At 38.5% G+C, this 72,089-nt stretch overlaps 3 protein-coding genes and 1 pseudogene across 3 annotated transcripts in view; 3 read left to right on the top strand and 1 right to left on the bottom strand.

The window, feature by feature from the left end:
* The window catches only part of LOC123388652 (olfactory receptor 49-like), a 957-nt gene extending 167 nt beyond the window's left edge, over nucleotides 1-790 (top strand). Inside the window, exon 1 of the mRNA XM_045068442.1 lies at nucleotides 1-790. This exon is cut by the window's left edge and continues 167 nt beyond it. Within this exon, the coding sequence (XP_044924377.1) occupies nucleotides 1-790 (790 nt within the window).
* Nucleotides 791-25,333: 24,543 nt separating this feature from the next.
* LOC101678786 (olfactory receptor 13A1-like) lies at nucleotides 25,334-26,263 on the top strand. The gene has a single exon (XM_013050933.2). The coding sequence runs from the start codon at nucleotides 25,334-25,336 to the stop codon at nucleotides 26,261-26,263; it is 930 nt and encodes a 309-aa protein (XP_012906387.2).
* Nucleotides 26,264-35,186: 8,923 nt separating this feature from the next.
* LOC123388761 lies at nucleotides 35,187-53,103 on the top strand (annotated as a pseudogene).
* A 14,708-nt stretch (nucleotides 53,104-67,811) lies between these two features.
* LOC101692789 (olfactory receptor 49-like) lies at nucleotides 67,812-68,774 on the bottom strand. Its single transcript, XM_004749740.1, has one exon. It carries the CDS (start codon nucleotides 68,772-68,774, stop codon nucleotides 67,812-67,814), a length of 963 nt encoding a protein of 320 aa, XP_004749797.1.
* Nucleotides 68,775-72,089: the final 3,315 nt, after the last annotated feature.

The following is a 72,089-nucleotide window of genomic DNA, read 5'->3' as shown; positions in this document are numbered from 1 at the left end:
CTGGACACCAATGTATATTTTACTCAGCACGTTCTCCTTCTCTGAATGCTGTTTTATCACCTCAGTTATTCCTAAACTGCTGTCTATCTTCCTGTTGGGAAGGCAACCAATTTCCTTTACTGCTTGTCTCATACAGGCCTTTTCTTTTTTATTTTTTGGGTCAATAATTTTCTTCCTCATGGCAGTGATGTCTCTGGATCGGTATGTGGCCATTTGCAAGCCTCTGCATTACCCGACCATCATGAACCCGAAGACTTGCTTCCTCCTGGTCACTGCCTGCTTCGCTTTGGCCTTCCCTCTCATCACAGGGCTGGTAGTGAAGGTTTTCCAGTTGTCCTTCTGTGGCCCCCATGTCATCCCCCACTTTCTCTGTGACCTTGGCCCCCTGATTCATCTCTCCTGTTCTGACACCAGCTCCACTGAAATGTTGGCCTTTGTCCTCACTTCCTTTATCTTGTTGACATCCCTTATCATAACCACCATTGCATACAGCAACATAGTAGTCACAGTTTTGCGACTCCCATCAGCCAAGGAGAAACAGAAAGCTTTCTCCACTTGCTCCTCTCACCTCCTTGTGCTCTCTCTGATGTACAGCAGCTGTTTGTTTATATATGTGAAACCAAAGCAAACGAACAGGCTGGACTCTAACAGGGAGGCTGCCCTTGTGAACACGGTGGTGACCCCGTTGCTCAACCCTGTCATCTACACTCTGCGGAACAAGCAGGTCCACCGGGCTCTGAGGGATGCTCTATCGAGGTTGAGGTTACAGAAACAGAGCTTTGGTGGTTAAGTGGAACTTCTTGGTCTTCTAGTTCAATTTCCACAATTGCAGAAATATTTTATATAGAATTCTACATATGGTGATCTAGCTTTTGCTAATTTTCATCTGGCTGGGCACAATCTTACTTTGCAATACAATACTTTTCACTCTGAAAATTCCTCTGAGTTCTCTATATCATGCTGAAGAATAACTTCCTTGATTTTCTACTCAGTGGTCTTTCATGAATTCATTTCGCACAACATTTATGGAGAGCCCAGTATACATAAATCACAGAATACAAAGTCTTTAAGAATAAAAAATTGTCAATCAGATAATAATAATTACTATTCATGGTACATTTTTATGCTTGAGTTTTCTGATACTAAGAAAGGATAGAGACCATCACCATTTTATGTATTCAGGGTTTGAAATTTTAGAAGCAAATTGTTCTGAAATTATATAAAGTCATAATATTATAGCCTAATGAAACTTAATAGTATTTCATTAATTGGATCTTTTATGTAAATGAACCAACAGCAACCTGGTTCTCTCTTTGGGTCTATTGGTTTTAGAGGTATAAATAGCTCAGTGTAACTCCAGGTGGTTAGGATGTATGTAAAGTTATCAACAAAATTGTCTTTAACACTTTCTTAAAATAGAAATAAAGTGAAAAACTTTAAAAAGTTTTAAAAAGATTTTATTTATTTGAGAGAAAGAGAGAGAGACAAAAATAGTGAGAGAGAGCATGAGTCGGGAGGAGAGGGAGAAGCGGGTTCTCTGCCGAGCAGGGATCCCGATGTGGGACTTTGATCCCAGTACACTGGGATCATGACCTGAGCTGAAGGCAGATGCTTAGCGGACTGAGCCACCCAGGCATCCCAGAACTTTTAAATTTGTTCAGTTTTTTTTTGGCCTATAATTGATATTGCCAAGCCTTGACCGCAATAGGTTGCTGAAAGGTAGGTGATTCCACTACCAAATTTTCTCCCTACATGGAAGAGATGTTTAAAAGGAAAATGACTGCAATTGATAATTTAAAAATAATGGATTAAAATTGGGTCAGTTATTGTGTTTGTAGGTTCATGGAAGAAGTGGCTCCCACCTGAAGACAACTGGCCCTAATGGGAAGTGGTTCCTATCACATCCCACATGGCATGCACATGCTATGCATTTGATTTTCAGTATATCTGATTTGAGCACATATACTGCTTTCTGCTTGATTTGAGAATTACTTATATTCAAGGCATAATCTGATTTAAGAAATTTTAGACTGTCAAAAAATATTGGCTTATTTAGATTTTTTTTTTTTTTTTTTGCCTGGGAATGGTTTGATTATAAAGTGTCCTGGAGGTTATGATCTTCTAAGTATAGCTGTGTCTTTGTCCCTTCTTTCTCCAAAGAAGGTAATTTCTGAGACTAATCTAAAAGCAGGAGTTCCCAGGGTTTCTGGTTTCTGTGCATTAGATGAAATAGCCACCTCTGCCAATTTTCACAGCCTGGCCTCATGAACCAGACTAGTGAAGGAGATGAAACACCCCTATCAGCCCAGCGAGATTCTGGGTACTTCTTGAACGTTTGTGCTCATTCAAACCACTATCTTTGTTTCTAGTATGCCCCAAGAGACTAAAGTATGCCAAACTCTGTTAGTCCCTCTGACAGGGAGGATAGAAACTAGTCTTTCTAGCAGAAGCTAGAGAAGTGGGGAATGCTCGATGCATGGTCCAATTCCTTCTCTCCTCAGTGAGAAGCTGAGAGAGTAAATCCCCTACTCATTGTTCACTGATTTGGGTAGAGGTCCTGTGGGAAATGTGGCTACACTCTCATTCAGACCACACTCCTTAAAACTGTTGCTTTACTGTCTGTCATCCTCAAAGGCCTAATGAAAGCTGGGGGCCATTGGATCTCAGAGACAGTCAGGTTAGTTGGAGACTTGGTTCTGTCTCTGGAGCAAGCCAGGAGGAAGGAGCTTCAGAAAGTGCCCACTGGCTTATTCAGACTTCTAGGAAAGTAGTGACTTCCTGTCTGTCAGCTCCCAGATGCAGGCTAGTTAGAAGCCCGACCGTCAAGGTAGCAGCTGGTCAAGTTGAGACTTTAGATGTATAGTCTAATCCCTTCTATGGAGAAACTGAGAGCTGGCCATTTTTGCCTGCTTGCTCTATATATTCAGCCATGGGGAAGAGCTGAGGAAAGTTTTTGCATGCTGCTTTAATGCCGGTCTCTGATTTTAGTCTATGATGGGCGTCTCAGCTCCTAGAAACAGGCAAGTTAGGAGCACAATCCTTTGGTTGTCAACCCTGTAAGTTGAGGCCCTAGATGTGTGGTGTAAGCCCTTTGCTCTTCTGGGAAAAGCTGGGGGTTCCCACCTGATTGTAAGGTGCTATGTGGGGTGGGGTTTATGGTGAGAGTGCCTCAGCTTTTCCCACCTATTTTGATGTGGCTATTTTCTCAGTTACCTGGAATTGTAGGAGTGTCTCAGTTCATTTCTGGATATCCTTCAGAGGGAATTGATCTGCGTGTAGCTATTTATTCAGGGTGTCTGTGGGAAGAGGGGGGAGAATCAGAGGTCTCTGTCCTGCCATCTTTCTGGTGTCCCATTTCTAGTTTTTAGCTATTACAAATAAAGCTTCTCTGAATATTCATGTACAGGTGTTTGTATGAATATAAGATTTCATTTTCCTGGGGTAAGTGCCTAAGAACACAATGGCTACGTTGTATGTAAATCAAATATTTAGTTTTATAAGAATCTGTCAAAACTTCCAGAGTGATTATACCATTTTACATTCCCATTAACAATGCATGAGTGACCCAGTGTCTTTGCATTTTCGTGAGACTTTAGCATTATTATTTTCATTTAACTACAATTGAAATTAAATGTCCATTTTTTGAAAGATCAGGGAATGTACTACGTTTATTTATTTATTTATTTTTAAAATTTTAAAAAATTTATTTTCAGCATAACAGTATTCATTGTTTTTGTACCACACCCAGTGCTCCATGGAACCCGTGTCCTCTATAATACCCACCACCTTGTACACCGACCTCCCACCCCCGCCCCTTCAAAACCCCCAGATTGTTTTTCAGAGTCCATAGTCTCTCATGGTTCACCTCCCTTTCCAATTTCTCCCAACTCCCTTCTCCTCTCTATCTCCCCATGTCCTCCATGCTATTTGTTATGCTCCACAAATAAGTGAAACCATATGATAATTGACTCTCTCTGCTTGACTTATTTCACTCAGCAGAATCTCTTCCAGTCTCAGCCATGTTGCTCCAAAAGTTGGGTATTCGTCCTTTCTGATGGAGGCATAATACTCCATCGTGTATAGGGACCACATCTTCCTTATCCATTCATCCGTTGAAGGGCATCTTGGTTCTTTCCACAGTTTGGCAACTGTGGCCATTGCTGCTATAAACATTGGGGTACAGATGGCCCTTCTTTTCACTACATCTGTATCTTCAGGGTAAATACCCAGTAGGCAATTGCAGGGTCATAGGGAAGTTCTACTTTTAATTTCTTGAGGAATCTCCACACTGTTCTCCAAAGAGGCTGCACCAACTTGCATTCCCACCAACAGTGGAAGAGGGTTTCCCTTTCTTCACATCCCCTCCAACACATGTTGTTTCCTGTCTTGCTAATTTTGACCATTTAACTGGTGTAAGGTTATATCTCAATGTGGTTTTAATTTGAATCATCCCGAGGGCTAATGATGATGAACATTTTTTCATGTGTCTGATAGCCATTTGTATGTCTTCATTGGAGAAGTGTCTGTTTATATCTTCTGCCCATTTTTTGATATGATTGTCTGTTTTGTGTGTGTTGAGTTTGAGGAGTTCTTTAAAGATCTTGGATATCAACCTTTTTTCTGTACTAGTTTTTATGAAACACCATCACTCAACCCTCCCAAACTATCCTTTTCTTCCTTAATTGAAATTTTTATTGAAAGAAGATTCACATACAGTTATAAGAAATAGAAAGGTAGGTGTACATTGCTCATTTTCCTGCAATGATAACATTTTGAAAAATTATAGTTTAATATCACAATCAGGATATTGACTAATGCAATCCACCAATCATTTTCAGATTTCCTCAATATTACTTATACTCGTGTGTGTGTGTGTGTGTGTGTGTGTGTGTGTGTTTACCTCTTGCACAATTTTATCTCACTGTCTTGGCTCATGTATCTACCATCACAGTCAAGATACTGGACATTTCCAACACCGCAAACATCCCTCTTGTTCCCTTTTAAAAGCTACACTTACTTTACCTTCCCATCTCTAAGCAATGTCTTCAGTTTTTTTCCTTTTCTTTCATTTTAAAATCAGCTCTGTGCTTAATGTGGGGCTTGAACTCACTACCTGGAGATCAAGAGCCATATGCTCTACCAACTGAGCTAGTCAGGCATCCCACTTCCTCAGTTTCTAAAATGTTCTCATTTCAAAACTGTTATACAAATGGAATCATATGAAATGTAAACATTTGAATCTTTTTAAAAAAACTCTGCATGATTCCCTTGAGATTCATCTAAACTATTGCACATGCCAATATTGCATTCCTTTTCATTGCTGGATAGTAGGCAATGGTATGGATGGTATGATGTGTCTATTCACCTGTTAAAGGACATATAGGCTGATTTCAGTTTTTGGCTTTTACCAGTAAAGCTGCCATGAACATTCATGTTTGTGTACAGGTTTTTGTGTGAACACAGGTTTTCATTTCTTTGGGATAAGCACCCAAATGTGCAAATGCTGGGTTGTAGGGTAGTTGCATGTTTAGTTTTATAAGAAACTGTCAAATAATTTTTGAGAGTGCTTATACCAATTTATATTCCCACTAGCAGTATATAAGTGGACCATATTCTCTGCATCCTCAAAAATATTTATCTTATCACTATGTTTTCAGTCACTCTGTACAGTGTGTACTAATATTTCATTGTTTTAATTTGCCTGTTCCTGATGACTAATGATGTTGAATGTCTTTCACTTGCTTAAATGGCATTTGTATACCTTTTAGGTAAAATGTCTGTTTATGTCCTTTGCCCATATTCCTATTGGTTTACTATTATTATTAATATTTTTACTCTTGAGTTTTAAGAGGTCCTTATATATTCCAGATACATAAAGGAATATATAAAAATTACATAAAAATTCTTTTGTCAAGAACATGGATTGCAAATATTTTTCCCCAGTCTGTAGCTTCTCTTTTTATCCTCTTTTCATATACTTTCACAGAACAAAAGTTTGTAAAATTTTGATGTGATCTTATTTCTAATTTTTCTTTTATGGATCACACACTGGAGTGTCAAGTCTAAGAAGTCTTTGCCTAGCCCTAGATCCTGCATATTTCCTATTTTTTTCTAAAAATTGTTTTGTGTTTTATGTTTGTCTGGGATCCATTTTGAGTTAGTTTTGTTGTTTGCTTTGTTTTATTTGTCAGATTTAGACTGAGGTTTTCTTTTGTTCTCTTCTTCTTTCCCTCTCTCTCTTGTTTTTATTTTTGCATGCAGATGTCCAATTACTCTAGCAGCATTCCTTTGTTACTGCAAGTGGTAATGTATTTTTAATTTAGGTTTCCACAGGTTTATAGTTACTATATAAAAATGTGATTTTGGGGGGGTGTTGATTTTGTAACCTATGACCTTACTGAAATCACTTATTAATTCTGCGACTACTTTTGTAGTTTGGTTGCGATTTTCTAAATTTTTATATCATCTGCCCATAGGGATGGCTTTATATCTTCCTTTCCAATCTGCATGCATTTTATTTCTTTTTCTTGCCTTATTGCAGAGGTTAAACTTCCAAAGTAGTCTTGTTCTTTAACTCAGAGGGGAAACATTCAGTTTTTTGGCATTAAGTATGATGTTACCTCTAAGAAGTCTTACCTCTAAGTCTTTAGTAGATTCTCTTTATCAAGTTGAGGTAGTTCCTCTCTACTCCTAGCTTATTGGGAGTTTATTTTTATTTTTTAATCATGAATGGGTAGGCAAGATAAAATCTCTGCTCAACCACTAGAAGCATGTATGGCTTTTCTGTTGGTATTTATCTGGAGTAGTTGGTATTGGTTGGTATTGACAAAAGTTCTCTTATTATTTCATTTTTCTCCCAGTTTTTTGGTTAGGGAAACATGCTCCCCCACACCCCTGTTTTTGGAGCCTCTTTTTAAAAAATAGTAGTTCTGACTTGAAGCCTCCTGCAACACCCTTTCTAGGGGCATTAAGGGCCAGATGGCTTGACAGGCAAGTTCTACCAAACATTTAAGGGAGAGTTAATACCTATTCTTCTCAAAATATTCCACAAAAAAAAGAAGGAAAACATCCAAATTCATTCAATGGGGCCAACATTACTCCGATACCAAAACTAGACAAAGACTCCATTAAAAAAGAGAAATATAGGCCAATATCCTCTATGAACATAGCTGGAAAAATGCTATGTCATCTAACTGAACATAATAAAAAAATTCTTTTTTAAAAATTTTTTATTTTTATAAACATTTATTTTTATCCCCAGGGGTACAGGTCCGTGAATCGCCAGGTCCACACACCCCACAGCACTCACCAAAGCCCACCCCCCCATGTCCATAACCCCACCCCCCTTCTCCCAACCTCCCTGCCCCCAGCAACACTCAGTTTGTTTTGTGAGATTAAGAGTCACTTACGGTTTTTCTCCCTCCCAATCCCATTTTGTTTCATTGACTCTTCTCTTATCCACTTAATCCCCCATGTTGCATCACCACTCCCTCATATCAGGGAGATCATATGATATTTGTCTTTCTCCGCTTGACTTATTTCGCTAAGCATGATACGCTCTAGTTCCATCCATGTTGTCGCAAATGGCAAGATTTCATTTCTTTTGGTGGCTTCATAGTATTCCATTGTGTATATATACCACATCTTCTTGATCCATTGATCTTTTGATGGACATCTAGGTTCTTTCCATAGTTTGGCTATTGTGCACATTGCTGCTATAAACATTCGGGTGCACGTGCCCCTTTGGATCACTACGTTTGTATCTTTAGGGTAAATACCCAATAGTGCAATTGCTGGGTCATAGGGCAGTTCTATTTTCAACATTTTGAGGAACCTCCATGCAGTTTTCCAGAGTGGCTGCACCAGCTTGCATTCCCACCAACAGTGTAGGGGGGTTCCCCTTTCTCCGCATCCTCGCCAGCATCTGTCATTTCCTGATTGGTGATTTTAGCCATTCTGACTGGTGTGAGGTGGTATCTCATTGTGGTTTTGATTTGTATTTCCCTGATGCCGAGTGATATGGAGCACTTTTTCATGTGTCTGTTGGCCATCTGTATGTCTTCTTTTCAGAAATGTCTGTTCATGTCCTCTGCCCATTTCTTGATTGGATTATTTGTTCTTTTGGTGTTGAGTTTGCTAAGTTCTTTATAGAGTTTGGACACTAGCCCTTTATCTGATATGTCATTTGCAAATATCTTCTCCCATTCTGTCATTTGTCTTTTGATTTTGTTAACTGTTTCCTTTGATGTGCAAAAGCTTTTGATTTTGATGAAATCCCAATAGTTCACTTTTGCCCCTGCTTCCCTTTCCTTTGGCGTTGTTCCTAGGAAGATGTTGCTGCGTCTGAGGTCGAAGAGGTTGCTGCCTGTGTTCTCCTCAAGGATTTTGATGGATTCCTTTTGCAAATTGAGGTCCTTCAATCAGTTTGAGTCTATTTTCGTGTGTGGTGTAAGGAAATGGTCCAATTTCATTTTTCTGCATGTGACTGTCCAATTTTCTCAACACTATTTATTGAAGAGGCTCTTTTACATTGGACATTCTTTCCTGCTTTGTCGAAGATTAGTTGACTGTAGAGTTGAGGGTCTATTTCTGGGCTCTCTATTCTGGTCCATTGATCTATGTGTCTGTTTTTGTGCCAGTACCATACTGTCTTGATGATGACAGCTTTGTAATAGAACTTGAAGTCTAAAATTGTGATGCCACCGACTTTGGCTTTCTTTTTCAATATTCCTTTGGCTATTTGAGGTCTTTACTGGTTCCATATAAATTTTAGAACTATTTGTTCCATTTCTTTGAAAAAAATGGATGGGATTTTGATAGGTATTGCATTAAATGTGTAGATTGCCTTAGGTAGCATAGACATTTTCACAATATTTGTTCTTCCAATCCAGGAGAATGGAACATTTTCCCATTTCTTTGTGTCTTCCTCAATTTCTTTCATGAGTACTTTATAGTTTTCTGAGTATAGATTCTTTGTCTCTTTGTTTAGGTTTATTCCTAGGTATCTTATGGCTTTGGGCGCAATTGATTGTAAATGAGACTGACTCCTTATTTTCTCTTTCTTCTGTCTTGTTGTTGGTGTAGAGAAATGCAACTGATTTCTGTGCATTGATTTTATATCCTGACACTTTACTGAATTCCTGTATAAGTTCTAGCCGTTTTGGAGTGGAGCCTTTTGGGGTTTCCACATAAAGGATCATATAATCTGCAAAGAGTGATAGTTTGACTTATTCTTTGACAATTTGGATGCCTATAATTTCTTTTTGTTTTCTGATTGCTGAGGCTAGGACTTCTAGTACTATGTTGAATAGCGTGGTAATAATGGACATTCCTGCCGTGTTCCTGACCTTAGAGAAAAAGCTCTCATTTCTTCTCCATTGAGAATGATATTTGCAGTGGGTGTTTCATAGTTGGCTTTAATAACATTGAGGTATGTGCCCTCTATGCCTACACTTTGAAGAGTTTTGATCAGGAAGGGGTGCTGTCAAACTTTGACAAATGCTTTTTCAGCATCTCTTGAGAGTATCTTATGGTTCTTGTTTTTTCTTTTATTAATGTATTGTATCACATTGGTTGATTGGCAGATGTGGAACCAACCTTGCAGCCCTCGAATAAATCACATTTGGTCATGGTGAATAATCCTTTTAACGTGCTGTTGGATCCTATTAGCTAGTATTTTGGTGAGAATTTTAACATCTTTGTTCATTAAGGATATTGGTCTGTAGTTCCCTTTTTTTTATGGGATCCTTGTCTGATTTTGGGATCAAGGTGATACTGGCCTCATAAAATGAGTTTGGAGGTTTTCCTTCCATTTCTATTTCTTGGAACAGTTTCAGGAGAAAAGGAATTAATTCTTCTTTAGATGTTTGATAGAGTTCCCCTGGGAAGCCATCTGGCTTTGGGCTTTTGTTTGTTTGGAAATTTTTGATGATTCTTTCAATCTCTTTACTTGTTATGGATCTGTTCAGGTTTTCCATATCTTCCTGGTTCAGTTGTGGTAGTTTATATGTCTCTAGGAATGCATCCTTTTCTTCCAGATTATCAAATTTGTTGGCATAGAGTTGCTCATATTATGTTCTTATAATTGTTTGTATTTCTTTGGTGTTGGTTGTGATCTCTCCTCTTTCATTCATGATTTTATTTACTTGGGTCCTTTCTCTTTTCATTTTGATAAGTCTGGCCAGCGTTTTATCAATCTTATTAATTTTTTCAAAGAACCAGCTACTAGTTTCATTAATTTGTTCTATTGTTTTTTTGATTTCTATTTCATTTATTTTTGCTCTGATCTTTATTATTTCTCTTCTCCTGCTGGGTTTAGGCTTTCTTTGTTGTGCTTTCTCCAGATCCTTTAGGTGTATGATTAGGTCGTGTACCTGAGACCTTTCTTGTTTCTTGAGAAAGACTTGTATCACTGTATATTTTCCTCTCAGGACTGCCTTTGCTGTGACGAACAGATTTTAAACTTTGTGTTTTCATTATCATTTGTTTCCATTGATTTTTCAGTTCTTCTTAAATTTCCTGGTTGACCCATTCATTCTTTAGAAGGATGCTCTTTAGTCTCCAGGTATTTGGTTTTTTCCCAAATTTCCTCTTGTGATTGAGTTCTAGCTTCAGAGCCTTGTGGTCTGAAAATATGTAGGGAATGATCTCAATCTTTTGGTGTCAGTTGAGACCTGATTTATGACCCAGGATGTGATCTATTCTGGAGAATATTCCATATGCACTAGAGAAGAATGTGTATTCTGTTGCTTTGGGATGGAATGTTCTGAATAGATCTGTGATGTCCATCTGGCCCAGTGTGTCATTTAAGGCCTTTATTTCCTTGTTGACCTTTTGCTTGGATAATCTGTCCATTTCAGTGAGGGGAGTGTTAAAGTCCCCTACTATTATTGTATTACTGTCAATGTGTTTCTTTGATTTTGTTATTCATTGGTTTATATAGTTGACTTCTCCCATGTTAGGGGGCATAGATATTGAAAATTGTTAGATCTTCTTGTTGGACAAACCCTTTGAGAATGATATAGTGTCCTTCCTCATCTCTTATTATAGGCTTTGGCTTAAAATATAATTGATCTGATATAAGTATCGCCACCCCAGCTTTCTTTTGATGTCCATTAGCATGGTGAATTGTTTTCAACCCCCTCACTTTAAATCTGGAGGTGTCTTTGGGTCTAAAATGAGTTTCTTGAAGGCAGCATATTGATGGGTTTTGGTTTTTTTTTTTTTATCCATTCTGATACCCTGTGTCTTTTGACAAGGGCATTTAGCCCATTAACATTCAGGGTAACTATTGAGAGATATGAATTTAGTGCCATTGTATTGCCTGTAAGGTGACTGTTACTGTATATGGTCTCTGTTCCTTTCTGATCTACCACTTGTAGGCTCTCTCTTTGATTAGAGGACCCCTTCCAATATTTCCTATAGAGCTGGTTTGGTGTTTGCAAATTCTTTCAGTTTTTGTTTGTCCTGGAAGCTTTTAATCTCTCCTTCTATTTTCAATGATAGCCTAGCTGGATATAGTATTCTTGGCTACATGTTTTTCTTGTTTAGTGCTCTGAAAATATCATGCCAGCTCTTTCTGGCCTGCCAGGTCTCTGTGGATAAGTCAGCTGCCAATCTAATATTTTTACCATTGTATGTTACAGACTTCTTTTCCCGGGCTGCTTTCAGGATTTTCTCTTTGTCACTGAGACTTGTAAATTTTACTATTAGGTGACGGGGTGTGGGCCTATTCTTATTGATTTTGAGGGGCGTTCTCTGAACCTCCTGAATTTTGATGCTCGTTCCCTTTGCCATATTGGAGAAATTCTCCCCAATAATTCTCTGCAGTATTCCTTCTGCTCCCCTCCCTCTTTCTTCTTCTTCTGGAATCCCTATTATTCTAATGCTTTTTCGTCTTATGATGTCACTTATCTCTCGAATTCTCCCCTCGTGGTCCAGTAGCTGTTTGTCCCTCTTTTGCTCAGCTTCTTTATTCTCTGTCATTTGGTCTTCTATATCACTAATTCTTTCTTCTGCCTCATTTATCCTAGCAGTGAGAGCCTCCATTTTTGATTGCATCTCATTAATAGCTTTTTTTATTTCAACTTGGTTAGATTTTAGTTCTTTTATTTCTCTAGAAAGGGCTTTTATATCTCTCGAGAGGGTTTCTCTAACATCTTCCATGCCTTTTTCACGCCTGGCTAGATCTTTGAGAATTGTCATTCTGAACTCTAGATCTGACATATTACCAATGTCTGTATTGATTATGTCCCTAGCCTTTGGTACTGCCTCTTGTTCTTTTTTTTTGTGGTGAATTTTTCCTTCTTGTCATTTTGTCCAGATAAGAGTATATGAAGGAGCAAGTAAAATACTGAAAGGGTGGTAACAACCCCAGGAAAATATGCTTTAACCAAATCAGAAGAGATCCCAAATCGTGAGGGGGGAGAAAGGGGATAAAAAGAGGTTCAAAAAGGAAGAAAGAAAAAAAAAGAAAAAAAAAGAAAGGAAAAGAATTAATAAAAAAAAAACGAATAAAGAAAAGTATAAAACATAAAAAATATATATATATTAGATAAAGTAGTTAAAAAACGTTAAAAAAGAAAATTGTAAAAGTAAAAAAAAATTTTTACCCGAAGGTGAGGAAAAAAAAAATGAAAAGGAAAAATATTAAATTAACTGCAACACTAAAAAAAATCACAGGGAGAAAGCCATGAGTTCCGTGCTTTGCTTTCTCCTCCTCTGGAATTCTGCTGCTTTCCTTGGTATTGAAACCGCACTCCTTGGTAGGTGAACTTGGTCGTGGCTGCATTTCTTGTTGATCTTCTGTGGGGAGGGGCCTGGTGTAGTGATTCTCAAGTGTCTTTGCCTCAGTCGGAATTGCACCGCCCTTACCAGGGCCCGGGCTGAGTAATCCACTCCGGTTTGTTTTCAGGAGCTTTTGTTCTCTGAGCTCTTTCCGTAGAGTTCCGGAGGACAGGAATACAAATGGCGGCCTCCTGGTCTCTGGCTGGAGGAACCGAGAGCCCGGGGCCCCACTCCTCAGTGCGCCCTCAGAGAACAGCGCCCAGTTACTCCCATCTGCCTGACCTCCAGCCGTGCTCCGAGCTCACCGAGCCTGTGGCTGGTTCAAGGTAAGCCCGAGCTGCGAGCTTACTGTCGGCTCTGTCTCTGTAGCCGGCTTCCCTGTTCCTATACCGGCAAGCTCTGCGACACTCAGACACCCCCGATCCTTCTGTGACCCTGTGGGACCTGAGGCCATGCTGACCCCACGTGGGCTTTGCCCCGGTTTAGCCTCTGGAGCGATGTCCCTCAGTGGAACAGACTTTTTTTGTTTTTTTTTTTAAAGATTTTATTTATTTATTTGACAGACAGAGATCAGAAGTAGGCAGCGAGGCAGGCAGAGAGAGAGAGAGAGAAAGAGGGAAGCAGGCTTCCTGCGGAGCAGAGAGGCCGATGCGGGGCTGTATCCCAGGACCCTGAGATCATGACCCAAGCGGAAGGCAGCAGCCCAAACCACTGAGCCACCCAGGCGCCCCGGAACAGACTTTTAAAAGTCCTGATTTTGTGCTCCGTTGCTCCGCTGCTTGCTGGGAGCCAGACCCTCCCCCCCGGGGTCTATCTTCCTGTCGCTTTGGATTCACGTCTCCGCCAGTCCTACCTTTCAGAAAGTGGTTGTTTTTCTGTTTTCAGAATTGCCGTTCTTCTTCTCTTTGATCTGCCGATGGATTTGTAGGTGTTTGCAATCTTTAGATAAGCTATCTAGCTGATCTCCTGCTAGCTGTAGTAGTCTCAGCCTGCTACTTCTCTGCCATCTTGACTCCTCCTATTTTCTGCTTTCTTATGCATGACTATAGGTATATTTTATGGTTCAATTTGATTTCTTCTTTGTTAACTATAACTCTGGTTTAAGTTTAGTGGTCACTTTAGGGCTTACAGTATTCATCTTTAATTTATCATAGTGTATTTTAAGTGGTATTACATTATTTAACATATAGTATTAAGAATCTATGATAACACTATTTCATTTCTTTCCAGATGGCCTTTGTATCACTGTCATACTTACTTCTGAATATATTATAAACCCCACAATACTGTTATGATTTTTCTTTAGGTAGTTTATTACCTTTTAAATAGTTTTAAATGATAAATAAATATTGCATCTTTTCTAGAATTACCATTTCCTGTATTCTTCATTCCTTTGAGTAAACCTAGATTTCCATCTGGTGTAATTTTCCTTTTCACTGAAGATTTTGTTTAACTTTTCTTGTATAGGTTTGCCGGTGATGAATTCCTTTTATATTTTGAAATATTTTTGACCTTTTCTTTTGAAAGATATTTTTTTCCTGGATGTAAGATTTTACACTGACATTCCCTCCCCTCTTCTGTTCTTTAAATATGTTTCTTAACAGTCTTCTTTCTTGCATTGATTCTATAGAAAGTCTTCTGTATTTCTTGTCTTTTCTCTCTGCACTTAATGTGTCTTTTTACTCTGTTTATAGAGATTTTTTGTCATTGGTTTTAAGTATGTGTTTTGGTGTGATTTTTCTCAGTTTTTATTGTGCTTGGAGTGTATTGAATTTATTTCATCTGTGAGTTTATATTTTTTTTATTAAATTTGGAAAAAATTAGCCTTTTTTCATTTAGATATTTCTTACATTCTACACCACTCCTTATCTCCTTATGGGGTTTAATCACACATGTATTAGGCTATTTGAAGTAGATTTATGGCCCACTGTTGCACTATTCTTATGGTTTTTGTTTTCTTCTGTGTTTGACTTGGGTAGCTTGTATTACTAGTTTCTCAAATTCCCCAAGTTTCTTTTTGCAATGTCTAATTTACTGTTAATCCCATTAAGTGTATTATTAATTGAAGACATTGTAGTTTACATCTCAGAAATTGTATTTGAATCTTTTAAATCTTCTATGTCCCCATTTATTATGTTTTTCTGTAGTTTTCTGAAGATTTAGAATATAGTTATAATATCTTCTTTAATGATCTTGTCTACTAATTTTATCATTTTTGTCATTTCTGAGTTTTGATTCATTTTTGTCACTACAAAATATGAGTATATTTTCCTTCTTCTCTGCATATCTTGTATACAAATTATACCTAGCATGGGAATCATTTTAAGATTCTATAGGTATCTTAAAGAAAATAATAATGTTCAACAGTTTTTAGGGAAAATGAGCTGTTCGTGGTTATTCTACTGGTTTCTCATAGAACTTTAACAGAGAACATGAATAAACAAAGACCGAGGATAAAGATATAGAAATATTGGGATGAGAAGGAACGAGGTGAAGGAAGTCTGATAGGATGGTGTTTCCCTTTTCAGGAAGGTATGAGGCAAGGCTGGTAGGTATGATTAAAAGGCAAAAAAGGAAAGATTTGAAGAGTATGAAATACACTCAGGGCTATAGCTGGTAAATATGGAATCAACCAAAAATTAATAAGTAGATTAAAAAAAAGATTTTATTTGATAGAAAGAGACACATCAAGAGAGGGAACACAAGTATAGGGAGTGGGAGAGGGAAAAGCAGGCTACTGCTGAGGAGGAAGCCCAATGCAAGGCTCTATCCCAGCACTCTGGAATCATAACCTGAGCCAAAGGCAGATGCTTAATGACTGAGCCACCCAGGTGCCCCAATAATTAGATAGTTTTAACAGTTGGTCCTAGCTGAGGTTAGGACATAGGCCCTGGGAAGAGTGGACTATGGTATTGCCTAGGTAGGACTCCCCATGGCATTCTGTAGATCCCTAAGTTTGTACAAGTTTCCAAACATCTCCTTGTTGGAAGGTCTTCCCTTTCTGCTCTGTCTCACAGTACAGGCCCTACTCTCTTTCAGTCAGTCATTCTTTAACTTTGCTGGTACCCTTGTCTGTCAAATGGCAGCTTTGGGGGGTTACACATAATTTTTCTGAGTCCCACCACTATGGGACTCTTGATACTATATAAGAATGTTAGAACTCTTAAATTCATTTTCTTACTTTCTCCTTTGAACTTTCAGTGTACATCATTTGCCTCTCTCTTTCTTTACCTTCCCTTTAAGTTTCCTTTCCTTCCTGTGTTACTATATGATCATTTTCCTTGCCTTTTTTGAGTCTTTGTTTAAAGGAGTAGAATAAATTTCACTCTGACTTACCAGTTTTTTTTAAATTTCTTTTTGGCATTAGCAATATTCATTGTTTTTGCACCACACCCCAGTGCTCCATGCAATATGTGCCCTTCTTAATACCCACCACCTGGTTCCCCCAACCTCCCACCCCATGCCCCTTCAAAACCCTCAGGTTGTTTTTCCAAGTCCATAGTCTCTCATGATTCACCTCCCCATTGTAAATTCTCCTATCTTTAGTTTTTTCTTGTATATTTATAGAAATAGTTATTTTTTCCCAAAGATTTACTCTCCATTTTTCCTATATGATTTCCCAGCTTGACTACATTTCCCTTGTAGCTAATAGGCAATATAACTAAATTTTACCCATAGACTGTGAGCAGAAGTTATGTATACAAATATGCCTCATTTGCTTGAAATAAATTGCTTTCCTAGGGCTTCCTATCACTTTTCTTTTAAAAGCTGAAATGTGGAGGTTGTGGAATATTTCATGAAGTTGAAGACAATAATGGCTTAGGAGATCAAGAATCATTGACTTGTGAGGAAATGGATCCCTTAATGAGATGGGGCAAGTTTATCCCATCTGGAAACTACCCCACCATGCATACACACGTCAGATTATTGAGTAAAAGAGAAAATATTAAGCCACAGTATATTTGTGTTTCTTCATTATAGCAGTTAATTATAACAGTTGAGTTTTTAACTTAACTAATACACATTTTTTCATGAATGGTGACATGTCATTAACATCCCAGGAAGGAAATTTTTGTTTATGTATCTTTTGTTTTGTTGGAAAAAATATAACCTTATTGGGTATAGTGCTGTCAGGGCACAATCTTTCCGTGTAATTGTTTCCATATTAATAATATATAATAAGTTAAATAAAATAACCAAATTAATAATCCATAATAAAAAATAAAATGGAGTCCTGAAAAATCCTGAAGGTAGATATTATTATTCACATTCTATAGATTAAAAAATTGAACTCAGAGAAATTAGAAGACTTCTATAAATTCAGAGTACCTGGGTGGCTCAGTTTGTTGAGCATGTCTGCCTTTGGCTGAGGTCATGATCTCAGGGTCCTGGGAATGAGCCCCTTCACAGGGCTCCCTGCTCAGCAGGGAGATTGCTTCTCCCTCTCCATCTGCCCCTCCTCCCCACTTGTGCATGCACACATGCATGTGTGGTCTCTCTTTCTCTCAAATAAATAAATAAATAAATAAATCTTTTAAAAAAGGACTTACATTAGTTTAATTAACAGGTCTCAAAGCTATTTGTGAACTATTTACTTTAGTGCTTGTTCTAAGTACTTCACACTGCTTATTAAAATTAGAAGTGTTTGAAGTGCCTTTTAATAACAAACCCACTTAGGTCTCCAAGCAAACTAATCAGTCCCTTAATCAACAACTATGTTTTGTCAGGGATATTCAGTTCCTTTTTATAGGGAATAAGGTTATAGACATTTCTAGCCTGTTCTCTGCTCATTCAAAAGAACATGTATATGTATAAGTAGGTGCTACACTAGGGAAAGAGGAAGTAGAATATTACCAAGCCCTTTTCATGTTTTAAATACTGCAATAATGAGGTAAGTCTTATTATTATAATTAAGTCTAGAGAGGTGAAGAGACTTGTGCTAAGTCACACAGCAAGTAGCTTTCAGGCTTGGGATTTGACCCCGGGTGTGTAAAGACTGCAAAGCTTATGTTATTATCACTAAAGCATGGTGTGGGAGTCCCTGGATGTGACTGAAATTTACCAGAGGGAAATTATTTCCCTCCAGGAAGTCAAAGAAGACTTGTTTGAGCTGTTAGAGTTAGATCTGGATAAGACTTAGGGAGAGAAAATATGAGGACAGGGAAAGGGAAGATAGCTTGGTAAGGGAGCTAAGGTATGAGTGAAAGATGGTGAGGGGGCCAGCACTGTTGGTAGGGAAGGTTTATGCTGGTGAACACAGGGACATTTGCTTCATGGCTCTAGACTTCCATGAAAGGCAGTTGAGAAATGCCAGCTGCCTTCCTGATATCCCTGTCCCCCCCAGCCCTGTTCATATATGTGAGGTCATTATTCTTGGCACCTGAACCTGGGTTTGCACTGCCCCAGGTTCTGTGAACTAGGACAAAGTTTTGTCATCTCTGTCCAAGCTCACACCCTTTATATATATATTTGGATTAGAAAAGTGAACTGGCCTTTGTCTGAAAATCAGTGAAGCCAAGCACCCAGTAAATTGGTACTTAATTGCTCCTTCAGGATCCACTTAGAATAATAGCTGAGAAAAGGTGTCCCCAGGTGTCTCCCATTGGCAGTGACAAACTTTGCTGAAGATGAGTCACAAGTTCTTGGCAGGATTAGCTTAAATAGGGGAAGAACGCTTTTTATCTAGACTGATCTTGTCCTAGATTGCATACTGCTACAGTGTCACCACGTTTCCAACCTCAGTCAGGACTGATGGTAAAAGGATGGCTATACATGAAATCCATTAGCTCCACAAAGGTGAAGAATTTTTTTCAAGGTAATTAAGAGTATTGTGAAGATGGCTCATTCTGTTGGGTGATATAAATGGATGAGAAACATTCTGCTCATAGTTCTAAGTATGCTTAATTTTTATCATTAACTATTTATAAGACCTGATATTTTTCATTTAGCTGACCTACAATCATTAACATTTATAGATTTATCACTCTGTATTATTATATTATTACTGTTTGATCACTAAATGAATAGACCAACTAAGATGTAAAGACTGGTGGAGAGTTAGGGTTTGCATTCATACCTCAATCATAATAGTAACCATATAAATTCTTTGTTGATTTTTTTTTCTTGAATTCCTTTGGACATTCAATGAGGTGAGATTCAGTGGGGCAACTAGCAAATTACATAGCAAAGAATTCTATCCTGGAATCCCAAAGTCCTGGGACTATGTATTAGTTTTGTCACTAATACTGTGAGTGACTAGGGTAAGTCACTTGGATGCCTCTGTGACTTTACAATAAATGGGTAGGACTAGGTTGTCTTCAAAACATCTTTCACATTTAAACCCAAACATTTGAGATTTTGGCATTTTCTGATTTTTATTTTTCTGTTCTTAAAATATTTTTGCAATAGGAATATTTAACTTCATATGTAGTAGATGAACATTGGATTAATTATATGGTGTCTGAAAATTCTCAAACTTCTTTAGAGATAAAATAATAGAAGTAGTCAACTTCTCCATTATTAAGTGAATACCTTACAATAACAATAATTCTACAGTTTTGAAATTATGAACAATAAATTAGAGCTAAGATAAAATATACTATGGAGTATTATGCCTCCATCAGAAAGGATGAATACCCAACTTTTGTAGCAACATGGACGGGACAGGAAGATATTATGCTGAGTGAAATAAGTCAAGCGGAGAGAGTCAATTATCATATGGTTTCACTTATTTGTGGAGCATAACAAATATCATGGGGAGGACATGGGGAGTCAGAAGGGAGTTGGGGGAAATTGGAAGGAGAGGTGAATCATGAGATACTATGGACTCTGAAAAACAATCTGAGGGGTTTGAAGTGGGGGGGGGCGGGGTGGGAGGTTGGGGTACCAGGTGGTGGGTATTATAGAGGGCACAGATTGCATGGAGCACTGGGTGTGGTGAAAAGAAATAAACTTATGCTGAAAAGAAATAAATTTAATTAAAAAAATAAACAAGTTTACTTAGATGAAAAAAAATATTTCATATAAAATCCAACCTATCTTTATAAAAAACTAAGTAAAATGAACATTTAAATTTCAGGGATTTGAGGACACTTTGTGCTGGTTCTTTAAAGTAATCAAATCATCCAAGATGCATTTTTATTTTTTTGAAACTTGGGTGTTGAAGGGTCTGGTAAGCATGGAGAATTATCACTGTTTAACTGTTCTATCACCCTACATGTGGAGAGTCATGATGTACATGTTTAAACTTGGCAATTCACACCTTTTTTAATAATTCTGTAATGCTTGATGAGGATAAAAGCCAATGCCCTATGGACCTCAGGAGAGAAAGGTTTTTTGTTATTTTCAGAAGAAGAAGTGACTGGATGAAGTCCAAAAGAGATTTTATGGCCATTATCACAGAAAGAATCTTGGCTTCCAAATTCTTTGATCTTCCTGTTGACCAATTGGATGAGGAGACTGTCCACCTGCCGTGGAAATTATAGTGAGAGGGTAGTTATCTGAGGGTTAATTTGTTCCCTGAATGTGAATCAGTTTGTTGACACTTCCTTGTGCTGAGCACCTGTTCAAAACTTCCATTTGGGTTTCAGTTATTTATTTTTCTGTCCTCACACTGGAGTTAAGAGAAAGGTTGGATAGAAGGTTTCCTTCCCAATAGGTTCTTTTGGTACTCCAGTTATGCTGTGTGATCAACCTTAGTGTGATCGACTGCTCAGTGTTTGGTGATGGAGGTGTCTGTCTCCTCTTAGGTGTGGCTACAGCCTTAAGAGTGTCTGGCTTATAATCTGTGTGGTGGAGTGGACTGTGAGGGATGATTGGGGGGTGTCAGGTGGTTAGAATCCTAGGGAGGAAATCAGTGGTAAGTGGAGGACCTTACAGCGAGACATCCATGGGGCAAATCCAACTCTGTCCCTTTTCAGCCTGTTTCAGCTTTTCAGTCTCACAGTGGTCCCTGGAGTTAAACAGGAGTCACCCACCAGACTATGTTGAGGAGCTAGTAAAGTTCCAGGAGAGCAAATAAAATCTCCAGATCTCCAACTGAGTTGGACAAAAATAATTTTCACTACTTTTGATCCCCCCAAAATATAAAATAAGTTAAAGCAATATTATTACATTTGTTATCTCTGGCAAAGTGATAGGGCTGACCTGATACCTTGATGCAGGGAAGATGCAGATGGCGCTCCATCATTTGCATCACCTTTGAATAGAATTTATACTAAAACAGCCTATTGCTTTGAGTCAGAGAAATTTTTTGCTCTTCTATTCAAAGAATCATTTTCACCTTACAAAATGGTGACATGACTTGATCATAGGTGTTTATTCATATGGTATAAACCTTTTAACTCTTCAGTGGTAAATATATTTACTGAAGTTTGACAAAAAGCAGAATTTTTAGAAAAGATTTTATTTATTTATTTGACAGACAGAGATCACAATTAGGCAGAGAGATAGGTCGAGAGAGAGAGAGAGAGAGAGTGGGGAAGCAGGCTCTCCACCAAGCAGAGGGCCTGATGTGGGGTTCAATCCCAGGGCCCTGGGATCATTACCTGAGCCGAAGCAGAGGCTTTAACCCACTGAGCCACCCAGGGCCCCAAAAGCAGAATTTTTATTTTTTATTTTTTCAGCGTAACAGTATTCATTAGTTTTGCACCACACCCAGTGCTCCATGCAATCGGTGCCCTCTCTAATACCCACCACGTGGTTCCCCCAACCTCCCACTCCCCATCCCTTCAAAACCCTCAGATTGTTTTTCAGAGTCCACAGTCTCTCATGGTTCACCTCCCCTTCCAATTTCCCTAAACTCCCTTCTCCTCTCCATCTCCCCTTGTCCTCCTTGCTATTTGTTATGCTCCACAAATAAGTGAAACCATATGATAATTGATTCTCTCTGCTTGACTGATTTCACTCAACATAATTTCTTCCAGTCCTTCCATGTTGCTACAAAAGTTGGGTATTCATCCTTTCTGATGGAGGCATAATACTCCACAGTGGATACTCCTTATCCATTCATCCATTGAAGGACATCTTGGTTCTTTCCATAGTTTGGCGTCCGTGGCCACTGCTGCTATAAACATTGAGGTACAGATGGCCCTTCTTTTCACTACATCTGTATCTTTGGAGTAAATACCCAGTAGTGCAATTGCAGGGTCATAGGGAAGCTCTATTTTTAATTTCTTGAGGAATTTCCAAAGTGGCTGCACCAACTTGTATTCCCACCAACAGTGTAAGAGGGTTCCCCTTTCTCCACATCCCCTCCAACACATGTTGTTTCCTGTCTTGCTAATTTTGCCATTCTAACTGGTGTAAGGTGACATCTCAATTTGTTTTTTTTTTTTGAATTTATTTTTTATTTATTTTCAGCATAACAGTATTCATTATTTTTTTCACCACACCTAGTGCTCCATGCAATCTGTGCCCTCTATAATACCCATCACCTGGTACCCCAACCTCCCACCCCCCTCGCCACTTCAAACCCTCAGATTGTTTTTTAGAGTCCATAGTCTCTCATGGTTCACCTCCCCTTCCAATTTCCCGCGACTCCCTTCTCCTCTCTAACTCCCTTTGTCCTCCATGCTATTATGCTCCACAAATAAGTGAAACCATATGATAATCGACTCTCTCTGCTTGACTTATTTCACTCAGCATAATCTCTTCCAGTCCCATCCATGTTGCTACAAAAGTTGGGTATTCATCCTTTCTGATGGAGGCATAATACTCCATAGTGTATATGGACCACATCTTCCTTATCCATTCGTCCATTGAAGGGCATCTTGGTTCTTTCCACAGTGTGGTGACTGTGGCCATTGCTGCTATGAACATTGGGGTACTGATGGCCCTTCTTTTCACTACATCTGTATCTAAATACCCAGGAGTGCAATTGCCGGGTCATAGGGAAGTTCTATTTTTAATTTTTTGAAGAATCTCCACACTGTTCTCTAAAGAGGCTGCACCAACTTGAATTTTTTTTAAATTTATTTTTTATTTTCAGCATAACAGTATTCATTATTTTTGCACCACACCCAATGCCCCATGCAATCCGTGCCCTCTATAATACCCACCACCTGGTACCCCGACCTCCCATTTTTGATATCATTGTGTTTTGTGTGTGTTGAGTTTGAGGAGTTCATTATAGATCCTGGATATAAACCTTTTGTCTGTACTGTCATTTACAAATATCTTCTCCCATTCCATGGGTTGCCGTTGTTTTTTTCACTGTTTCCTTTGCTGTGCAGAAGCTTTTGATTTTGATGAAGTCCCATATTTTATTTTCGCTTTTGTTTCCTTTGCCTTTGGAGACATGTCTTTTTCCCCCCCTTTTTAATTTATTTTTTATTTATTTTCAGCATAACAGTATTCATTATTTTTTTCACCATACCCAGTGCTCCATGCAATCCATGCCTTCTATAATATCTTGAAAGAAGTTGCTGTGGCTGATATCGAAGAGGTTACTGCCTATATTCTCCTCTAGGATTCTGATGGATTCCTGTCTCATGTTGAGGTCTTTTATCCATTTTGAGTTTATCTTTGTGTATGGTGTAAGGGAATGGTCGAGTTTCATTCTTCTACATATAGCTGTCCAGTTTTCCCAGCACCATTATCTTCCCAGCACCATTTGTTTTTTCCTGTTTTGTCGAAGATTATTTGACCATAGAGTTGAGGGTCCATATCTGGGCTTTCTACTCTGTTCCGCTGGGCTATGTATCTGTTTTTATGCCAGTACCATGCTGTCTTGGTGATCACAGCTTTGTAATAAAGCTTGAAATCAGGTAACATGATAGGGGCATCAATGTGTTTTTAATTTGACTCTCCCTGATGGCTAGCGATGATGAACATTTTTTCATGTGTCTGATAGCCATTTCTGTGTCTTCATTGGAGAATGTCTGTTCATATCTTCTGCCCATTTTTTAATATGATTATCTGTTTTGTGTGTGTTGAGTTTGAGGGGTTCTTTATATATCCTGGGTATCAACCTTTTGTCTGTACTGTCATTCGCAAATATCTTCTCCCATTCTGTGGGTTGCCTCTTTGTTTCTTTGACTGTTTCCTTTGCTGTGCAGAAGCTTTTGATCTTGCTGAAGTCCCAAAAGTTGATCTTCAAAAAGCAGAAATCTTAATTGAAAATAAGCATCTTCCTTAAATGAACCCTTTTAATGAATAGAGAGTTGAAAAGAAGGGAAAAGCAAATGTGGTACCATGCTGATTTCATCTTAAACAGAATGTGCACTGTGCTGAGAATAGAAATCACTCTGCTTTTATTACTACTGGACTGTTTCTTACTATTATTTCAACAAACATATCTGGAGAACAAGAAGTGGTGCTCGGAGATGCATGAGGAAAATGCCTCAGTCTTAGAGGACCATACTGTGAAGTGATGTGCAATGGGTTCTAGGATAGAAGTCAGTACAGAATCCTGAGGGGTCACAAAGGAGAGAGCTTTATCTTTATCCCTAGGGAAGGGATGTTAGAAAAGGTTGGAGATGATGATAGACCTGGTTCATGAGGAAGAGAACATTTCTGGCTGAGGGAGCTGCAAGAACAAAGCCAACAAATCTGGCCAAACTCGGGGGTCCTGGGTGTGCTGGAGCTTGGGCTCTGAGGAGTGAAATGAGAGGGAAGACATTGTCTGGAGAGGAGGTGGATCCAAGATAAAAGCTGGGGGCATTTATTTCGTCAGACTTGACTTTTACAAAGGTTATTAAATGGAAAAATCAGAAAATACAGAGAAGCAAAGGCAAAGAAATGAAATTAAGTAGAGTATAATTTATCCCCACTGTTAAATTCTGTACTGTCATTCAGTACTATTATACTATACTTGATTTCATTTCTTTCTAAGAAAGAATTTCATTTCTTTCTGAGAAAGAATTTTCTTTCTTTTTACTTTTGAATTTTCTTCATTCTATTTTTATAAGCATCAGTAAAACCCTTCTAAAGCATCATTTTGATAGGTATAGAGCATACATCATAATATACTGACCTTTAAAAGTATAGTTGCTTTTCCATTTTCAGTATTATAAATATTTTCAGTATTATATTATAAATATAAATATATAATATATATATTATAAATATAAATATATATAAGTATAAAAATATTATAAATATTTTCAGTATTGTAAATAATGCTGTGATGACACCTTGAAGATACTCTTAATTATTTCCTTAGGCTAAATTCCTAAAAGTGGAGATTCTGGCTCATATTGAATATGAATTTTAAAAGGCCTGCCTCTTGGCACCCATGCTATTGTTCGTCAAAGCCAGGCTTTTCAAACTTTGCCAAATCATGGTTCATAAAGTTTGGATTGTTGATTTAACTTGCATTTCTTTGAGGTTGAATGACGCTTTATGAATTTAATTGGGCATTTATACTTACTTTTTATGAGCTAAAAGTTCATGACCTTTGCCTAATGTCCTATTGGCATGTTTCTCTTCCTTAATAAATCCCAGTACATCAGTATAATATTGCTCATGGCATGATGTCAAGTTTGAATGAAACGATAGCAGCCTACTTTAGAATACCTCTCATTTCTCTCTCTAGCCCAGAAATCACATGAAGCTGTGGGTAGAGATTCAACTGATAGTCCTGGAAACCCCTCTCAGCCTAAGGACCATGAGTAACCAGACACTAGTAACAGAATTTATCCTGCAGGGCTTTTCAGAACAGCCGGAATACCATGTGCTCTTATTCAGCTGTTTCCTCTCCCTCTACTCTGTGGCTCTCATAGGTAATATCCTCATCATTTTGGCCATCACCTTTAACCCTGGGCTTCATATCCCCATGTACTTTTTTCTGTGCAACTTGGCTACTATGGATATTATCTGCACCTCTTCCATCATGCCCAAAGCCCTGGAGGGTCTGCTGTCAAAGGACAGCTCCATCTCTTATGGGGGCTGCATGGCCCAGCTCTATTTCCTCATATGGTCTGCATCCTCTGAGCTGCTGCTCCTCACGGTCATGGCCTATGACCGGTACACAGCCATCTGCCATCCTCTGCATTACAGCACCACAATGAGCAAGGCATTCTGCTGCAAGCTGGCTACAGGTGTATGGGTGCTCTGTGCCTTCAATGCGGCCATCAACACAGGACTGATGCTACGGTTAAATTTCTGTGGCCCCAATGTCATTACCCATTTTTTCTGTGAGGCCCCTCCTCTGCTGCTTCTCTCCTGTAGCTCCACCTATGTGAACAGCATCATGATTGTCCTGGCTGATGCGTTTTATGGCATATTGAACTTCCTGATGACCATCGTGTCATATGGCTTTATCATCTCTAGCATCCTCAAGATGCGGACTGCAGAGGGGAAGAAGAAAGCCTTTTCCACCTGCTCCTCCCACCTCATTGCGGTATGCATGTATTATACTGCTGTTTTCTATGCATACATAAGCCCAGTCTCCAGCTATAGTGCAGAGAAGAGCAAGTTGGCTGGTGTACTGTATACTATGGTGAGCCCTACACTCAACCCCTCATCTATACTTTGAGAAACAAGGAGGTCAAGGCAGCCCTCAGGAAGCTTTTCACCTTCTCCAGAAATTAATTTATGTCTTTTGAAGCTTTCGTTGGAGACTACATGTTGAAGACCACAGTGGTTTCAGAGACTCTCCAATGAATAAGGTTTTGGAAACTACCACTAATGACTCAGTGTGGTTACTAATAGATTCTCTAATGACTTGAAGAGCCATTATTGTTATTCATCTTGCTTGTAATCTTGTAATTTTTATATTTTCTACATTTTGTAATGATTTAAAAAATAAAAAAAACAATTTTAATGAGCATTGAGGGATTAAAAACACATTACTATTTGATAAAACAATGCTCATTTAATTATATCCTTAGAAAATTCAGTTTAAGGGGTGCCTGGGTGGCTGTTTTAAGCGTCTGCCTTTGGCTCAGGTTATGATCCTAGGGTCTTGGGATTGAGCCCCACATGGGGTTTCCTGTTCAGTGGGAAGCCTGCTTCTCTCTCTCCACTCCCCTGCTTGTGATCCCTCACTGGCTGTCTCTCTCTGTCAAATAAATAAATAAAACCCTTAAAAAAATTCAGTTTAAGAATATAGCAGTATCCATGATGGTGAATATAAAAAGAAAAGACATAAAGAGTGTTGCATTCCAGGGTGTGGTGTTTCTGTACAAAGATGAATGCAATGTGGAAGGATCCCTGCACTGGTTGGGGAGAAGATCTGGATTCGTATTCAGACTCTTTCAGAGCACTCAACTCACTTCAGCTGTAGTTTCCTTCTAAGTGTAATGAGGAAAATAAACAGCCCAGAGGTGCTGTCAAGACTGAACAAGAGAACTGAAGACAATGCTATCGAGTGCTGTCTAAGAGTATGATATTGTTGTGATGGGTGATTGCTGAGGACAGGAGCAGCCCAATAGTCTGGATATCACAGCCCCTCACCCCTGACTGCCTCAGGGTGATGTTTGTGGTGACTAGCTGGAAAGGGTAGGCGGGGCTTAAGATGATCCAACAACATAGGAAGAGACAGCAGGCATGGTAGTGGATTCAGCTATCTAAGAATGACATAGTGAGAAGCAGCATTGAGATGGGTAAATGAAAACCATTCTGGTGGTTTTTGATATAGAGTGGATCCTGTTTATCTCAGCGAGTCTCAAGATCATGAGTGAGACCAGCTCTGCTCAGGAAAGGCCAAATGGAGTTCCTGATAGAGTATCCATATTTCCTTAGTGGATTCTCTCCTAGTTTCCTAAAGCCTTTCATATTTCAGGCTTCAAAATTTTCCCACAAATTTTCAAATGCAAACAGTCCATTTTAGTTTTCAGATTACTTTTCTTCCCTGTTCAGTGGAGCCCTGTGTCAGGTTCTGTCCTTCTGAGGTCTATGTGAGTAACTGGTTTTTCTCTCTGGGACCTCTATGTCCAGGTAGAGCACCTCTCCCTGCCAGAGTACTGTCAGGCTTGGAGTTTTTCTTCTCTAGAACATTCCTTTCTTTAGAACATCTCTAGATGCCTTCCTTTCCTTCAATAGACTTGATACCTGACACCTTGTTTTGGTGGCTCCTTTATACAGGAACAGATTTGCTTTTCTTAGCTGAGACAGAGATGCAGCTCTTGCTTCTCAGATGTTATCTCTTGAAATTAGTCCTTGTGATTTCATGTAGACAAACTCATGACTCCACAGGCATCCGGCAGGCAGCATTTTCTGTGACTGATTGATATGACTTCACATTATCAGTTCTTTGACGAACCACAGAAGGAAACTGTGAAACTTCCAATTTACCCATTTCTCTGCTTTTTGTCTTTGATAATGTCTATCAGTCAAGGGAGGCTCACCTTTCTTCATATGTTTCTCCAACCACAAGCACTTACCATTTTAGCCTCCCTCAAGCCAAACTTCTGTAAGTGTTCCACCAGATTAGTCCGGCAGCACCAACAGCCATATCATGAGAGGTCTGGATGACGGAGATAAGATACAGCCTGTGGTATATCCAGATCCTCCACTATGGAGGCTGCTTTATGAACTGAACTGCTTTATGAACTGAACTGTCCTTTGGCTCCAGTCAATGAGGTACTTCTATATTGGCTTTCCTTTTTATATTGGCTTTCCTTTTTCTTCAGTTTAGGATTGACCTTTGGGTACCACTATACCAGAGTTTGTCAACGTTGACCTTGTTGATCATGGCACCTGCCATCCTGTACATCATAGTAAATTTAGCGGCATCCTTGGCCTCTACCAACTAGATGTCAGTAGAAACACTCCAGGCAAGAATGTCTCTAGACATTGCCAGATCTCATTGGAGGTGAGGAGAGAGCAAAATCGTCTCTGGGTGAGAACCACTGAGCTCCAACCAACCAGTCTTTCTCACTTTTGGGATTTGTAGTCACTGGTGTGCCACTTCCACCAGAGACTACTGCTTCTAGCCAAGGTAGCTTCTGTGTGCCAGGTCTGAGACTAAGTACTGCCACAATTTATCTTTGGTTTTCCAGGAACACTGTAAGAGGCTAGGTGATACACCCAAGTTCTACAATGAGTGGGAGGTAGAGACAGGATTTCAGCTAAAGCTCCATGAATCCAGAGCATATGCTCTTATCCACCAAAGCATATTAGAGCCTGTCATAGACTCCATCTTCTCCCACTATCCACGGTTGGGACAGGGGAGTTTGTTAACATGCAGCAAACCTGCTGCAACTCCTGTCTGACCAGTGGGTTTGGAAGAGCAATCTTTTTGAAAGTGTTTTGAAATGGAGCAACTGGCTTCAGCAGAGGACACAGATTTAGATCCTAATAACTCTCTCTTTTTTTCACTTTTGAAAAAATATTTTGTTTATTTATTTGACAAAGAGAGGGATCACAAGTAGGCAGAGAAGCAGGCAGAGAGAGAGAGGGGGAAGCAGGCTCCATGCTAAACCGAGAGCCCTATGCAGGGCTCAATCCCAGGACCCTAAGATCATGACCTGAGCTGAAGCCAGAGGCTTAACCCACTGAGCCACCCAGGCACCCCAGATATTCGTTTATTACAGGTATGTAGTATATTTCAATCTATGGATATATAGTAATTGAATCAGTCCTTAATTGATAGGAATTTAGAATGTTTTAATTTTTTGCTCTTAGAAACAGTACTAAATATTCTTGTATGTATGAACAGACACTTCTCCAATGAAGACATACAAATGGCTATCAGACACAGGAAAAAATGTTCATCATCACTAGCCCTCAGGGAGATTCAAATTAAAGCCACATTGAGATATCACCTTACACCAATTAGAATGGCCAAAATTAGCAATACAGGAAACAACATGTGTTGGAGGGGATGTGGAGAAAGGGGAACCCTCTTACACTGTTGGTGGGAATGCAAGTTGGTGCAGCCTCTTTGGAGAACAGTGTAGAGATTCCTCAAGAAATTAAAAATAGAGCTTCCCTATGACCCTGCAATAGTACTGCTGGGTATTTACCCCAAAGATACAGATGTAGTGAAAAGAAGGGCCATCTGTACCCCAATGTTTATAGCAACAATGGCCACGGTCGCCAAACTGTGGAAAGAACCAAGATGCCCTTCAATGGACAAATGGATAAGGAAGATGTGGTCCATATACACTATGGAGTATTATGCCTCCATCAGAAAGGATGAATACCCAATTTTTGTAGCAACATGGATGGGACTGGAAGAGATTATGTTGAGTGAAATCAGTCAAGCAGAGAGAGTCAATTATCATATGGTTTCACTTATTTGTGGAGCATAACAAATAGCATGGAGGACATGGGGGGTTAGAGAGGAGAAGGGAGTTGGGGGAAATTGGAAGGGGAGGTGAGCCATGAGAGACTATGGACTCTGAAAAACAATCTGAGGGTTTTCAAGGGACGAGGGGTGGGAGGTCGGGGTACCAGGTGGTGGGTATTAGAGATGGCACGTGTTGCATGGAGCACTGGGTGTGATGCAGAAATAATGAATACTGTTATGCTGAAAATAAATAAAAAATAAATAAATAAAAAGAAGGGCACATATTGCATAGAGCACTGGGTGTTATATGCAAACAATGAATCATGGAACACCACATCAAAAACTAATGATGTACTTGACTTATTTCGCTAAGCCCCAGGGGATAAAAATATATGTTTATAAAAAATAAAAATTAAAAAAAAAAAAAACAAAAAAAAAACTAATGATGTACTGTATGGTAACTAACATAATAAATAAATAGAAGATAGATAGATCAATAGATCGATTAAAAGGGCATTCCTTAAAAAAAAAAAAAAGGCATTCCTTTTGACCTAGCAATTCCACTCTTAGATACTGATCTGAGTAGTATACTCACATATAAGAAAAAATGACATACATACAAGAATATTTAGTACTGTTTCTAACAGCAAAAATTAAAACTATCTAATGACTCATTTGGAGGAATACTGAATTGGTGCGGTGATGTCTATCACTTATTTAACAGATATGAGAGACCTGAGCCATTTCCCCAGATGTGATTTCTCAGAGGCCCCTTCGGCAGGGGCAGGCCTTTATTCCAGAGAAAGGGATGTGTAAAATTACAGAGTCCCTGTCCCATTTAATTTCCCATTGCATGGAACAGATTCTTGTTATCTTTTTAAATTTAATCTAAGATCCTCCTTTCTCTTAGGAGTTTGGAGGGGTTCCTTTCATCAAAGACAAGCAAAAGATTATTTGGCCCACCTCGTCTAGGAGCTACCGAGCCCAGAGGCAGGGCTAGTCCTTAGTTTTCCACCACCCATTGGAGTGAGCCTGGTAGCCTCCTAGATCATCAGCTAGGCACCATATTTTGGTCATACTATGTTGACAGCTCAGCTAGAGAGTACACCTGGCATTCTCTAAGAGAATCTTGAGATGAAGAGAGGGTCTGGGCTTTTGAAGAGAGTGCTTCTTTACATTGGCTTCATGTCAGATTTGAGGACCAACTCATGATTAGTTCTTGCTTTGTCTTCTTTTGGGGGGGTGGTAAAGCAAGCCTCAGGACTTCAGTGGGCTGGGATTTCCCATACATTTGAGTCTGAATCAATTGGTAGTGTGATGCTGAGTAGTATGAATCTATTGGTAGCATGATGCCATTTTCAACACGTGACTCCAGTACAGGCCATGGTAGACTTGTAGAGGTTATGATATGCTTATGATAAGAATGAGACCCATCAGAATACTTCATTTTTCTGGATTAGAATGAATTATGGTGATTGGGTAGCCCCATAAATGTGTGTTTTCTGAAACAAAACTGTCATTCATGTTTCCTGTATTGGACAGTGGAAAAACTCAGTGACCGAATTATAATCCATTCTCTACTCAGATTCCTTGGGATGCTAATTAATCTACACAGCATAACTGGAAACACAAGTACATTCTTCTGCTTCCCTCTGTGCTGAGATAGCTCCTTGAGCTAGTCTAGATGGGGAGGTCTTGAGTTGTTTGGGCAACAGCTGGATCATTATTAACCTATTATATCTCAGTGCCAACCCCAGCTCTGGAACTCTGAGCCAGGGGTTCTGCAAACCATGTTTCACCTTGCAGAAGGATTTCTGTTAGTCTCTGCCCAGCGGGAGCCCTAGAGAAAGACTGAGCTACTAGAGGCTCAGAAAGGACTTTTTCTGTTCCAATTGCTTCCTGTTTTTGTCAGCATTGCTGTTAATACTCTTTCTTTAACTCTGCAGCAGTGATTGTGCCCAGGGGCAGCAGTTGGCTGCAGTTTTCACACTTAAAGGAGTACCGTTATTAGCCCCACAAAAACAGTGTCCTGTGGTCACAAGTTTTGCCTACTTAGAAGTTTGAATCCCAGCTCAGCAGAAGATCTCTCCTTCAAGATCCTGAGGAAACTTAACTCTCTGAGGACTGCCTATGCCTCAGGGGCCTGAGTCCTAGTTCCATAGAATCTCTTCACACCACATGAAGACCAGGGCTACCCAGGAAACACACCTTCAACAGAGGTCTCTGTTGCTTGTAGCTCTGTAGCTCAGTGGAGTTCCTTCTCTGGGCTTCTCAATTACAACAGCCTTAATCTTTGTCTTGGTTCCTCCAGTCCTAGGAGATGAAGCTTTCTTCTGCACTTGCTGTCTCTGTATCACCTCAGTGTTTGCTTCATGCCCTATGGCCCACCAAAACTTGTCTAACCAGTTCCTACATTAAATCTTCTCTGTAAAGTTGTGTGATACTGTTTCTGTTTCCCAACTTGGACTTTGATGGAGGCTTCCATTCAGTGGATGTTTGCTTTAATGTTGTTGCTGCTTCTGCTCCTATTGTCTCCAGGAGGAGTGCTTCAGGCTCTGATAGATCTAAGCCATACTCCATCAATTTCTGTCTCAGACATTTGACAGATGATAAAGGGCCAGAGCCTACCCTGCCCAAGGAGCCAGGAGACCATAATTCTGAATTTTTTTGACATTTCTGATGACCTTAAGTGATATTTATTATAAGAGCTAAGAATTTTTTTCAGGCTTCCTCTTACAGATTTCAGGATCTTTTTATTTATTTATTTTTTTAATTTATTTTTTATTTTCAGCATAACAGTATTCATTATTTTGCACCACACCCAGTATCTTTTAAAAAACAGTATCAACATGTTCCTCATTGCACAACTGGGCTGGAGAAAAATCCCTTTGAATATTCTAGAGGACTTTCTCCTGACTTCATTCATAGTTTCAGAGCTTTTATTTTATTCTTTGTTCTTTTATTTTATTCTTTGGAATGTTCTATAATTGTTGGTTAGAACCTGATAGTTGATGGTGTTGAGTTCTTCTACATCTTAATGATTTTTTGGCTACTTGTTTTATTAATTGTTGGGAGAGGGATGGTGAACTATCCAAATATAATTGTTGACTGTCTTTTTTTGGCCTTTCAGTTCTATCAGTTTTTACTTTACATATTTTGCAGGTCTCTTGTTTGGTGCACATATCTAGGGTTGCTGTATCTTCTTGGTGGATTGATGGTCTTATCATTGTATAATATCCCTTTCTTATTTTGGAAAATTTTACTGCTCTGAAGTCTACTTAGTTTGATATTAATATAGTCACTCCTGCCTTCATTTGATAAATATTTACGTGAAAATCTTTTCCCATCCACTTACTTTCAAACAGCCTCTATTATTATATTCAAAGTGAGTGTTTATAGGCATCATATAGTTGGGTTATGATTTTCATCTATTTTATCAATATTTCTTTTAATTGGTGTAGCTAGACCATTCACATTTGATGTCTTATGTCCACCATTTTGATGTCTTAGTCCACCATTTTACAGTTTGTTTTTCATTTCCATATTTTCTTTTTCCTGCCTTCATATGGGTTACTCGAACATTTTATAATAATAAATTTTGATTTATCCATAATGCTTTTTAGTGTCTGTATTTGCACAACAGTTTTAGTGGTTGCTCTGGATATCATTTCCTTTATGGTCAGAGAACTTCTGTCCATTCTTTTAGGATAGGTATGCTGGTGAGAAATTCTTAAAGTTTTCCTTCATCTGAGAGTGTCTTTATTTCCCATTCATTCCTGAAGGATATTTTTACTGGATGTAGGATTCTATATATTGGCAATACTTTTCTTTCAGCACTTGAAAAAATATTGTGCTACTTCTTTCTGGCCCCCATGGTTTCTGTTAAGAAATTTACTGTCATTTAAATTGTTTTTTCCCGTGGGTAATGTGTTGTTTCTGTCTTGCTGTTTTTAAACTTTTTCTTTCTCTTCAATTACCAGAAGTTTGAATATGATGTGTCTTGATGTGGATATCTTTGGATTTATACTATTTAGAATTTATTCAGCTCTTTGGATTTGTAAGTTATATTGCTTGCCAAATTTGAGAAGTTTTCAACCTTTGTTTTTTTCCAAGTCCATTTTCAGCCCCACTCTTTTTCTTTTCTTTTGCAGACTCTAGTGACACAAATGTTAGATCTTTTGCTATAGTTCTACAGATCCATGAGGCTGTATCTGTGTTTTTTTTTTTTTTTTCAGTTTGTTTTCTTTTTGTTTTTCATTTGGGTAATTTCTGTTATTCTTTCTTCAGTTCATTGATTTTTTTCTTTTATCTCCTGCATTCTGTTGTTGACACCATCCACTGAATTAAAACAAAATTAATGATGATATTTTTCAGTTCCAAAATTTCCATTTGGTTCCTCTTTTTTTTTTTTTGTAAATACATTTTTTGAAGATTTTATTTATTTATTTGAAAGACAGAGATCACAAGTAGTCAGAGAGGTAGGCAGAGAGAGGGGGAAGCAAGCTCCCTGCTGAGTAGAGAGCCTGATGCGGGGCTTGATCCCAGGACCCTGAGATCACGACCTGAGCCAAAGATAGAGGCCTAACCCACTGAGCCACCCAGGCGCCCCCCATTTGGTTCCTCTTTATGCCTTTTATTTCTTAGCTGAAAATTTCTGTTTTTAAATTTGTTTCAAGCATGCTTGTAATTGTAATTGTAATTGTAAGTGTTTTGTGATGGCTACTTCAAACTTTATCAAATAATTCTAATATCTCTCACATCTTGATGTTGGTGTCCATTGATTGTCTTTTTTCATTCAAGTTGAACTCTTCCTTGTTCTTGGTGTGACAAGTTCTTATCAACTGAAACCTGGGCATTTAGCTCTTGTGTAAACTTGGTGTTTTGTCTGGTGTTCTTTGACACTTCTGTGGGAGATTAAGGGGAGCTTTACTTTATTACCACAGGTGGGGCTCTAATTCCCCCACTTGAGCTTTCAACTCCACCTTAGTAGCACTATGAAGTTGGGACTTCATAAATTCTGGGAGGATTATATGCAGTCTATCTTTGAAGATTTTCATGGAAGACAATAGACATTTGGGAGTCCATATTATTGTATTTGCATATGTAATGAAAGGGTAGATTTGATTTTTTTATTATAATTTTCTGTTTCCAACAATGCCCAATTAGTTGTCACCAGGGATCCTAGAGGGACATTGATCTCTAAGTAGTTTTGTTCTATATTCTAATGAGGTCTGGTGTGTCTGGGGTTTGCCCAGTGCTCCTGGTGGATTCTGAGTGGTGTCAAGAGAGTCCAATGCTAAGAATATGATGGGGAAAATTAATTTCACTTTTATCTCAGCTTCCAATGCCATGTGTATTCTACTCAACCTAGAGAAGTCAAGAGGTAGAAATGCATTTTACCTGCCCTGGAATGCATTTAAGAAGAATACTATTAGGAGGTAGGAGTTGGAATGAGGAGTTTAATGCCTTCCATTATGCCCTGTAGCATTTGCCAACAAGCAGGGTCTCTTGTTGGTGGTGGCTAATGCAGGAGCAGATGGGAGTTTGGAGAACCTAGAGCCTGCAAGGAGGGCATAAAAGGTTTTTGGAATTCCAGGTTAACTTATTCTCAGATTCCAGTGGAGCACTAGGGACTGTATGTATGTGCTCTTCTTTCTTTTCCAGGATTTCATCAGGCCAGATTGCCATGGAACTTTCACTTTCATTTACCCTAACTTTGGTACGTTCTGATTTTGTATGAAGAAGCATGCTTAGGACACATGATGCACATTTTGAGCATTTCTCTAGGACAAATTAGGGTCATTTCAAATGCAAGTGCGTGCTCTCTCTCTTTCTCTCTCTCTCTCTCTCTCACACACACACACACACACACACACACACATACACACACATTTTTAAGTGCCTAGATCAGCATTTTGGTTTGTTGAAAGAGTGAAAGAGAGGGAGACTGATTTCTGCTTATGCTGAGGTACATTTGGGTGAGTACATGGCTATAGTGTGATTGGCTTATTTTGCTGTTTGTTTATTGTGAATTGAAGCAAGGTCTGTTCCTCTTCAAGCTGATTTACCACATTAAAAGAGTGGGGCTTGACTAAGTCACCCAGCCAGTTTAGAGATCTGAGATGAACAGTAGCTGACCAGAGTGACAAGGCTTATATAGAGAAGTTTATGGATTTAAATGGTAAAAGAGAATATTTTATTTCAGTGGACAATAGAAGAAAGAATCAGAAAATAATTGCTTAGGCACCTGGGTGGCTCAGTTGTTAAGTGTCTACCTTCAGTTCAGATCATGATTCCAGGGTCCTGGGATAGAGCCCTTCATTGGGCTCCCTGTTCCATGGGTAGCCTGCTTCTCCCTCTCCCACTCCCTCTGCTTGTGTTCCCTCTCTCACTGTGTCTCTCTCTCTGTCAAATAAATAAACAAAATCTTAAAAAAAAAAAAAGAATTGCCAGAGTCAAGGCATACAATTTCTCTTTCTTTCATCACATTAGTATCCCCTAAATATATGGACTGAAAGAGTCAGATGATAGAGATTCTCCCTTAGATGGACAACTTAACACAGGAGAAAGGAAAAACTCTTCTCTCTTACTGAGTAGTCTCAAGCTCCATAGGAAAATGGCCTGATGTGTGTCTCCAACAATATAATTAGTGTCCGTCTGCTACTGTAGTGCTCTCTCACTTTAGAGGGCAGCACCTGGAACCAAAGGAAATTTTCCTACAGGTCATGTTATGACTTCAAATATGGATGACAAATCCTAAGGATATCATTGGGGAATATTTTTTTGTGGAATGACCTACTCATGACAAAGTTTTTTTTTTTAAGGCTACAAATTTTTTCCTTTTACAATATTTACCAAGTGAATGCATGATATGAGTGGTACCTATCTCTAATGATCAGATATATAACTATCAGAAGGATTTTTTCCTGTTTCTCAATAGAATATAGAAGAATGACTAACACTGTTAAAATTACATTATTCTTTATGAAAACTTACAGCCACATGCACAGTTCTTTTTTTGTAATTTAACATAAATAGATTCAGAGATAAAAATTTATTTTTACTTAAGTGCAACAATTAGACATAAAATATAATGCTTAAAATAGTAAAAAAATCCAGTTACCATGATCACACTATTTTATTTTATTTTTATTTTTTACATTCTGAAAAAAAAAGTTTTTTTAATCTTCTATTTATTTATTTATTTTAATTTTTTATTTTTTATAAACATATTTTTATCCCCAGGGGTACAGGTCTGTGAATCACCACATTTACACACTTCACACCAAAGCACTCACCAAAGCACACACCCTCCCCAATGTCCATAATCCCACCCCCCTTCTCCCAACCCCCTCCCCCCAGCAACCCTCAGTTTGTTTTGTGAGATTAAGAGTCACTTAGAAAAAAAGTTTTTTGATTAAAGTATCATTGACACACAATGTTACATTAGTTTCAGGTATACAATCTAGTGATTCAACAACTCTTTATGTTATACTCCCCCAAGTACAGCGACTCTCTGTCACCATACCAAACTATTACAATACCATTGATTTTATTTCCTATGCTATACCTTTCATTCCTGTGACTTACTCATTCCATAACTGGAAGTCTGTACCTTTTACTTCACCATTTGCCTACACTGTTTTATGTGTTTAATAAAACAAACTTCTTCATTATTTAGTCATGATACTCTACAACATAGCTCATAGAATTGAAGAAATGGAAAGTCAGTGATGGAGGATGCAAGAATCCAGACAGAAGTTCAGGAATTCACCCTGGAGGGGTTTCCTAACATCCAGCACCTGGGATGGTTCTCTTCATGGTGCATCTGTTGGCATACCTGAGCTCCATCATGGGAAACATACTCATAATCACCATCACTGGGTTGACCATCATCTCCAGACACCCATGTACTTCTTCCTTAGCAGTTTCCCCTTTTTTGAATGCTGTTTTATAACAACTGTTATTTCAAATTTTCTGCCCATCTTTCTGTCAGGGAAGCAATCAATTTCCTTTGCTGCCTGCTTCACACAAGTCTTTGTCTTTATTTTCCTGGGAACAGCTATTTTCTTGTTCACTGAAGCATTATTCACTATAGCCAAGATACAGAAACAACACAAGTGTTCATTGATGGATGAATGGATAAAGAAATGTGGTATATACAAAATGGACTATTACTGACCCTTTAAATAAAGAAGCCATAAAATCTGTGACAACATGGATGAACCTGGTAGACCTTGTACTAAGTCAGACACAGAAAGATAAATACTACATGCTCTCTCTCTTTTTTTTTTTAGGCCTTTTTTTTTCAGTGTAACAGTATTAATTATTTTTGTACCACACCCAGTGCTCCATGCAACCCGTGCCCTCTCCAATACCCACCACCTGGTTCCCCCACCCTCCCACTCCCCATCCTTCAAAACCATCAGATTGTTTTTCAGAGTCCATAGTCTCTCATGGTTCACCTCCCCTTCCAATTTCCCCCAACTCCCTTCTCCTCTCTAACTCCCCATGTCCTCCATGCTATTTATTATGCTCCACAAATAAGTGAAACCATATGATAATTGAATCTCTCTGCTTGACTTATTTCACTCAGCATAATCTCTTCCAGTCCCGTCCATGTTGCTACAAAAGTTCGGTGTTCAACCTTTCTTTTTTTTTGGTTTCAAGATTTTTTTTTTATTAATTTATTTATTTTCAGAAAAACAGTATTCATTATTTTTTACCACACCCAGTCTCACATGGTTCACCTCCCCTTCCCATTTCCCTCAACTCCCTTCTCCTCTCCATCCCCCCTTGTCTTCCATGCTATTTGTTATGCTCCACAAATAAGTGAAACCATATGATAATTGACTCTCTCTGCTTGACTTATTTCACTCAGCATAATCTCTTCCAGTCCCATCCATGTTGCTACAAAAAGTTGGGTATTTTTTCCTTTCTGATGGAGGCATAATACTCCCTAGTGTATATGGACCACATCTTCCTTACTTTTTTGAGGAATCCAAAATATTCAAACTCATAGGACTAGAGAGTATAGTTGTGGCTACTAGGGGCTGAGGTGAGACAGAGAGGGGAAGGTGTCAACATATACCAAATTTCAGTACTGCAAGGTAAATAAGTTCTACCTATCCATGGTACAAGATAGGGTCTGTTGTTATAGGACTGTATAATTAGAAATTTGTTATGAGGGTAGACCATACTCATGTTAAATGCTCTTACCACAAAAGAAAAGAAAAATAAAAGGAGTTGAAGAAAAGGGGTTTTGGAGGTGTTGTATATGTTTACGGCTTCAATTATGAGGATGGCTTAATGAGCGTATACTTGTCTTTAATATCATCAAGTTGTGTACATCAAATATGCGCAGCTTTCTGTATGTCAATCATAACTGAATAAAGTGGTTTTAAAAAAGAAAATTGCACTTATTTGTGTCAGAATTTTACTGAACAATTTTAATAGATGGGATGAATAGAATATTAGACACTACATATGAAAGATTAGCAAACTTGAAGATATAGAAACTTAAACACAAAGTAATCCACCTACAATTGAAAAGAGCATCAGTGAAGTATGGGACGACTTTAGGTAATCCAACATGTATATAATTAAATTTCTGGAGGAGAAGTTTATGTGTGAAGGGAGATGACAAAAAAAGATTCAAGGAAACGATGGCCAAAATTTTCTAAATTTTATGAAAACAGAGTAAAAAATCTCAGTAAAACCCAAACATTAAGAAAATGAAAAAATCTACTCTAAGGGACATAAATTGCCCCAAACCAGTGATAAACAGAACATCTTAAAAGCAGCCAGAAGGAAAAATTACATGTTTCATGCTGAGGAACAAAGATCAAGATAACATAGAATCTTCTTTGGAAAGATGTCCATTGACAGATGAATGGATAAAGAAGATGTGATATCACATGTATGTATGGGTGTATATATATATACACGTTTGTATATATATTCCACTGCATGTATGTATGTATGTACATGTACATACATACATGCAGTGGATTATTAGTCATCAAAAAAAACGAAATCTTATCATTTATGAGGACATGGATGGAATTGGAGGGTATTATGGTAAGTGAAATAAGTCAACCAGAGAAAGACAATGATCATATGGTTTCACTCATGTGTGGAATTTAAGAAACAAAACAGAGGATCATAGGGGAAAGGAGGGAAAAATAAGATGAAATCAGAGAGGGAGACAAACTCTAAGGGACTCTTAACTGTAGGGAACAAACTGAGGGTTGCTGGAGGGGAGGCGTGTTGGGGGGTGGGTTAAGTGGGTGATGGGCATTAAGGAGGGCACATGATGTAATGAGCACTGGGTGTTATATTCAACTGATGAATAACTGAAATCTACATCTGAAACTAATGTTACACTATGTTAACTAATCGAATTAAATAAAATAAGATGTAAGAAAAGAAGATGTTAGTTGAAAAAAAATTAAAAAACAATGAGAATACAATGATACAAGGACTTTGAAAGAACCATGAATAAAAATCTGCCAACCTGGAATTCTATACCTGTGAAAATGTCTTTCAAAAATGGAGACATACGAAAGATAAAAAAGTTAATCACCAGAAAGCCTACAGAATAATAATAGGTTGTCAGTCCTTCCAAGGAAAAGAAAATTATACCAGATGGAAATATGGATCTATGGAAAGGAAGGAAAAGCACCAGAAATAGTAACTATATGGTGATATAAGATGCTTTGTTTTAATTATTTAAATGTTGTTGAAAGGTAATTGACTCTTGCAACATAAATAGTAACAATGCACTGTTGTATTTATAACACATGTATAAGGAAAATGTATGACAATATAAAAGCTGAGGGGGTAGAAATAGAAGTATGTTATTTTAAGTTTCTTATATGTGAAGTGGTAACTATCACTAGGAGATAGAGAGTGACAAGTCAAAGATGTATACTATAATACTAAAGCAACTACTAAAATAAAAATCAAAAGTTGTATTTAAGAAGCCAACAAAAAGAGATAAAATGGAATCGTCACAATCAGGCAGTAGGAAACTGGGTTTTTATTATATTCATTACAGTGGTGATTTCACAAGTATTTAAATGTTAAAACATATCAAATTATATACCTTAGATATAGCCATTGTATATCAGGGATAACTCAAGAAATCTGTAGAGCTGATTGTAATAGAATACTAAAAATGCTCGGTTAATTCAAAAGAAGACAGGAAAGGAGAATAAGAAATGCCTAAGAGAGGGGACAAATAAAAGGAACTATCAAGATGGTAAAGTTAAATTTAACCTTACAATAATGACATTCATATAAATGGACTAAGTATTCTAATTAAAAGAGAGAGAGAGAGAAACACACACACACATATACATAGTGACAGAGACAGATAGAGATTACCATATTAGGTCAAAAGGAAAGTGTTACTACATGCTGGTCATAAGAATAACATTTAAATACATAGAGTAAGAAATTCTAAGCAGGGCGCCTGGGTGGCTCAGTGGGTTAAGCCGCTGCCTTTGGCTCAGGTCATGATCTCAGGGTCCTGGGATCGAGTCCCGCATTGGGCTCTCTGCTCAGCAGGGGGCCTGCTTCCCCCTCTCTCTCTCACTGCCTCTCTGCCTACTTGTGATTTCTCTCTGTCAAATAAATAAATAAAATCTTAAAAAAAAAAAGAAATTCTAAGCAAACATAAAGCCAAAGAAAGCTTGTGTGACTATAGTAATACACATTTAAAAAATAGACTTCACAAATGAAGTGTATTTCAGAGATAGAGAGGTAAATTTATAATGATAAAGGAATGAAATAATCAGGGAGACATAATTCTGTATGGATATGCACACAATATTAGAGCTTAAAGTTCATAAAAGAAAACTTGGAAGAAGTATAAGGAGAAGTAAAAAGAAATCCACAATCATAGAGGTTTAAACACCATGATTTAAATAATTAATACAGCAAAAAGACAAAAAAAATTAGTAAGTGTGGAGGATTTGCATGAATATCAACTAAGTGGAATTAATTCATAATTGTGGATTATTATACATTAATTGTACATATAATTGTACATTGTTACATTTTGTACCTGAAGAATACACATTATTTTCATGTGCACATGAAAGTTGCACTACTAGGTATTTACCCAAAGGATACAAGAATAGTGATCTGAAGGGATACATTCACCCGGATGATTATGGCAGCATTATCAGCAATAGTCAAATAATGGAGATAGCCAAATGTCCATCGGCTGAACAAATAGATACAGAATATGTGGCATACACACACACACACACACACACACACACACACACAGGAATATTACTCAGCCATAAAGAAGAAATATATATATATTTTTGAATTTGCAATGTCATGTCATTTTAGACTTGGAATGTCATTTGCAATGACATGGATGGAGCTAGAATATGCGATGCTAAGCAAAATAAGTCAATCAGAGAAAGAAAAATGCTATATGCTTTCACTTGTATGTGGAATTTAAGAAAGAGAGCAAATGAACAAGAGGGAAAGGAAAAAAAGAGAGGCAAAACATAAGAGAGACTTCACTATAGAGAACAAAATGAGGGTTACTGGAGGGTAGGTGGATGGAGGATGGGGTAAATGGGTGATGGATATTAAGGAAGGCACTTTTGATAAGCACTGGGTGTTAGATGTAAGTAATGAATCACCATTCTCCTAAAACTAGTATTACACTATATGTTAACTAACTGGACTTTAAATAAAAAGTTGAAACTACAAAAAGGAATTTCAAGATATGTTTTATGCTGGGTTGTAAAATAGATCTCAAAACATTTTTCCCCCAGAAGATCAACAAGAAATCCAGCCGATACCAAGTTCACCTACCAAGGAGTATGGTTTCAATACCAAGGAGAGCAGCAGAATTCCAGAGGAGGAGAAAGCAAAGCACGGAACTCATGACTTATTCCCTGTGATTTTTGTTAGTCTTGCAGTTAATTTAAGTTTTTTCTTTTTCATTTTTTGTTTTTTTTTCTCACCTTCTGGTAAAATTTTTTTTAACTTTTAACATTTTCTTTTTTAACGTTTTTTAACTAGTTTATCTAATATATATATTTTTTCTTTTTTATATTTTTATTATTTTTTTTCTTTTTTTAAATCTTTTCTTTTCTTTTTTCTTTTTTTTTTCCTTTCTTCCTTTTTGAACCTCTTTTTATCCCCATTTTCCCTCCTCACGATTTGGAATCTCTTCTAATTGGGTTAAAGCATATTTTCCTGGGGTTGTTGCCACGCTTTTAGTATTTTCCTTGCTCCTTCATATACTCTTATCTGGACAAAATGACAAGAAGGAAAAACTCAACACAAAAAAAAGAACAAGAGGCAGTACCGAAGGCTAGGGACCTAATCAATACAGACATTGGTAATATGTCAGATCTAGAGTTCAGAATGACAATTCTCAAGGTTCTAGCCGGGCTCGATAAAGGCATGGAAGATATTAGAGAAACCCTCTTGAGAGATATAAAAGCCCTTTCTGGAGAAATAAAAGAACTAAAATCTAACCAAGTTGAAATAAAAAAAGCTATTAATGAGGTGCAATCAAAAATGGAGGCTCTCACTGCTAGGATAAATGAGGCAGAAGAAAGAATTAGTGATATAGAAGACCAAATGACAGAGAATAAAGAAGCTGAGCAAAAAGAGGACACAAACAGCTACTGGACCACGAGGGGAGAATTCGAGAGATAAGTGACATCATAAGACGAAAAAGCATTAGAATAATAGGGATTCCAGAAGAAGAAGAAAGAGGGAGGGGAGCAGAAGGAATACTGCAGAGAATTATTGGGGAGAATTTCTCCAATATGGCAAAGGGAACGAGCATCAAAATTCAGGAGGTTCAGAGAACGCCCCTCAAAATCAATAAGAATAAGAATAGGCCCACACCCCCGTCACCTAATAGTAAAATTTACAAGTCTCAGTGACAAAGAGAAAATCCTGAAAGCAGCCCGGGAAAAAGAAGTCTGTAACATACAATGGTAAAAAATATTAGATTGGCAGCTGACTTATCCACAGAGACCTGGCAGGCCAGAAAGAGCTGGCATGATATTTTCAGAGCACTAAACAAGAAAAAACATGTAGCCAAGAATACTATATCCAGCTAGGCTATCATTGAAAAATAGAAGGAGAGATTAAAAGCTTCCAGGACAAACAACAACTGAAAGAATTTGCAAACACCAAACCGGCTCTACAGGAAATATTGAAAGGGGGAGGGGTCCTCTAATCAAAGAGAGAGCCTACAAGTGGTAGATCAGAAAGGAACAGAGACCATATACAGTAACAGTCACCTTACAGGCAATACAATGGCACTAAATTCATACCTCTCAATAGTTACCGTGAATGTTAATGGGCTAAATGCCCCAGTCAAAAGACACAGAGTATCAGAATGGATAAAAAAACAAAACCCATCTATATGTTGCCTCCAAGAATCTCATTTTAAGCCCGAAGACACCTCCAGATTTAAAACTGAGGGGGTGGGAAAAGAATTTACCATGCTAATGGACATCAGAAGAAAGCAGGAGTGGCAATCCTTATATCAGATCAATTAGATTTTAAGCCAGAGACTATAATAAGAGATGAGGAAGGACACTATATCATACTCAAAGGGTCTGTCCAACAAGAAGATTTAACAATTTTCAATATCTATGCCCCCAACGTGGGAGCAGCCAACTATATAAACCAATTAATAACAAAATCAAAGAAATACATAAACAATAATACAATAATAGTAGGGGACTTTAACACTCCCCCTCACTGAAATGGACAGATCATCCAAGCAAAAGATCAGCAAGGAAATAAAGACCTTAAATGACACACTGGACCAGATGGACATCACAGATATATTCAGAACATTCAATCCCAAAGCAACACAATACACATTCTTCTCTAGTGCACATGGAACATTCTCCAGAATAGATCACATCCTCGGTCCTAAATCAGGACTCAACCGGTATCAAAAGATTGGGATCATTCCCTGCATATTTTCAGACCACAATGCTCTAAAGCTAGAACTCAACCACAAAAGGAAGTTTGGAAAGAACCCAAATACATGGAGACTAAACAGCATCCTTCTAAAGAATGAATGGGTCAACCGGGGAAATTAAAGAAGAATTGAAAAAAAATCATGGAAACAAATGATAATGAAAATACAACGGTTCAAAAATCTGTGGGACACAACAAAGGCAGTCCTGAGAGGAAAATATATAGCGTACAAGCCTTTCTCAAGAAACAAGAAAAGGTCTCAGGTACACAACCTAACCCTACACCTAAAGGAGCTGGAGAAAGAACAAGAAAGAAACCCTAAGCCCAGCAGGAGAAGAGAAATCATAAAGATCAGAGCAGAAAAATCAATGAAATAGAAACCAAAAAAAACAATAGAACAAATCAATGAAACTAGGAGCTGGTTCTTTGAAAGAATTAATAAAATTGATAAACCCCTGGCCCGACTTATCAAAAAGAAAAGAGAAAGGACCCAAATAAATAAAATCATGAATGAAAGAGGAGAGATCACAACTAACACCAAAGAAATACAAACTATTATAAGAACATACTATGAGCAACTCTACGGCAATAAATTTGACAATCTGGAAGAAATGGATGCATTCCTAGAAACATATAAACTACCACAACTGAACCAGGAAGAAATAGAAAGCCTGAACAGACCCATAACCAGTAAGGAGATTGAAACAGTCATTAAAAATCTCCAAACAAACAACAGCCCAGGGCCAGACGGCTTCCCGGGGGAATTCTACCAAACATTTAAAGAAGAACTAATTCCTATTCTCCTGAAACTGTTCCAAAAAATAGAAATGGAAGGAAAACTTCCAAACTCATTTTATGAGGCCAGCATCACCTTGATCCCAAAACCAGACAAGGATCCCACCAAAAAAAGAGAGCTATAGACCGATATCCTTGATGAACACAGATGCGAAAATACTCAACAAAATACTAGCCAATAGGATTCAACAGTACATTAAAAAGATTATTCACCACGACCAAGTGGGATTTATTCCAGGGCTGCAAGGTTGGTTCAACATCCGCAAATCAGTCAATGTGATACAACACATCAATAAAAGAAAGAACAAGAACCATATGATACTCTCAATAGATGCTGAAAAAGCATTTGACAAAGTACAAGCATCCCTTCCTGATCAAAACTCTTCAAAGTGTAGGGATAGAGGGCACATACCTCAATATCATCAAAGCCATCTATGAAAAACCCACCGCAAATATCATTCTCAATGGAGAAAAACTGAAAGCTTTTCCGCTAAGGTCAGGAACACGGCAGGGATGTCCATTATCACCACTGCTATTCAACATCGTACTAGAGGTCCTAGCCTCAGCAATCAGACAAACAAAAGGAAATTAAAGGCATCCAAATCGGCAAAGAAGAAGTCAAATTATCACTCTTCGCAGATGATATGATACTATATGTGGAAAACCCAAAAAGACTCCACTCCAAAACTGCTAGAACTTATACAGGAATTCAGTAAAGTGTCAGGATATAAAATCAATGCACAGAAATCAGTTGCATTTCTCTACACCAACAGCAAGACAGAAGAAAGAGATATTAAGGAGTCAATCCCATTTACAATTGCATCCAAAACCATAAGATACCTAGGAATAAACCTAACCAAAGAGACACAGAATCTATACTCAGAAAAACTATAAAGTACTCATGAAAGAAATTGAGGAAGACACAAAGAAATGGAAAAATGTTTCCATGCTCCTGGATTGGAAGAATAAATATTGTGAAAATGTCTATGCTACCCTAAAGCAATCTACACATTTAATGCAATTCCTATCAAAGTACCATCCATCTTTTTCAAAGAAATGGAACAAATAATTCTAAAATTTATATGGAACCAGAAAAGACCTCGAATAGCCAAAGGGATATTGAAAAAGAAAGCCAACGTTGGTGGCATCACAATTCCGGACTTCAAGCTCTATTACAAAGCTTGTCATCATCAAGACAGCATGGTACTGTCTGCAAAGAAGGCATCCAGGTGGCCAACAGACACATGAAAAAGTGCTCCACATCACTCAGCATCCAGGAAATACAAATCAGAACCACAGTGAGATACCACCTCACGCCACTCAGAATAGCTAAAACTAACAAGTCAGGAAATGACAGATGCTGGTAAGGGTGCTGAGAAAGGGGAACCCTCCTACACTGTTGATGGGAGTGAAAGCTGGTGCTACCACTCTGGAAAACAGCATGGAGTTTTCTCAAAAAGTTGAAAATAGACCTCCCCTATGACCTAGTAATCACACTACTGGGTATTTACCCTAAAGATACAAACATGATCTGAAGGGGCACGAGCACCCGAATTATTATAGCAGCAATGTCCACAATAGCTAAATTATGGAAAGAACCTAGATGTCCATCAACAGATGAATGGATAAAGAAAAAGTGGTATATATATACAATGGAATACTATGCAGCCATCAAAAGAAATGAAATCTTGCCATTTGTGATGACATGGATGGAAATAGAGGGTATTATACTTAGCAAAGTAAGTCAATCAGAGAAAGACAATTATCATATGATCTCCATGATATGAGATAGTTGAGAGGCAATGTGGGAGGATTGGGGGGCAGGAAAAGAATAAATGAATCAAGACGGGATTGGAGGGAGACAAACCATAAAAGACTCAATCTCACAAAACAAAATGACTGTTGCCTGGGGGAGGAGGGGAGTGAGAGTGTGGTGGGTTTATGGACATTGGGGAAGGTATGTGCTATGAAGTGTGTAAACCTGGTGATTCACAGACGTTTATCCCTGGAGCTAATAATACATTATATGTTAATAAAAAAATTAAAAAATAAAAATAAACATGGTAAAGGACTGAAAATACACAGCATGTGTTCTCTAATCACAGTTGAATTAAATAAATCAATTACAATGATTCATCTAGAAAATTCCTGAATACTTGGCTATAAACAACATATTTCTATATCTCTCTTGGATTACAGAAAAATTTACTAAACAATCTGAAAATATTTTGGAAGCAAAAATATTAACACAACATACATAAATTTTTGAAATGCAGCCTAAAGTCATGCTTAGAGGAAACTTCATAACATTAATGTTTATATTAGAAATAAGTGTATAAAATTAATCACATAGATGTTCAGTTTTAAACAGTAGGGATGTAAAAGGAAATTACAACTGAAATATGCAGATAAGAGTGAATTCATACAAATATGAATGCAAATATATATAAATCAATGGAATAGAAAACAAAAAATTAAAAAGTTTACTCTTTGAAATGACTCACAAAATTGTTTAACTCTTAGCAAGACTGATAAGAAGAGATATCATATATTATTTATCTTTCTCTGACTCAGAAATGTCATGATTTCTTTCTTTCTCATGGCTTAATAATAATACATTACATATATATACATACAGACATACACATTATATATAATGTGCATGTATTATATATATATGTACATATATACTGTACATATGTATACATAATGTATAATGTATATACTATACATTATGTATAATGTAGCATGTGTATACATGCTACATTATAGATAATGTATTACATAATGTATATGTATACATATGCTACATTAAACATAATGTATACATATGTATACATATATGTATATGCATATGTATACATATGTATACATTATACATAATGTATAATGCATACATATTATATGTATACATATTATATATTGCATTATATTATATATAATGTATTCTATATACATGTTATACACACACACACCTATAATGTCCTCTTTACCCATTCATCCTCTAATGGCTGTTTTCATATATTGGCTATTGTGACTAATGCTGTGATAAACATGGTAGTGCAGATATCTTTCAATATCCTGTTTTCATTTCCTTTGGATATATGCTCAGGAGTAGACTTTCTGGATCAAATGGTAGTTTTATTTTTAGTATTTTGAGGAATATCCACATTGTTCTCCATAGTGGCTGAACCAATTTACAGAGAATGTGTTCAATTAAATATGACTTACAAGACCAATGTGATAATATGGAGCATTTTGAATTCTCATGCATTGCTATTGAGAGCCTAAATCCTATTTGGGAACTTGTTTTTCAATTTCTTATAGTGCTAAGACCTATTCTATAATTAATTCAGGACTTTTACTTCAAGCCATATACTCAAGAGAAATGAGTGCTGTCTTCAAAAAGACTTATAGAAGAATATTCATAATGTCTTTACTCATAGTAGCCCTAAATTGGAAAGGACATAAATGTCCTTCAGTGAGAGAATGGAAAATAGTGATATACATAGATAATGACCTACTATAAAACAATACAAAAGAATTAATCATTGGTTCATGTGACAGCATGGATAACTCTGACAAATCTGAGGAAAAATAAAGCCAGACATATGCTGTGTTCCATATAAATGAATTTCAGGGGCACCTCGATGGCTCAGTGGGTTAAACATAAATGAATTTCAAGAGGTGGCAAAAGTAAATTTCAATGACAGAAATTAAAGTTGTTCTTTAGTTGTTTTCTCTTGGTGTGAGCTATTGACTGGGCACAAAGACATTTGTGATGAGATGGGAATTTTTATGGTTTGGTTAGTAGTTACATAGATGTTTACAAATGTAGAAAATTATCAACTTGTAATTAAAATTTATGCATTTTACAGTGTATAAATTATACCTCATTAAAGAAAATACCAGGTTAAAAAAAAAAAAAAAGCAAGGGCAATTGTACAACATTCTTTCTGATGCCTAAGCTTGTCTTTTTTGACATATGTAATTCAGGACTTTATAAATTTTGCAATGCTAGGGCACTCATGGCAAATATACCTTTGAGGACTTGTGCAAAGGACTGCATAGGGTCTTGAGAATGGTGATAGTATGCCACCATATGCAGTGAAATGGTTATTTGGGTATGTTTCTGCTGAAATTTCTAATTTCCAAATATGAACAATTAAATTGTCCTCTGGGACTCTGTTGTGATTTAAGTTTGTGTTCCCTTTTTTTGGTACTCCTCTAATGAATCTTGAATATTCCAGAGGTTCGTGCTTTTGGACCCTGTGTGTCCTCATGAGGGATGGTAAATGACCCTGTCGTAATTATATCATCAGGGCACTTGAATATATTCTCATTTATGACTTCAGTGATCTTCACCTACTCTGAAAGGTGGGAAGCAACTATTCTTATCAACTGTTGATAAGAAAGTGACTAGCAACAGGGTCCAAAGGAAAGTAACATTTATTGTTTCTACTTCCTGACTCTCTTCTGTTTTGGATGCACAACCCATCAGATTTGATGTTCATGATGGACTGTGTCATTGTATCCCATAGAATGGATATAAATTTGTTCAGAAATTTTAAATGGTTACATCAGCATATTCTTGTGCATATTTACAGCAGTTTCTATTGTCTTGATCTAGGATTTATCATTCCAATGGCCATAGGGGAAAACTATGACTGTTAATCTTCCAGAGTTTAGAAATCTCTGTCTTCCATGAAAAAAACTAGCCCTAATAATTTCCTATTAATTTAAAACATAGGCATTCATTGATTTAAAAGTTCCGAAAAAAGGTCATCTCACCTCCCCCTTCCATTAGCTTTGAAGAAAGATCCTGGTTTGTTGGAAGAAAAAAGCAGCACATTATCAAAGAAGGTGTTTCCTGTGGCTGCTTCTTGGTGAGTACTTGGCCATGGGAATAACTTGCAATATAATGTCAATTTTATTATTATTATTTTTTAAAGATTTCATTTATTTGACAGAGATCACAAGTAGGCAGAGAGGCAGGCAGAGAGAGGGGAAGGGAAGCAGGCTACCTGTTGAGCAGAGAGCCTATACGGGGCTTGATCCCAGGACCCTGGGATCATGACCTGAGCCAAAGGCAGAGGCTTTAACCCACTGAGCCACCCAGGCACAGCCAAATATTTAAAGCAGAAACTAGTAATGTTTAAGTTTGTACTGTGGATCATGCATAGTTAATGTAATTGTAATAGTTTTAAATAAGTCAAAGAATTAAGTAAAATTCAATTTAAATTATGGTGACTTATTAGAGCACTGATTTCCAACATATGCCCGAACACTTTCCTAAAGATTACATGACAATTCATTCAGCTTCTAGCTAGGCATTGGCATTTTTTAAAAACAAATATTCCTGGGGTGCTTGGGTGGCTCAGTTGGTTAAGTGTCTGCCTTCTCCTCAGTCATGATCCCAGGGTCTTGGGATTGATCTCCGCATTGGCCTCCCTGCTCAGCAGGGATTCTTCTTCTCTCTCTGTGTCCCCATGCTCTCTCTCACTCTCTCTCTCAAATAAATAAATCTTTAAAGAAAGAAAAAAATGAATGTTCCTTTAGTGATTGCAATGAAAATATATTCATAATTCCACCACACTGAAATTTTCCAGTGTAACAAAAATATTCCCAGAAAACAACGTTGAAAGGTAATATGACTAATAGCAGAAGGAAAAATCTTCTGTTCTGTCAGGTGTGTAGAGTGAGAGGGAAACTGATGCACATTTAAATGTTTTCTCATTGATTCTGAACAACCAAGTCATATAACCATCCCTCACTCCCATTTTTAGACATCGTTTCTCTTAAACCCAAGGACTGGGTAGTTATGAGATGCTGTGATAAACTAGATTTCTTGTTCAGTCTTAAAGTTTTGGGTAAAGAACTCAGGATGAGCCAACTTCAGGAAAATAACTGGTTTGGAACATGCTAATAGGAAAACAGCTCCCTCCCCCACACTTTCTTTTTCCACAGTGCTTTGGAGGCCTTTATATATTGCATATGCTACCTGAAGTATAGAAATTAACATTGGACCCCATAAAAATATTCTCTGTGGGATGACAGCCTTCACTGTTATCTGTTGGGTTTATATGTTATTTGAAAATAATTTCTATTTTACAGTGTTTACCTTGTGGATTATTATTCAAATATATTATTTTCAAGAAAAGTTAAGTTTCACATTAAAAATTATTTTCAAAAATGAACAATAAACCTTCAATTTTTACAATTTAATAATTGACAAATTTCAAAATAATTTATAACATTTAAATTATATAAAGTGATTCCTCATTCAGAATTGTAGCTTCAAGTAGTATTTATTGCTTTTTAATAGTGGCCATCAGTTACATTTTTATTCTTTGGTGGTAGCATTTTCTGTTTGACAGATCCAGCAGAGTTGATGATAGAGAAATGGAGATCCCTATGGAGGTGAGGAATGAGACAACAATCCAAGAATTCATCCTAGGGCCATCCAGGCCCTAGGGAATGTCTTCTTCCTGATCCATCTGCTGGCATACCTGGCCTCTATCTCAGGAAATGTGGTGATCATCATCATCACTTGGGTTGACCATCGGCTCTGGACACCAATGTATATTTTACTCAGCACGTTCTCCTTCTCTGAATGCTGTTTTATCACCTCAGTTATTCCTAAACTGCTGTCTATCTTCCTGTTGGGAAGGCAACCAATTTCCTTTACTGCTTGTCTCATACAAGCCTTTTCTTTTTTCTTTTTTGGGTCAATAATTTTCTTCCTCATGGCAGTGATGTCTCTGGATCGGTATGTGGCCATTTGCAAGCCTCTGCATTACCCGACCATCATGAACCTGAAGACTTGCTTCCTCCTGGTCACTGCCTGCTTTGCCTTGTCCTTCCCTCTCATCACTGGGCTGGTAGTGAAGGTTTCCCAGTTGTCCTTCTGTGGCCCCCATGTCATCCCCCACTTTCTCTGTGACCTTGGCCCCCTGATTCATCTCTCCTGTTCTGACACCAGCTCCACTGAAATGTTGGCCTTTGTCCTCACTTCCTTTATCTTGTTGACATCCCTTATCATAACCACCATTGCATACAGCAACATAGTAGTCACAGTCCTGCGACTCCCATCAGCCAAGGAGAAACAGAAAGCTTTCTCCACTTGCTCCTCTCACCTCCTTGTGCTCTCTCTGATGTACAGCAGTTGTTTGTTTATATATGTGTAACCAAAGCAAACGAACAGGCTGGACTCCAACAGGGAGGCTGCCCTTGTGAACACGGTGGTGACCCCACTGCTCAACCCTGTCATCTACACTCTGCGGAACAAGCAGGTCCACCGGGCTCTGAGGGATGCTCTATCGAGGTTGAGGTTACAGAAACAGAGCTTTGGTGGTTAAGTGGAACTTCTTGGTCTGCTAGTTCAATTTCCCACAATTGCAGAAATATTTTCTATAGAATTCTCCATATGGTGATCCAGCTTATGCTAATTTTCATCTGGCTGGGTACAATCTTACTTTGCAATACAATACTTTTCACTCTGAAAATTCCTCTGAGTTCTCTATATCATGCTGAAGAATATCTTCCTTGATTTTCTACTCAGTGGTCTTTCATGAATTCATTTCACACAACATTTATGGAGAGCCCAGTATACATAAATCACAGAATACAAAGTCTTTAAGAATAAAAAATTGTCAATCAGATGATAATAATTACTATTCATGGTACATTCTTATGCTTGAGTTTTCTGATACTAAGAAAGGATAGAGACCATCACCATTTTATGTATTCAGGGTTTGAAATTTTAGAAGCAAATTGTTCTGAAATTATATAAAGTCATAATATTATAGCCTAATGAAACTTAATAGTATTTCATTAATTGGATCTTTTATGTAAATGAACCAACAGTAAGCTGGTTCTCTCTTTGGGTCTATTGGTTTTAGAGGTATAAATAGCTCAGTGTAACTCCAGGTGGTTAGGATGTATGTAAAGTTATCAACAAAATTGTCTTTAACACTTTCTTAAAATAGAAATAAAGTGCAAAACTTTAAAAAGTTTTAAAAAATTTTATTTATTTGAGAGAGAGAGACAAAAATAGTGAGAGAGAGCATGAGTTGGGAGGAGAGGGAGAAGCAGGTTCTCTGCCGAGCAGGGATCCCGATGTGGGACTTTGATCCCAGTACACTGGGATCATGACCTGAGCTGAAGGCAGATGCTCAGCAGACTGAGCCACCCAGGCATCCCAGAACTTTTAAATTTGTTCAGTTTTTTTTTTCCTACAACTGATATTGCCAATCCTTGACCCCAATAGGTTGCTGAAAGGTAGGTGATTCCACTACCAAATTTTCTCCCTACATGGAAGAGATGTTTAAAAGGAAAATGACTGCAATTGATAATTTAAAAAAAATGGATTAAAATTGGGTCAGTTATTGTGTTTGTAGGTTCATGGAGGTAGTGGCTCCCAGCTGAAGACAACTGGCCCTAATGGGAAGTGGTTCCTGTCACATCCCACATGGCATGCACATGCTATGCATTTGATTTTCAGTATATCTGTATATATGTATATCTGAAAATATACATATACTGCTTTCTGCTTGATTTGAGAATTACTTATATTCAAGCCATAATCTGATTTAAGAAATTTTAGACTGTCAAAAAATATTGGCTTATTTAGATTTTTTTTTTTTTGCCTGGGAATGGTTTGATTATAAAGTGTCCTGGAGGTTATGATCTTCTAAGTATAGCTGTGTCTTTGTCCTTTCTTTCTCCAAAGAAGGTAATTTCTGAGACTAATCTAAGAACAGGAGTTCCCAGGGTTTCTGGTTTTTGTGCATTAGATGAAATAGCCACCTCTGCCAATTTTCACACCCTGGCCTCATGAACCAGACTAGTGAAGGAGATGAACCTCCCCTATCAGCCCAGCGAGATTCTGGGTACTTCTTGAACCTTTGTGCTCATTCAAACTACTATCTTTGTTTCTAGAATGCCCCAAGAGACTAAAGTATGCCAAACTCTGTTAGTCCCTGTGACAGGGAGGATAGAAACTAGTCTTTCTAGCAGAAGCTAGAGAAGTGGGGGAATACTCCATGCATGGTCCAATTCCTTCTCTCCTCAGTGAGCAGCTGAGAGAGTAAATCCCCTACTCACTGTTCACTGATTTCGGTAGAGGTCCTGTGGGAAATGGCTACACTCTCATTCAGACCACACTCCTTAAAACTGTTGCTTTACTGTCTGTCATCCTCAAAGGCCCAATGAAAGCTGGGGGCCATTGGATCTCAGAGACAGGCAAGTTAGTTGGAGACTTTGTTCTGTTTCTGGAGCAAGCCAGGGGAGAAGGAGCTACAGAAAGTGGCCACTGGTTTATTCAGACTCCTAGGAAAGTAGTGAGTTCCTGTCTGTCAGCTCCCAGATGCAGGCTAGTTAGAAGCCCGACCGTCAAGGTAGCAGCTGGTCAAGTTGAGACTAGATGTATAGTCTAATCCCTTCTATGGAGAAACTGAGAGCTGGCCATTTTTGCCTGCTTGCTCTATGTTCAGCCATGGGGAAGAGCTGAGGAAAGTTTTTGCATGCTGCTTTAATGCCAGTCTCTGATTTTAGTCTATGATGGGCGTCTCAGCTCCTAGAAACAGGCAAGTTAGGAGCACAATCCTTTGGTTGTCAACCCTCTAAGTTGAGGCCCTAGATGTGTAGTGTAAGCCCTTTGCTCTTCTGGGAAAAGCTGGGGGTTCCCACCTGATTGTAAGGTGTTATTTGGGGTGAGGTTTATGGTGAGAGTGCCTCAGCTTTTCCCACCTATTTTGATGTGGCTATTTTCTCAGTTATCTGGAATTGTAGGAGTGTCTCAGTTCATTTCTGGGTATCCTTCAGAGGGAATTGATCTGCGTGTAGCTATTTATTCAGGGTGTCTGTGGGAAGGGGGGGGGATCAGAGGTCTCTGTCCTGCCATCTTTCTGGTGTCCCATTTCTAGGTTTTAGCTATTACAAATAAAGCTTCTCTGAATATTCATGTACAGGTGTTTGTATGAATATAAGATTTCATTTTCCTGGGGTAAGTGCCTAAGAACACAATGGCTAGGTTATATGGTAATCAAATATTTAGTTTTATAAGAATCTGACAAAACTACCAGAGTGATTATACCATTTTACATTCCCATTAACAATGCATGAGTGACCCAGTGTCTGCATTTTTGTGAGACTTTAGCATTATTATTTTCATTTAACTACAATTGAAATTAAATGTCCATTTTTTGAAAGATCAGGGAATGTACTACTTTTATTTATTTATTTATTTATTTATTTAAAATTTTTTAAAACATTTATTTTCAGCATAACAGTATTCATTGTTTTTTTTTAAATTTTTTATTTTTTATAAACATATATTTTTATCCCCAGGGGTACAGGTCTGTGAATCACCAGGTTTACACACTTCACAGCACTCACCAAAGCACATACCCTCCCCAATGTCCATAATCCCACCCCCTTCTCCCTAACCCCCTCCCCCCAGCAACCCTCAGTTTGTTTTGTGAGATTAAGAGTCACTTATGGTTTGTCTCCCTCCCAATCCCATCTTGTATTCATTGTTTTTGTACCACACCCAGTGCTCCATGCAATCCGTGTCCTCTATAATACCCACCACCTTGTACCCCGACCTCCCACCTCCCGCCCCTTCAAAACCCTCAGATTTTTTTTCAGAGTCCATAGTCTCTCATGGTTCACCTCCCTTTCCAATTTCTCCCAACCCCCTTCTCCTCTCTATCTCCCCATGTCCTCCATGCTATTTGTTATGCTCCACAAATAAGTGAAACCATATGGTAACTGACTCTCTCTGCTTGACTTATTTCACTTAGCAGAATCTCTTCCAGTCCCGTCCATGTTGCTACAAAAGTTGGGTATTCGTCATTTCTATTGGAGGCATAATACTCCATTGTGTATAGGGACCACATCTTCCTTATCCATTCATCCGTTGAAGGGCATCTTGGTTCTTTCCACAGTTTGGCGACCGTGGCCATTGCTGCTATAAACATTGGGGTACAGATGGCCCTTCTTTTCACTACATCAGTATCTTCGGGGTAAATACCCAGTAGGCAATGGCAGGGTCATAGGGAAGTTCTATTTTTAATTTCTTGAGGAATCTCCACACTGTTCTCCAAAGAGGCTGCACCAACTTGCGTTCCCACCAACAGTGGAAGAGGGTTCCCCTTTCTCCACATCCCCTCCAACACATGTTGTTTCCTGTCTTGCTAATTTTGGCCATTCTAATTGGTGTAAGGTGATATCTCAATGTGGTTTTAATTTGAATCTCCCTGAGGGCTAATGATGATGAACATTTTTTCATGTGTCTGATAGCCATTTGTATGGCTATCATTGGAGATGTGTCTCCACTTCATTGGAGAAGTGTCTGTTCATATCTTCTGCCCATTTTTTGATATAATTGTCTGTTTTGTGTGTGTTGAGTTTGAGGAGTTCTTTAAAGATCCTGGATATCAACCTTTTATCTGTACTAGTTTTTATGAAACACCATCACTCAACCCTCCCGAGCTAACCTTTTCTTCCTTAATTGAAATTTTTATTGACAGAAGATTCACATACAGTTATAAGAAATAGAAAGGTAGGTGTACATTGCTCATTTTCCTGCAATGATAACATTTTGAAAAATTATAGTTTAATATCACAATCAGGATATTGACTAATGCAATCCACCGATCATTTTCAGATTTCCTCAATATTACTTATACTCGTGTGTGTGTGTGTGTGTGTCACTGTGTCTGTGCATGTGTGTGTGTTTACCTCTTGCACAATTTTATCACACTGTCTTGGTTCATGTATCTACCATCACAGTCAAGATACTGGACATTTCCAACACCGCAAACATCCCTCGTTTCCTTTTTTTTTTTTAAGGCTTTTAATTAAATTTTTTATTTTTTATAAACATATATTTTTATCCCCAGGGATACAGGTCTGTGAATCACCAGGTTTACACACTTCACAGCACTCACCAAAGCACATACCCTCCCCAATGTCCATAATCCCACCCCCTTCTCCCAAACCCCCTCCCCCCAGCAACCCTCAGTTTGTTTTGTGAGATTAAGCATCACTTATGGTTTGTCTCCCTCCCAATCCCATCTTGTTTCATTGATTCTTCTCCTACCCACTTAAGCCCCCATGTTGCATCACTACTTCCTCATATCAGGGAGATCATATGATAGTTGTCTTTCTCTGCTTGACTAATTTCGCTAAGCATGCTACACTCTAGTTCCATCCATGTTGTCGCAAATGGCAAGATTTCATTTCTTTTGATGGCTGCATAGTATTCCATTGTGTATATATACCACATCTTCTTCATCCATTCAGCTGTTAATGGACATCTAGGTTCTACCATAGTTTGGCTATTGTGGACATTGCTGCTATAAACATTCGGGTGCACGTGCCCCTTTGGATCACTACGTTTGTATCTTTAGGGTAAATACCCAATAGTGCAATTGCTGGGTCATAGGGCAGTTCTATTTTCAACATTTTGAGGAACCTCCATGCAGTTTTCCAGAGTGGCTGCACCAGCTTGCATTCCCACCAACAGTGTAGGAGGGTTCCCCTTTCTCCGCATCCTCGCCAGCATTTGTCATTTCCTGACTTGTTGATTTTAGCCATTCTGACTGGTGTGAGGTGGTATCTCATTGTGGTTTTGATTTGTATTTCCCTGATGCCGAGTGATATGGAGCACTTTTTCATGTGTCTGTTGGCCATCTGGATGTCTTCTTTGCAGAAATGTCTGTTCATGTCCTTTGCCCATTTCTTGATTGGATTATTTGTTCTTTGGGTGTTGAGTTTGCTAAGTTCTTTATAGAGTTTGGACACTAGCCCTTTATCTGATATGTCATTTGCAAATATCTTCTCCCATTCTGTCAGTTGTCTTTTGATTTTGTTAACTGTTTCCTTTGCTGTGCAAAAGCTTTTGATCTTGATGAAATCCCAATAGTTCATTTTTGCCCTTGCTTCTCTTGCCTTTGGCGATGTTCCTAGGAAGATGTTGCTGCGGCTGAGGTCGAAGAGGTTGCTGCCTGTGTTCTCCTCAAGGATTTTGATGGATTCCTTTCTCACATTGAGGTCCTTCATCCATTTTGAGTCTATTTTCGCGTGTGGTGTAAGGAAATGGTCCAATTTCATTTTTCTTCACGTGGCTGTCCAATTTTCCCAACACTATTTATTGAAGAGGCTCTTTTCATTGGACATTCTTTCCTGCTTTGTCGAAGATTAGTTGACCATAGAGTTGAGGGTCTATTTCTGGGCTCTCTATTCTGGTCCATTGATCTATGTGTCTGTTTTTGTGCCAGTACCATACTGTCTTGATGATGACAGCTTTGTAATAGAACTTGAAGTCTAAAATTGTGATGCCACCGACTTTGGCTTTCTTTTTCAATATTCCTTTGGCTATTTGAGGTCTTTACTGGTTCCATATAAATTTTAGAACTATTTGTTCCATTTCTTTGAAAAAAATGGATGGGATTTTGATAGGTATTGCATTAAATGTGTAGATTGCCTTAGGTAGCACAACATTTTCACAATATTTGTTCTTCCAATCCAGGAGAATGGAACATTTTCCCATTTCTTTGTGTCTTCCTCAATTTCTTTCATGAGTACTTTATAGTTTTCTGAGTATAGATTCTTTGTCTCTTTGTTTAGGTTTATTCCTAGGTATCTTATGGCTTTGGGCGCAATTGATTGTAAATGATATTGACTCCTTAATTTCTCTTTCTTCTGTCTTGTTGTTGGTGTAGAGAAATGCAACTGATTTCTGTGCATTGATTTTATATCCTGACACTTTACTGAATTCCTGTATAAGTTCTAGCCGTTTTGGAGTGGAGCCTTTTGGGGTTTCCACATAAAGGATCATATAATCTGCAAAGAGTGATAGTTTGACTTATTCTTTGACAATTTGGATGCCTATAATTTCTTTTTGTTTTCTGATTGCTGAGGCTAGGACTTCTAGTACTATGTTGAATAGCGTGGTAATAATGGACATTCCTGCCGTGTTCCTGACCTTAGAGGAAAAGCTCTCATTTCTTCTCCATTGAGAATGATATTTGCAGTGGGTTTTTCATAGTTTGCTTTAATAACATTGAGGTATGTGCCCTCTATCCCTACACTTTGAAGAGTTTTGATCAGGAAGGGGTGCTGTCAAGCTTTGACAAATGCTTTTTCAGCATCTCTTGAGAGTATCTTATGGTTCTTGTTTTTTCTTTTATTAATGTATTGTATCACATTGGTTGATTGGCAGATGTGGAACCAACCTTGCAGCCCTGGAATAAATCACACTTGGTCATGGTGAATAATCCTTTTAACGTGCTGTTGGATCCTATTAGCTAGTATTTTGGTGAGAATTTTAACATCTTTGTTCATTAAGGATATTGGTCTGTAGTTCCCTTTTTTGATGGGATCCTTGTCTGATTTTGGGATCAAGGTGATACTGGCCTCATAAAATGAGTTTGGAGGTTTTCCTTCCATTTCTATTTCTTAGAACAGTTTCAGGAGAAAAGGAATTAATTCTTCTTTAGATGTTTGATAGAGTTCCCCTGGGAAGCCATCTGGCTTTGGGCTTTTGTTTGTTTGGAAATTTTTGATGACTCTTTCAATCTCTTTACTTGTTATGGGTCTGTTCAGGTTTTCTATATCTTCCTGGTTCAGTTGTGGTAGTTTATATGTCTCTAGGAATGCATCCTTTTCTTCCAGATTATCAAATTTGTTGGCATAGAGTTGCTCATATTATGTTCTTATAATTGTTTGTATTTCCTTGGTGTTGGTTGTGATCTCTCCTCTTTCATTCATGATTTTATTTATTTGGGTCCTTTCTCTTTTCATTTTGATAAGTCTGGCCAGGGGTTTATCAATCTTATTAATTTTTTCAAAGAACCAGCTACTAGTTTCATTAATTTGTTCTATTGTTTTTTTGATTTCTATTTCATTTATTTCTGCTCTGATCTTTATTATTTCTCTTCTCCTGCTGGGTTTAGGGTTTCTTTCTTGTTCTTTCTCCAGCTCCTTTAGGTGTAGGGTTAGGTTGTGTATTTTAGACCTTTCTTATTTCTTGAGAAAGGCTTGTATCACTGTATATTTTCCTCTCAGGACTGCCTTTGCTGTGACGAACAGATTTTGAAACTTTCTGTTTTCATTATCATTTGTTTCCATGGATTTTTCAGTTCTTCTTAAATTTCCTGGTTGACCCATTCATTCTTTAGAAGGATGCTCTTTAGTCTCCAGGTATTTGGTTTTTTCCCAAATTTCCTCTTGTGATTGAGTTCTAGCTTCAGAGCCTTGTGGTCTGAAAATATGTAGGGAATGATCTCAATCTTTTGGTGTCAGTTGAGACCTGATTTATGACCCAGGATGTGATCTATTCTGAAGAATATTCCATATGCACTAGAGAAGAATGTGTATTCTGTTGCTTTGGGATGGAATGTTCTGAATATATCTGTGATGTCCAACTGGTCCAGTGTGTCATTTAAGGCCTTTATTTCCTTGTTGACCTTTTGCTTGGATAATCTGTCCATTTCAGTGAGGGGAGTGTTAAAGTCCCCTACTATTATTGTATTATTGTCAATGTGTTTCTTTGATTTTGTTATTCATTGGTTTATATAGTTGACTTCTCCCATGTTAGGGGCATAGATATTGAAAATTTTTAGATCTTCTTGTTGGACAAACCCTTTGAGAATGATATAGTGTTCTTCCTCATCTCTTATTATAGGCTTTGGCTTAAAATATAATTGATCTGATATAAGTATCGCCACCCCAGCTTTCTTTTCATGTCCATTGGCATGGTGAATTGTTTTCAACCCCCTCGGCTTAAATCTGGAGGTGTCTTTGGGTCTAAAATGAGTTTCTTGTAGGAAGCATATTGATGGGTTTTGGTTTTTTTTTAATCCATTCTGATACTCTGTGTCTTTTTATTGGGGCAATTAGCCCATTTACATTCAGGGTAACTATTGAGAGATATGAATTTAGTGCCATTGTATTGCCTGTAAGGTGACTGTTACTGTATATTGTCTCTGTTCCTTTCTGATCTACTACTTTTAGGGTCTCTCTTTGCTTAGAGGACCCCTTTCCATATTTCCTGTAGAGCTGGTTTGGTGTTTGCAAACTCTTTTAGTTTTTGTTTGTCCTGGAAGCTTTTTATCTCTCCTTCTATTTTCAACCATAGTGTAGCTGGATATAGTATTCTTGGCTGCATGTTTTTCTCATTTAGTGCTCTCAATATATCCTGCCAGTTCTTTCTGGCCTGCCAGGTCTCTGTGGATAAGTGTGCTGCCCATCTAATATTTTTACCATTGTATGTTACAGACTTCTTGTCCCGGTCTTCTTTCAGGATTTTCTCTTTGTCGCTAAGACATGGAAATGTAGTGTGAGGGGGGCTCTGCACCTCCTGGATTTTGATGCTTGTTCCATTTGCCATATTAGGAAAATTCTCTACAATAATTCACACCAATATACCTTCAGCTCCCCTCTATCTCTTCTTCTTCTGGAATCCCAATTATTCTAATGTTGTTTCATCTTATGGTATCACTTATCTCTCAAATTCTTCCCTTGTCGTCCAGTAGTTGTTTGTCTCTCTTTTGCTCAGCTTCTTTATTCTCTGTCATTTGGTCTTCTATATCACTAAATTCTTTCTTCTGCCTCATTTATCCTAGCAGTAAGAGCCTCCATTTTTTTTTTAAATTTTTTATTTTTTATAAACATATATTTTTATCCCCAGGGGTACAGGTCTGTGAATCACCAGGTTTACACACTTCACAGCACTCACCAAAGCACATACCCTCCCCAATGTCCATAATCCAACCCCCTTCTCCCAAACCCCCTCCCCCCGGCAACCCTCAGTTTGTTTTGTGATATTAAGAGTCAATTATGGTTTGTCTCCCTCCCAATCCCATCTTGTTTCATTTATTCTTCTTCTACCCACTTAAGCCTCCATGTTGCATCACCACTTCCTCATATCAGGGAGATCATATGATAGTTGTCTTTCTCTGCTTGACTTATTTCGCTAAGCATGATACGCTCTAGTTCCATCCATGTTGTTGCAAATGGCAAGATTTCATTTCTTTTGATGGCTGCATAGTATTCCATTGTGTATATATACCACATCTTCTTGATCCATTCATCTGTTGATGGACATCTAGGTTCTTTCCATAGTTTGGCTATTGTGGACATTGCTGCTATAAACATTCGGGTGCATGTGTCCCTTTGGATCACTACATTTGTATCTTTAGGGTAAATACCCAATAGTGCAATTGCTGGGTCATAGGGCAGTTCTATTTTCAACATTTTGAGGAACCTCCATGCTGTTTTCCAGAGTGGCTGCACCAGCTTGCATTCCCACCAACAGTGTAGGAGGGTTCCCCTTTCTCCGCATCCTCGCCAGCATCTGTCATTTCCTGACTTGTTGATTTTAGCCATTCTGACTGGTGTGAGGTGATATCTCATTGTGGTTTTGATTTGTATTTCCCTGATGCCGAGTGATATGGAGCACTTTTTCATGTGTCTGTTCGCCATCTGGATGTCTTCTTTGCAGAAATGTCTGTTCATGTCTTCTGCCCATTTCTTGATTGGATTATTTGTTCTTTGGTGTTGAGTTTGCTAAGTTCTTTATAGATTCTGGACACTAGTCCTTTATCTGATATGTCGTTTGCAAATATCATCAAAGCCATCTATGAAAAACCCACCGCAAATATCATTCTCAATGGAGAAAAACTGAAAGCTTTTCCGCTAAGGTCAGGAACACGGCAGGGATGTCCATTATCACCACTGCTATTCAACATCGTACTAGAGGTCCTAGCCTCAGCAATCAGACAACAAAAGGAAATTAAAGGCATCCAAATCGGCAAAGAAGAAGTCAAATTATCACTCTTCGCAGATGATATGATACTATATGTGGAAAACCCAAAAGACTCCACTCCAAAACTGCTAGAACTTATACAGGAATTCAGTAAAGTGTCAGGATATAAAATCAATGCACAGAAATCAGTTGCATTTCTCTACACCAACAGCAAGACAGAAGAAAGAGATATTAAGGAGTCAATCCCATTCACAATTGCATCCAAAACCATAAGATACCTAGGAATAAACCTAACCAAAGAGACACAGAATCTATACTCAGAAAACTATAAAGTACTCATGAAAGAAATTGAGGAAGACACAAAGAAATGGAAAAATGTTCCATGCTCCTGGATTGGAAGAATAAATATTGTGAAAATGTCTATGCTACCTAAAGCAATCTACACATTTAATGCAATTCCTATCAAAGTACCATCCATCTTTTTCAAAGAAATGGAACAAATAATTCTAAAATTTATATGGAACCAGAAAAGACCTCGAATAGCCAAAGGGATATTGAAAAAGAAAGCCAACGTTGGTGGCATCACAATTCCGGACTTCAAGCTCTATTACAAAGCTGTCATCATCAAGACAGCATGGTACTGGCACAAAAACAGACACATAGATCAATGGACCAGAATAGAGAGCCCAGAAATAGACCCTCAACTCTATGGTCAACTAATCTTCGACAAAGCAGGAAAGAATGTCCAATGGAAAAAAGACAGCCTTTTCAATAAATGGTGCTGGGAAAATTGGACAGCCACATGCAGAAAAATGAAATTGGACCATTTCCTTACACCACACACGAAAATAGACTCAAAATGGATGAAGGACCTCAATGTACGAAAGGAATCCATCAAAATCCTTGAGGAGAACACGGGCAGCAACCTCTTCGACCTCTGCCGCAGCAACATCTTCCTAGGAACAACGCAAAAGGCAAGGGAAGCAAGGGAAAAAATGAACTACTGGGATTTCATCAAGATCAAAAGCTTTTGCACAGCAAAGGAAACAGTTAACAAAATCAAAAGACAACTGACAGAATGGGAGAAGAGCCTCCATTTTTGATTGCACCTCATTAATAGCTTTTTAAATTTCAATTTGGTTAGATTTTAGTTCTTTTATTTCTCCAGGAAAGGCTTTTATTTCTCCATACAAGGTTTCTCTAAGATCTTCCATGCCTTTTTCGAGCTGGGCTAGAACCTTGAGAATTGTCATTCTGAACCCTAGGTCTGGCATATTATCAATGTCCACGTTGATTATGTCCCTAGTCTTTGGTACTGCCTCTTGTTCTTTTTTTTTTTTGTGGTGATGTTTTTCTGCCGTGTCATTTTGTCAAGATAAGAATATATGAAGGAGCAAATAAAATACTAAAAGGCTGTCAAAGACCCTAGGAAAATGTGCTTTAATCAAATTTGAAGAGATCCCAAATCGTGGGGGGGGGTGGGCAGAAAGGGGGTAAAAAGAAGTTCAGGAAAAAAGTTAAAAAAATAAAACAAAAAATACAAAAAAGAAAAAAATATATATGACTGGTGACTAGAACAGGGTCACCCACTTAATTTTGGGAGTATTTTGGTCTCTTAAAAGAAACTACCTCCCAAAATTTTAAAGAATGAAAAACATATATAAGGGTAAACACAATGAAGGGATGGAATATGATTATAAGGATGAAAAAAATTTTCTTTTGAATTTCTGAAAAAGGACTTGATAAGTTAAGTTGGTTGGGAGAATAAAGAAAAAGAAAGTGGAAAGAATTTGTTCAGGCTGGAGACTAGAACAAGACAAGTGCTAGATTTAGGGGGTATTTTGATCTATTAGAAGAAGTTGTACCCCAAATTTTTTAGAAGAAAAATCCCTATGTGTATACAAAAAAATATAGTTAGATACAGTGAATGATAAAATATGATTATAATAATGAAGTTTCAAAAAAGATTTTTTTTAATGAAAGGTATTGTTAAGACCAACTTGTTAAAAAAACATTAAAAGAGGAAAGTGTGAAAGTTACATAAAATTCAGCAGAAGAAAAAAATTAAATTAAAAAAATTAATTAACTTTGCAACTTAAGAATCATGGGGAGAGAGCCATGCAAGCATGCTTTGCTTTCTCCTCCTCTGAAATTCCGCTGTTCTCCTTGGTAAATGAACGTGGTTTTGGCTTGATTTCTTGTTGATCTTCTGGGGGAGGGGTCTGTTGTAGTGACTCTCAAGTGTCTTTGCCCAGGGCAGAATTGCACCGCCCTTACCAGGGGCGAGGCTAAGTAATCCGCTTGGGTTTGTTTTGGGGAGCTTTTGTTCCCTGAATGCTTTCCGTAGATTTCCAGAGGACGGGAATGAAAATGGCAGCCTCCCGATCTCTGTCCCAGAGGAGCCAAGAGCCCGGGACCCCAGTCCCCAATGTGCCCTTAGAGAAAAGTGTTCAGTCACTTCCATCTCCCTGGCCTCCAGCTGTGCTCCGAGCTCACCCAGCCTGTGACCAAGCATCTCTATCTCTGGCACAGAGCTCTGCCTGGAGTCTCTGAACCCCACAGATCCCTGCGTTCTTCCGGGGGGTGTCCCTGGATCTTGTGGGGACCCCACTCACAGAATAGTGGCCTGTGCCACGGATTAAAGTTCAAGGTAACCTCGAGTTGAGAGATCACTCCTCGGCTCTGTCTCTGTAGCCAGCTTCCCCGCTCTAATACCTGCAAGCTCTGCGACACTCAGACACGCCTGATCCTTCTGTGACCTTGTGGGACCTGAGGCCATGCTGTCCTCATGTGGGCTTCTCCTCAGTTTAGGCTCTGTAGTGATGTCCTTCAGTGCAGCAGACTTCTAAAGTCCTGATTTTGTGCTCCATTGCTTTGCCGCTTGCTGGGAGCCACCCCTCACCCCACAGTCTATCTAACTGTGGCTTTGGATTGACTTCTCCACTGGTCCTACCTTTCAGAAAGTGTTCAATTTTCTGTTTCTAGAATTGTTGCACTTCTTCTCTTCAATCTCCTGTTGGATTTGTTCTGAATGGTTTGATAAGCTGTCTAGCAGATCTCCTGGTACCTGATGTCATCTCAGCCTGCTATTTCTCTGCCATCATGACTCCTCCCCACTGAAAATTTTGGTTTTAAAGTAGGTTATAAATCAGGGGTGTCTATGTGGCTTAGTCAAGTGTCTGACTTTGGCTCAGGTCATGGTCTCTGGGTCCCAAAATAAGGCCCTGCATAGGACTCTGCACTCAGTGTGGTGTTAGCTTGTCCTTCTGCCTCTTATACTACTCTCTTTCTCTCAAATAAATAAATAAAACAGTTATAAAAATAAGTAGATTATCAGTCAGAATATAACCTATGGTTGACAACACAATTCAACAGGAAAAATGTTTAATTTGTTGATTTTCATTAGTAAAATGAAGTAGATAAGCAAATAACTTAGGTTTTCCCAACTTGAGTTTTTGGAGGAAATTATAGAATTATAAAACAAATGCGCCCTTCCACTGATATACACAGACATTTTGTGGTAACAGCTTTAGGGTAGGAACCGATCATAAGCATGCATTATGAATCTGAGGGGTTGGAACTGGAATAATAATTTAGGATTTAGGAGCTGGTCAGTCTTGGCATGCTGTGGTAATTCCCTCTCCTTAGAGAATGGTCTAAGCCTGAGAATAATTCAGTTTCCCCAAAGCATGGGATTGATGCATACATATGTAGCTAAGCTAAGGGCCAAGAGCAGCATTTAAGAACACACTCGAAGCAAAAAATATATATTGCAAGATGAAGAGTAGTCTGACCATTATTTCCTTGGGCAAGGCTAGGAGAGAATGCAGACCCAAACATGCTATTTCTATCATTTTGTTCCTACACACAATGTAATATATCACCTTCTATCATTTTAATTATCTAAATACCTGTTGGTAAATCATTATTAATTCTGTTGAACCATGCTTATTGGAGAATGAAATGAAATAATAAGTGTAAAAATTTACAAAATTTTGGAAATTTAAGTGCGTGATTTATAAATAATTTACTGATTTACTAAAAATTCAGTAAAGGCTTTTGTAATTAATCAGTTGTCATCAGTATGTGGAATATTTAGGGAGAGGATAGCTATGCACATCATGGTAAAGTGTAGCCTTGAAGAAACAGGTTTCCATTTTGCTAGGAATGTGTAGGGTTCATTGAGATCTGTCAGAGACTCTGCACTACAACTCTGTGGACTGCTACACTGGCCAGGATGAGGACACAGGGTTCTCTGAAGCCTTTCACTCCAAAGCTGTGTGATTATTTTTATCTTGATATTTTCATTCTGCACATTGTCTCCCTCAGAGCCTGGTGCACCTGCTTGTTCCGCAGAGTGTAGATGACAGGGTTGAGCAAGGGGGTCACCACCGTGTTCACAAGGGCAGCCTCCCTGTTGGAGTCCAGCCTGTTCGTTTGCTTTGGTTTCACATATATGAACACACAGCTGCCATACATTAGAGAGAGAACTATGAGGTGAGAGGAGCAAGTGGAGAAAGCTTTCTGTTTCTCCCTTACAGATGGGAGTCGGAGGATTGTGACTACTATGTTGCTGTATGCAATGGTGGTTATGATAAGGGATGTCAATAGAATAAAAGAAGTGAGGACAAAGGCTAACGTTTCAGTGGAGCTGGTATTAGAACAGGAGAGATGAATCAGGGGGCCAAGGTCACAGAAAAAGTGGGGAATGACATGGGGGCCACAGAAGGATAATTGGGAAACCTTCACTACAAGACCAGTAATGAGGGGGAAGGGCAATGTGAAACAGGCAGTGACCAGGAGGATGCAAGTCTTCGGGTTCATGATGGTCGGATAATGCAGAGGCTTGCAAATGGCCACATACCGATCCAGAGACATCACTGCTATGAGGAAGAAAACAGCTGATCCCAGAAATACAGTGACAAATGCTTGTATAAAACAGGCAGAAAGGGAAATAGTTTGCATGTTTAAGAGAAAGATGATCAGCAATTTAGGAATAACAGCACTTATGATACCACACTCCAAGCAGGAGAAAATGCTGAGGAAAAAGTACATAGGTGTGTGGAGCCGGGAGTCAGCACAGGTGATGGTGACTATGATCGCATTGCTTACAATGGATGTCAGGTATGCCAGCAGGTGCACGAGGAAGAAGACCTTTCCCAAGTTTTGGATGGCAGGAAACCCCTCCAAGGTGAATTCTTGGACAGTTGTCCTGTTCCCCATTTCCATGGGCATCTCTTTCCACAGCAGCATCACAGCTGTGCTTAAGCTACAGTTTAAGACATCAGGGAACACAAAGGTTTTAGAGGAGCATGATTAAGTTACTTGACTATCCAGGAACATGGGTAGGCTGGTAGTAAAGTGGATTAGCCAGTTGGTTCTTCAATCAGATGGACCTGAGTTCAATATTAGCTCAATGCTCAGTTCTAACTCATGAGAGATGGGTCATTTTTGGAAAGTTAGTTAACATTTGTCAACTTTCTTTCATCTTCTGTAGAATGAAGATGATAGGATCTACCTGTTCATGTTCCTGTGAGAACTAAGTAAGGAAAAGCATGTAACTCATTTGGCATGTGATGCTAATGTTTCCCAGGTGTTCCTCAAAGTCTAATTGTAATGTTATGATCACTAAAATAATGCTTAGGAGAGCAACATGTGTAGGCAGGTGTATTGACATTTTTCTAGTTATATAACATTTTATTTTTAATAGAATTACCAATTTGTTTGTAAACATAATGATGGCATTAGTAATATTCCCTTTAGAAGTCCCTTTTAATAATGCAAAACATTCTATGGTCCAAACTGTGATCACCATGATGTGTTGAGGACTTATGTGTGGCATTATGCTGGTCACTGAAATTCAGTATTTCTGTTCCTCTTCACAATAACCATGAGCCCCTTCTTCTAGAGAAGCAGAACTCAGGCTTAGATTGTTCCAGAGTATTTGCTTCACATAGGTGGCGCTTTACCTAGATCTTCCAGATCCAGAGCCCCTGCTATTGACAGATGCAATGTCAAAATATTTGAAAAGGGAAAAAAATGTACTGTTGATGATCTTTAAACTTGAAGTGAAGGATTAGCTTTATTTATTTTAATTGTTTCTACCCTTAGTTAGTATCCCTGATGAGTTAGAGACCTGTGGAATGACATTAGGCTTATGGAGCATCTACCTTAACACAAGCATTTTACAGAAGAAACAGGAGACTGGAGACTTTGGGGGCTTCTCTGCAACATGATATAACTTGTAAATCCAGGATTTACCCCACCCCCACCCAGGGTTCATGCTGTCCTCTAATGAAGGTGGGAGTGACATTAGGTCAGAGGAACTAGCCCAGTTAGGTATATAGGCTGGGTGTCTGGCACTCATGCACTCACTCTTACCTCAAAGCTCACTGAACAGTTTGCTGTCTTTAGAGCTCTATGCCACTGATTTCTCTCACTGTGTTGTTTGGCTGTAGCATCTCAATGTTAGGCTTAAGGTCAGCCTTGTGGCATGTGTCTCTCTCCCTAACCCACCTTTGGCCAGGTCCTATGAAGGGCTGCTCATGAAACCAAACTCCTCACCCCTGAGTGACACAGCCTGTGGGATCCTCTGCTTCTGTGCCAGTGGACCCCAGTAAGCCCATCAAGCCACTAGTCCTTAAGGCCAGGTGCACACACAGGAGTCACCTCATCAGGTTTCCTTCCCCTGAAAATACTGTTCTAAGAAATAAAGAGCTTGCTCTGGGCTGAGGGGAAAAGAGAGGTGAAGGAAATTCATTTGTCACAGCCTGTTGTCCCATAGTGAGGTGAATATACATCCTGTGCTGCCAATGTCTGGCTGACTAAGTATTTTTTTCATAGCCCAGATGTTTCATAGCACAGCATAACTATGGTCAGCCTTGACTATGGAAGCCCCAGAAAGGAGCAGACAGACTAAAATAACCATATTTCACTGCTTACCATTCTGGACTAGAGCTGGGCTTCCAGACCACTTAGCATTCTGATAAAGGTCTGGCTCTGCTCCCTCAGTGAGTAAAACCCCACCTACCATGCAACTTTGCTCTCACCTCCTATACTCTTAACAGGAACAGGTAGCTTCTTAAAACAGGTTTAGCCCTGGGTGTTGCTGAGGCAAGGGTCTTATGTTTAGGGCTTCATGTCATGGGTACACCTGCACCAAGTCTCCTTCTAAGGCACTATGTTCCTCCATCAAATCCTCACCTTTTCATAGGGAGAAGCATCCTTGTTTCACTGCATCATCATTGAGAAGGTGCTGTCATGCAGGTTTGGGGCTCTGTGATAGTTTTACCACCAGAACATATGATTGTGAAGCAGGATGGACCCAGCCGGTGAACAGAGAGTGCAGGCTCCCAAACCTTTTTAGATGCTGAAGAGACAGGGGCAGAAATTAGGGGCATGGCTGGTATCCTGGGGACAGCTAATTGATCAATGTTGAGGACAAGATTTACTGGTGCAACCCTTATATTTATCTTCCCTTGTGTGGTGATGCTGTCCCAGATGTCCACACTGTTCTCTGCCAATATTTTGAAGGAAATTATATGACAATTTCCCAAGGGTTTTTAAAATTCCAAGTTGAATTTGCTACTGATTTGATGTAACAGTCCAGACTAAAATTTTCTACATGTGCTGTGTGCACTGAGGTCAGAGCATAGTTGTTAAAAGAATAGATTTTATTGTGAGAAAAAGCTGGATTATATTCTAGATTTTATGAGGCTTTTAGGAAGGTACTGGGGAAGCCTGCCTTTCTTGGTTAACTTTTCTTTATGCTTTCACCGATGTTATGATTCTTTTCATTCCATATTTTCATATGAAAAAAATTTCATTGTGCTCTCCAATCTTCTTGAAAAAGGAAAGTATACCCTTTTTCCTCTTCAGGGAGGAAGGGGGAATGCTAGGTGGTTTCTGTTACATCTCTAGCTCTCTTTTAAAAATAAGAATGTGGGAAATGGAACCCAGATTCTTTCTAGATCCAGAAGAGGTGGAGATGTGAGCCTGAGGGTGGAGAAGCCGTATCCATAGCAACCAGTGGCCTGGGAAGCTGCTTCTTTTACTGGTTGTCTAAGCTGGGCTACTGTGGCAGGGGAGACCCATTTTTCTGTGACTTCTTGCTTCCTATCACAAGCCAGAGAAGAGTACTAACCTCCCAAAGTGTTTGTAGGCAACCCTGGTACATATGGGAGCTGTTTGGAAATTTGTTCTGCTTGTATATGCCCATATTAATATTGATCTTAGAGGGTCAAGGCAAATATAGTCACTTTCCATGTGGCAAATATAGAAGCTTTCCATGAGTTTCCATGTGGGTCCTACCTTCCCAAATAGACAAAATCCCCCTTTTTCTGAGAGTGAGAAAGAGACAGCATGTGTGATTGAAGGTGCTGGGGGGCAATGAGTCTGACAGGAGGCTTGTTCTGTAACTCTCAGATGATGACCTGACATGATCGGAAATCAGGAGTTGGATGCTTAAACAACTGAGCTACCCAGGTGTCCCAGACAAAAACACTTTTATAACATCTGTCCATCTCTCCACTTTGCTTTCAATCCAGGCCAAACCTGGATGTGAGAGAA

The sequence above is a fragment of the Mustela putorius genome, unplaced genomic scaffold, assembly GCF_011764305.1.
Source record: "Mustela putorius furo isolate JIRA1106 unplaced genomic scaffold, ASM1176430v1.1 tig00003909_pilon_pilon_pilon, whole genome shotgun sequence".
Taxonomy (NCBI): domain Eukaryota; kingdom Metazoa; phylum Chordata; class Mammalia; order Carnivora; family Mustelidae; genus Mustela; species Mustela putorius.
Note: the sequence above shows the minus strand (reverse complement) of the source record. Positions and strands in the feature narration are given on the sequence as shown.

Coding starts and splice junctions, on each gene's coding strand:
- LOC101692789 (XM_004749740.1), bottom strand. CDS start 68,774: ATGCTGCTGTGGAAAGAGATGCCCATGGAAATGGGGAACAGGACAACT.
- LOC101678786 (XM_013050933.2), top strand. CDS start 25,334: ATGAAGCTGTGGGTAGAGATTCAACTGATAGTCCTGGAAACCCCTCTC.